At 33.1% G+C, this 72089-nt stretch overlaps 1 protein-coding gene and 1 long non-coding RNA gene across 2 annotated transcripts; one reads left to right on the top strand and one right to left on the bottom strand.

The window, feature by feature from the left end:
* Positions 1–41212: 41212 nt before the first annotated feature.
* On the bottom strand, positions 41213–54798 carry LOC125492296 (uncharacterized). The gene is made up of 2 exons (XR_007268826.1): positions 54465–54798; positions 41213–41721 (listed from the first exon to the last, which is right to left on the bottom strand). It is a non-coding gene; the product is annotated as an uncharacterized LOC125492296 (long non-coding RNA).
* Positions 41973–43147, top strand: LOC104901462 (zinc finger protein ZAT10). The gene has a single exon (XM_010689049.4). It carries the CDS (start codon positions 42225–42227, stop codon positions 42951–42953), a length of 729 nt encoding a protein of 242 aa, XP_010687351.1. The 5' UTR covers positions 41973–42224; the 3' UTR covers positions 42954–43147.
* Positions 54799–72089: the final 17291 nt, after the last annotated feature.

Below are 72089 nucleotides of genomic sequence, written 5' to 3'. Positions count from 1 at the left end.
ACAGGGCAAAGCCAAATAGGAAAAAGAAAATACGCGTCAGTATAAAATGAGTACGAAATGTACTAGATAAGTAACACTTTGTTAGTTCGTCATAATTTTTCATTTCGAAAACTCCATAACCAAAAATTCAAAAATAACTCTTTAAGAATAAACTATTTTCAAACACTTAATAATAATTCAAGAATAACATTTTAAGAACAAACTCTTACCAAACACTTGAATAATAATTCAAGAACAACAAGAACAAACTCTTTCCAAACACTTGAATAGTAATTCAAGAATAACCTTTTTAAGAATAAACTCTTTCCAAACAACTTGGATTAAAAATAATCCTGAAAACAATTCCTCTTCTTATCTCCCCTTCTATTTTGCTAAGTGTGCACACCCCCCAAGCTAGTCATCCCATCACGGAGCTATATCAAGGGGTAACTATAATTGCCAACAAGTGGACTTTGAATCTCTTGATATTAATCAAGCGGAAATAATAATAATATGATTTTAAGTCATAAATAAACCTCCTTTCCTCATAAACAACTTTTTGAACATTCAAGTTTCAAAAACCAATCAACCTTTCTTGTAAAAATAATTTAATTTTCCAAAAAGGATAACAAAACTTCTATATAAAATGATTGATAATATCATTCTTCTTTTCACTTTCAAGAGTGAATAATAAAACATTGTAACCATTTTAAACCAAATTTCTAAACCAATCCAACCAATAAAATCAATAAACAACTTTATCATATAAACCACATTTTAAAAGATCTAGCTACATAACGTACCTTGATCTTGCACAAAAAGTATACTAGTATCTCCACTTAGTCTTAATCTTGAACGATCTCCTAACAAACCAATAATAAAAATCTAATAAGTAACTTATCACATGAACTTAATCATGAATGTAAACATGAATAACCTATCATGAGCACAAAATTTTTGAGTAAGAAACATGGAAAATCTTTTTCTTTTCTTAACCCAAAGAGAATTAGAACTTGAATAAGAAATATAAAACTAGAATAGATAAGAAGAGAAAGAAGAACCTTGAAGTATGGATTCTCCAAAGTTTTTGTGTGGAAAAGATGGCTAAAGGTGTGGGTATTTATAGGAGTAGAATAGGTAGAGTACTTAATTTTGAAAATTAAAGAGTTTGTAACCTTCACCATAAATTAGGAGATTAAACCAAGATTTGTAACCTTCATCATAAATTTGGAAAACAAAACTCCCCCATTTACTTCACAACCCGTCAAAAATAATGGCCTAAAAAATTTTTTTTTTTTTTTTTTTTTTTTTGGTTTTTTTTTGAATAATTTTGACTAGGATTTAAAACCAAAAGTTTAACAAATCCAATTTTGGCGCCATCTTCCGCCAAAATAATTTAAAACGAGTGAAATTGCTAAAATACCCTTTGCTTAAAATATTTTAATTAATAAATAAATACTTGAAAATATGGGGTATTACAGTCTACCCCCCTTAAAAGAAGTTTCGACCTCGAAACTCAAGACAAAAAGTCATAATCACTTTCCAAAAATGGATTAAAATTTAAAATTGTAGTTTCTAACTCAAATGCTCATGTCTAAAATATAATGACTCAAAAATATGCTAAAATGTAATAACTATAGTAAAAGCGCGAAACTCTATCGCATTCTACCCCCCTTAAAAGGAGTTACGACCCCGTAACTCGACAACTAACCTCGGAAAACAACGCCGGATATTTCTTGCGCATATCCGTTTGCTTCCCATGTTGCTTCCTCAGTCTGATGGTTTGACCATAATACTTTGACTAATCTTACATCCTTAGTCCGAGTACTTCTAACTTTACTATCAAGGATTCTTACAGGTCTTTCCTCGTAAGTCAAACTATCATCTAATTCAATGGTCTCAGGTTGCAGCACATGAGACACATCCGGAATATACTTCCTTAACTGAGATATATGGAAAACATCATGGACTCGACTTAAATCATTTGGCAAATTCAACTTATATGCCACTTTCCCGATCTTCTTTAACACCTCATATGGCCCGATATACTTTGGGCTTAACTTTCCTTCTTCCCAAATCGCATCACCCCTTTCATTGGAGATATTTTCAACAATACCTTCTCCCCAACCTGAAACTCTTCATCCCTTCGCTTCAAATCAGCATAACTCTTCTGCCGATCTTGAGCTGCTTTGATCTTTTCTTGAATCACTTTCACCTGCTTCACCGTCTCTTCGAGGAACTCCGGTCCAAGCACCACGGTTTCACTAATATCATTCCAGCAGACTGGACTTCTACACTTCCGACCATACAAAGCCTCAAACGGAGCCATACCAATACTTGCATGATGACTGTTGTTGTAGGAAAATTCTATTAAATCCAAGAAATCCTCCCACGAACCCTGATACTCCATAACACAAGATCGCAACATATCTTCTAAAGTCTGAATTGTTCGTTCTGTTTGACCATCTGTAGCCGGATGAAAAGCTGTACTCATTAACAAATTAGTACCCAAAGCCTTCTGCAAACTCTGCCAAAAGTTGGACAAGAATCGTGAATCACGATCGGAAACAATGTCCTTAGGCACACCATGATATTTCACCACCCACTTCACATATGCTTTAGCCAATTGATCCATCGACCAAGTATTCTTCATAGGTATGAAAGTTGCAGATTTAGTTAGACGATCTACCACTACCCAAATTGTATCATTTCCAGCCTTAGTTCTTGGTAATGCAGACACAAAATCCATTGATATAGAATCCCATTTCCAACTCGGAATATCCAGAGGTTGAACCTTCCCTTGCGGCCTCTTGTGCTCAAACTTGACCTTTTGACATGTGAGACACTTAGCCACGAACTCTGCTACCTCTCGCTTCATGTTTGGCCACCAGTTTCTTCATGTCCTTATACAACTTATCACCACCTGGGTGTACTGAATAAGGTGAGCTATGAGCTTCTTCCATTAATTTCCGCTTCAACTCTTCTCTATTACTTGGTATACACCACCTCCCCTTGAACCGAATACCTCCATCATCGGCTATCTGGAAATCCGACACCTGACCATCCCGGATCTTCTCTCGAATCTTTTCTAAATTTTCATCCTTTGATTGACCCTCCCTAATCTCATCATAGATTGAGGGTTGAATCGACAAAGAACCCAATAATTCTTCCACACCGCCTTCTTCTAGTACCTCCAATGACATTTTCTGAAACTCGACACATAACTGACTTGGCAGCACCATTGCATTAACTGAATGACTCGACTTTCGACTCAATGCATCAGCAACAACATTAGCTTTCCCTTCATGATACTGGATCTCAAGATCATAATCCTTGATCAACTCCAACCACCTCCTCTGCCTCATGTTCAACTCCTTCTGAGTGAAAATATACTTTAAGCTCTTATGATCCGTGTACAACTTACACTTGCCCCATACAAGTAGTGTCGCCATATCTTCAAAGCAAACACTATTGCAGCTAATTCGAGATCATGGGTTGGATAATTCACCTCATATGGTTTTAACTGCCTAGAAGCATAAGCGATGACCTTCCGGTTCTGCATCAATACACACCCTAACCCAAATTTCGAAGCATCACTATAAACATCATACTGCTGGCTTTCATCAGGTAGAGCCAAAACTGGTGTTGTAGTCAACCTTTCCTTCAACGCCGAAAAAGCTTCCTCACACTCTGGAGTCCAAACAAACTTACATTCTTTCTTCATCAGGCTAGTCATTGGTCTCGATATCTTTGAGAAATCCTTTACAAATCTTCGATAGTAACCAGCTAACCCAAGGAAACTCCTTATATCAGACACCGTCTTCGGTGTTGGCCATTCGCGCACCGCTTGAATCTTAGTAGGATCCACCGAAACTCCTTCCTTTGAGATAACATGTCCCAAAAATGCAACCTCATCCAACCAAAACTCACACTTAGAGAGCTTGGCGTACAACTTATGCTCTCTTAGGGTGGACAAAACTTCCCTCAAATGCAGCTCATGACAACTCCTATCCTTTGAATATATCAAAATATCATCTATAAACACAACCACATATTTATCCAAGTATGGCCTGAAAACCCTATGCATCAAATCCATGAACACTGCAGGTGCATTGGTCAGACCAAACGGCATCACTGTAAACTCATAGTGACCATACCGCGTCCTAAACGCAGTCTTAGGAATATCACCCTCAGCAATCCTCAATTGGTGATAACCTGACCTTAAATCTATCTTCGAGAAAATTCCCGCTCCTTTCAACTGGTCAAATAAATCATCAATTCTCGGAAGCGGATACTTATTCTTGATCGTCACATTGTTCAACTCCCGATAATCAATGCACAACCTCAAACTACCATCCTTCTTTTTCACGAACAATACAGGTGCACCCCAAGGAGAAGAACTAGGTCTTATATACCCTTTTTCCTCCAACTGAACTTTTAACTCCTTCATCTCAGCTGGAGCCATTCTATACGGAGCCTTTGAAATAGGTCCGGTTCCTGGCATCAAGTCTACGGTGAACTCAAGATCCCTAATCGGTGGCATACCCGGTATCTCTTCAGGAAACACATCAGGAAACTCAGATACGACTGGAATCTCCCTATTCTCATCTTCCTTTTCAATCCTCTGAACCCACAAGAATAACGGACACCCCTTCTTCACATAAGATTGAATTCTCATCGCAGACACTATCTTCATTCCCTTCTCCTTCCCAAGCTTCCTATAAGTCACCCTTTCTTTCTTAGGACCGACTAAGGACACCTTCTGGGCCTCACAATCAATATGAGCCTTGAATCTTCCCAACCAATCCATCCCCAAAACCACATCGAGGTCTGACAAATCAAACTCAACTAAGTCGGATGGGAAGTTCACCCCAACTATCACTAAAGGTACTTGACTATGCAACCTAGTACAATTAAACATTTCCCCTGATGGCAATGCAATTTCTAATGAAATAGACACTGGACTGCTTAACTGGAGCTTGTCTACTAAAGTGCTAGAAATAAATGAATGAGATGCTCCTGAATCAAATAACACTTTGACAGACAAGGAATTAATGAAAAAGGTTCCAACTACTACCTCAGAAACATTCTGAGCCTCACGGCGGTTCATGACGAAAACTCTGCCTTTAGACTGATTTCCCATCCCTGGTTTAACACCAGCATTGGAAGAAGCTAACTTCTGTTGATCATTCTGAGGTGCCTTACTACTCGGGTCAGGTTTAACTGCAGGTTCTCCACCAGCTTTTCTAAAGCACTCATATTCACGGTGCCCCAATTTCTGACAATAATGGCATGTCACCAAGTTGCCTTGACAGTCTTTTCCAGGGTGGTTCTTATCACACCTTTTGCAGAAAAAGGTTCTCTCAGCTTTCTTCCCATTCCCTTGGTTCCCATTAGGCTTCCGACTAGGGTACCTATTATCTTTCTCAGTTTGGTTAAATCCACCATTGGGCTTAGGCTTCTTATCTCCAATTTGTTGGTTCCCATTGTTGTTATACTTCCTCTTTTCCCCAGAGGAAGTCCCTTCAATCTCTCTTCCTTTAATCCCATATAAGTGAGCAGCTCTACCATAAATTTCATCAAGAGTCTCAAAAGTTACTCCTCCTAGCTTACTTTGGAGAGTTAAGGTTAACCCTTGCTCAAACCTTTGGGCCTTTAAAGTCTCAGATGGTACTATCTCAGGTGCGAACCTCATCAACTCCAAAAATTTGCTATAATACTCATTAACAGACATAGTCCCCATTCTCAGATTGGTGAACTCCATAGCCTTTTGCTTCCTTAAGTACGCAGGATAAAACTTACTCCTCAGGGCTTCTTTAAACTCGTCCCACCCAAAGTTCGGATCCTCTAAAAGATCATCTTTTCGTTGTTTCCACCATAGGTCTGCCTCATCTCTCAAATAATAAAAACATTATTAACTCTAAGGTTTTCAGGGCACACTATGGCATCAAAAAGCTTATCAAATTCTCGGATCCAGTTTTCTAAGCTAGCTGGGTCCTCTTTCCCATGGTAAGTCGGAGGTTTGACAGCTGCTACCCTCTTAAAGACCTCACCAAAACTATCAGTCTCACTCTGCTTGGTTTCTTGATTAGCTATCACTTGAGTGATGTTTTCAGTGATCTTTGCTAGCCTTCTAACCATAGAACCCATACTCCTTCTCCTTCTTTCTGCCATTCTGCTAGGAGTAAAAGTGTTTGAGTAAATATACATATATAAACATTCAGAGAATTACTGTCTATCTACCAAACAATTCAATAAATAACCATGTCATATACTAGTTCAAAATATAGCAATCACATATTTCGTACATCACGGCCAAATATGAGGCCTTATTCATAACAACTACTAGAACATTTGAGTGTATCAAAATATTCTTAAGACAACTAGGCCGTTTCATGGCCGAAACAAAACTATATATTCCTCTGGTTACTGGAGACTTCAAACTCTGGGTAGCCCGCCTCAATAACATTCTCCAACTCGTCAATAGCCATATAATCATATTGGCCTGGGTATTCTCGAGGGGTATATTCTGGGCTATCAGGCTCAGATGAACCTTCATATCCCATGCTATCAACTGAAGAAATTGTGGATACTGGGCTAGGTAGGTCAATATCAATGGCATCCCCACCCCTTTGGGCTCCATCTATTTCTATATACATTAACTCGGTGCCAAAATGAAGAATAGTGGCTAACCAAACTCCCTGGAACTCTCTATATCTCTGTTCCACTCCCCAGTTGGTAGGACTACATTAGCGTACTTATCATGGAGGATTTGGTATTTGGGTGTCTGAGGAAGGTGAATTAAGGCTAACAGAATTTGGTAGGGTTCCTCACTGACCCATGGCTCCCAGTCAAATGCATTAATACCACTGGCCTCAACAATATCATCTATAAAATCAGGGACCGTTTTTCCTTCCAAAAGAAGTTCTTCAGAGTAATACATGTCCCTCATATGGTTAATCATCTGTTAACAAAATTACTCATTAAAAGAAATATAATACACATAATACTACTATTTGCTGGCCAATGCAGCATGACCTCTTGTTTATCTCATACATAGAGAATAACATAAACCTTTTCCTCTACTTCCAATAACAATCATATAAAGAAAAAAGAATTGAGATATTACAAGAATATCATAAGAGTAATACTAATATATGATAACTAAATATAGTTCAAGATTTGTACTAGATGCACCACTTTGGCTTAAAATATTTATTTTAAAAAAAAATCATAATTTTTTTTTAAAGTGTACTTGATTTCAAGATATAGAATGCCAAGGTGATTATAGCTCCCAGGTAAGGAAGTTACCCACAGCGTCGGGGAGAGCCTTCCTAATCCTAGACAGAGCTTGTCACCCCAACATATCTACACCCTTCATCTTTCCAAATAAAATTATAAATATAAATATGTATATACCTTTTTGTGGCACTAGCAAGATGCATCTATACAAATCGTCAAAAATAAAATAACTAAACTTAACAAAAACAATTTAGAATGCAAATGCGAAACTCTATATGCCCATCTTATGTCTACCCATCAATTTTAATGTTCAACTTTTATCTTTTCAAGACCTGAAAAACTGATACCACTTTGTAACACCCCCAAATTACTCACTTTTAAATAAATAATTTAATAAATAATATTTGAGTAATTTAGGAGTATTACCGCCACGTGACTAACACGCTTTCGGCAACCAACTACTAACTAACCAAAATAACTTGCAGCGGAAGACTTTAACCAAAAATAATAATACTTCTTTATTAATAAAAGTAAATATTGTCTCAAAACTCAAAATAAATGAAACATTCTAATCTAGGTGAAGATCCCCTTCCTAGTATGCTCCCATGCACATCCAAAATTCACCTGCAAATCTGCTTACCAAAAAGGTAAACAGGGCAAAGCCAAATAGGAAAAAGAAAATACGCGTCAGTATAAAACTGAGTACGAAATGTACTAGATAAGTAACACATTTGTTAGTTCGTCATAATTTTTCATTTCGAAAACTCCATAACCAAAAATTCAAGAATAACTCTTTAAGAATAAACTATTTTCAAACACTTAATAATAATTCAAGAATAACATTTTAAGAACAAACTCTTACCAAACACTTGAATAATAATTCAAGAACAACAAGAACAAACTCTTTCCAAACACTTGAATAGTAATTCAAGAATAACCTTTTTAAGAATAAACTCTTTCCAAACAACTTGGATTAAAAATAATCCTGAAAACAATTCCTCTTCTTATCTCCCCTTCTATTTTGCTAAGTGTGCACACCCCCAAGCTAGTCATCCCATCACGGAGCTATATCAAGGGGTAACTATAATTGCCAACAAGTGGACTTTGAATCTCTTGATATTAATCAAGCGGAAATAATAATAATATGACTTGTAAGTCATGAATAAACCTCCTTTCCTCATAAACAACTTTTTGAACATTCAAAGTTCATAAAAACCAATCAACCTTTCCTTGTAAAAATAATTTAATTTTCCAAAAAGGATAACAAAGTAGAACCCCAACACACAAGTGGTACGAGAAGTCTGAAAAAAGAAGACAAATTGCACTCAAGATCTTAGGACGTGTTTAGGTGAACAAGATCTTGAAGATTGATGAACTCTTAAAAAAGAGAGGCTCTCTTTTTAGTTTTACTTTCTAGAGAGAGAAAGACTATATAAGATAGAAACGGTTGATATTTTAAAACCTTGAAACATGAGTTTATGTAGGTACTTTTTAGGATGTAATTTCTTTTACAGTACAATAATGATCTTCTTGTTTTTTATTTTTCACGAAAATGAAAGAAAGTGAATGCTCCTAGCTAAGCTAAATTGGATCCAATCTATCCATATTAGGTGAAAATCTAGTTATTATAGAGTTTACTTCATAACACCGGATCTCCTTGTCCGTTTCGATTGTATTATTATTTAAATCCGATATTCTTTAATACTATCGATAAAAGATAAGCCAAAACGAATATTTTAAGATGAAATCGGATTTTGCATTGGCACGTATCATGTACGTCAGGCTTACGTTTCTAATTTTCTTATGTGGCTCGATTTCGAAATTCTTATCCATTTCTCCTATAGATATACTATTCCACTTCGTATGTACTTTCCCACAGATGTCAACATAATATTGTATATATTTAGCTCTGAAAAAGCTCAAAAACTCTCTCAATCTACATTTAAATTATATTCAAACACATTATTCAATTAAGAATAATCATTCTTCCCTTTTCTTGAAGCTTCGTCCAAGTTCTTCCTTTTTTAAGGCTAAAGATGGGAGGATACTAGGAAGGGGATTTTCACCTAAATTAGGGTGTTTTTATTTACTTTGAGTATTGAGACAATATTTACTTTCATTAATAGAGAATTTTATTGTATTGGTTAAAGTCTTCAGCTACAAGTTATTTTGTTAGTTAGTAGTTTGTTGCCGAAAGAGTATTAGTCACGCGGTGGTAATACTCCTAAATTTCTCAAATATTATTTACTAAATTATTTATTTAAAAGTGAGTAATTTGTGGGTGTAACAAAGTGGTACTCCCTCTATTTTTTTTATCATTCTCACTTTCATGTGCACGTCTCCCGATGCACTTAGTTGAACTTAGATATATTTCATTTATATTAGTAAAAATTATAACGATTGAATATTAATAATGTACTAATTGAGACGAATCAAACAAGATCCCACATGAGTATATTTTTTCTTATAGATTGAAAACAATTGAGAAGATTCTCTCTAAGTATGAATAGTGCCAAGATTCTAAGTGATCGAGAAAGATGAAAAAAACAGAGGGAGTATCAGTTTTTTAGATCTTGAAAAGATAAAAGTTGAATGCTAAAATTGATGGGTAGACATAAGTTATGCAGATAGAGTTTCGCATTTGCATTATAAATTGTTGTTAAGTTTAATTGTTTTCTTTTTGACGGTTTTTATAGATGCATCTTACTAGCGCCACAAAAAGGTAAATATATATATTTCTTTTTGTTTGGAAAGATGAAGGGTGTAGATGTGCTGGGGTGATAAGTTTTGTCTAGGATTAAGAAGGTTCTCCCCGACGTTGTGGGTAACTTCCTTACCTGGGAGCTATAATTACCTTGGCTATTCTATATCTTGAAATCAAGTACACAAAAAAATTTAAATAATTTTTTTTATTTTAAGCCATAGTGGTGCATCCAGTACAAATGTTGGACCATATTTGGTTATCATATATTAGTTGTAACACCCCCAAATTACTCACATTTAAATAAATAATATTTGAGTAATTTAGGAGTATTACCGCCACGTGACTAACACGCTTTCGGCAACCAACTACTAACTAACCAAAATAACTTGCAGCGGAAAACTTTAACCATATAGTAATACTTCTTTATTAATAAAAGTAAATATTGTCTCAAAACTCAAAATAAAGAAACACTCTAATCTAGGTGAAGATCCCTTCCTAGTATGCTCCCATGCACATCCAAAATTCACCTGCAAATCTGCTTACCAAAAAGGTAAACAGGGCAAAGCCAAATAGGAAAAAGAAATACGCGTCAGTATAAAACTGAGTACGAAATGTACTAGATAAGTAACACATTTGTTAGTTCGTCATAATTTTTCATTTCGAAAACTCCATAACCAAAAATTCAAAAATAACTCTTTAAGAATAAACTATTTTCAAACACTTAATAATAATTCAAGAATAACATTTTAAGAACAAACTCTTCCAAACACTTGAATAATAATTCAAGAACAACAAGAACAAACTCTTTCCAAACACTTGAATAGTAATTCAAGAATAACCTTTTTAAGAATAAACTCTTTCCAAACAACTTGGATTAAAAATAATCCTGAAAACAATTCCTCTTCTTATCTCCCCTTCTATTTTGCTAAGTGTGCACACCCCCAAGCTAGTCATCCCATCACGGAGCTATATCAAGGGGTAACTATAATTGCCAACAAGTGGACTTTGAATCTCTTGATATTAATCAAGCGGAAATAATAATAATATGACTTGTAAGTCATAAATAAACCTCCTTTCCTCATAAACAACTTTTTGAACATTCAAAGTTCATAAAACCAATCAACCTTTCCTTGTAAAAATAATTTAATTTTCCAAAAAGGATAACAAAACTTCTATATAAAATGATTGATATCATTCCTTCTTTTCACTTTCAAGAGTGAATAATAAAACATTGTAACCATTTTAAACAAATTTCTAAACCAATCCAACCAATAAAATCAATAAACAACTTTATCATATAAACCACATTTTAAAAGATCTAGCTACATAACGTACCTTGATCTTGCACAAAAAGTATACTAGTATCTCCACTTAGTCTTAATCTTGAACGATCTCCTAACAAACCAATAATAAAATTCTAATAAGTAACTTATACACATGAACTTAATCATGAATGTAAACATGAATAACCTATCATGAGCACAATATTTTTGAGTAAGAAACATGGAAATATTTTTTCTTTTCTTAACCCAAAGAGAATTAGAACTTGAATAAGAAATATAAAACTAGAATAGATAAGAAAGAAAGAAGAACCTTGAAATATGGATTCTCCAAAGTTTTTGTGTGGAAAAGATGGCTAAAGGTGTGGGGTATTAGGAGTAGAATAGGTAGAGTACTTAATTTTGAAAATTAAAGAGTTTGTAACCTTCACCATAAATTAGGAGATTAAACCAAGATTTGTAACCTTCATCATAAATTTGGAAAACAAAACTCCCCTATTTACTTCACAATCCCGTCAAAATAATGGCCTAAATTTTTTTTTTTTTTTTTTTTTGTTTTTTTGAATAATTTTGACTAGGATTTAAAACCAAAAGTTTAACAAATCCAATTTTGGCGCCATTTCTGCCAAAATAATTTGAAACGAGTGAAATTGCTAAAATACCCTTTGCTTAAAATATTTATTTTAGAAAATAAATATTTTAATTAATAAATAAATACTTGAAAATATGGGGTATTACATTAGTATTACTCTTATGATTTTGCTCTTGTAATATCTCAATTATTCATGCTTTTATATGATTGTTGTTGGATGCAGAGAAAAATGTTTATGTCATTCCCTATGTACGGGATAAGCAAGGAAGTCATGTTGATTTAACTAGCAAATAGTAGTATTATGTGTATTGTTTTTTTTTTTTACCTCTTGAGAATAGCCAGGCCAATATGATTATATGGCCGTTGATGAGTTGGAGAATGTTATTAAGGTGGACTACCAAGAGTATGAAGTCTCAAGTAACCCATAAACATATATAATTTTGTATTAAGAATGTTTTGATTCACTCAAATGTTCTAGTAGTTATTATGTATAAGGCCTAATATTTGGCCATGATATATGAAGTATGTGATTTCTATGTTTTGAACTAGTTATTCTTACATGTTTATTGAATTGTTTGGTAGTCACACAACTATTATTTGAGTGCTAGTTGAGATTTATCCTCAAACGCCCTTATAGAAGAATGGCAGAAAGAAGGAGGAGTATGAGTTTTATGGTTAGAAGGCTAGCAATGATAAGTGAGAACATCACTCAAGTGATAGCTAATCAAGAAACCAAGCTGAGTGATACTGATAGTTTTGTTGAGGTGTTTAAGAGGGTAGTAGTTGCCAAACCTCCGACTTATCATGGGAAAGAGGACCCAACTAGCTTAGAAAACTCAATCTGATTATTTGATAATTCTTTTTATGCTATAGTGTGCCATGAAAACCTTAGAGTTAACAATGTTGTTTATTATTTAAGAGATGAGGCAGACCTATAGTGGAACAAAGGAAAGATGATCATTTAGAGGATCCGACCTTTGTAAAGATGCCTTGAAGATTAAGTTTTACCCTCCGTACTTAAGGAAGCAAAAGGCTATAGAGTTAACCAATCTGAGGATGGATGACTATGGCTTTTAATGAGTACTACAGCAAATTCTTGAAGTTAATGTAGTTCGCGTCGTACCGGAGGTAGTACCATCTGAGACTTTGAAGTCCAAAGGTTTGAGCAAGGGTTAACCTTAACTTTATAAAGTAAGCTGGGAGGTGTAACTTTTGAGACTCTTGATGTGATTTATGGTAGAGGTGCTCAGTTATACGAGATTAAAGGAAGAAAGCTTGAAAAGACCTCCTTTGGAGAAAAGACCAAGTATAACAACAATGGAAATCAACAAAGTGGAGATAAGAAGCCTAAGACCAATGGTGGATTTAACCAAACTGAGAAAGACAATAGGTACCCTAGTCGGAAGCCTAATGAGAACCAAGGGAATGGGAAGAAAGCTGAGAGAATCTTTTTCTCCAAAAGGTGTGATAAGAACCACCCTAGAAAGGATGGTGAGGGCAACTTGGTGATGTGTTGTTAATGTCATAAATTGGAGCACCCGGAGTATGAGTACTTTAGAAAAGCTAGTGAGAACCTACAGTCAAACCGACCCGAGTATTAAGGCCCGTCAGAATGATCAACAAAATTTAGCTTCTTCTAATGTTGGTGTTAAACTAGGGATGGGGAATCAATTATTTAAAGGTGGAGTTTTTGTCATGAATCGCCGTGAGGCTGAGACTGTTTTTGAGGTAGTATTTGGAACCTTTTTCATTAATTCTCTGTCTGACAAAGTGTTATTTGATTCGGGCGCATCTTATTCAGTTATTTCTAGCACTTTAGTAGAAAAGCTCCAGTTAAACATTCCAGTCTCTATTTCATTAGAAATTGTATTGCCATTACAGGAGATGTTTAATTATACTAGGTTGCATAGTCAAGTACCTTTAGTGATAGTTGGGGTGAATTTCCATCCGAACTAGTTGAGTTTGACTTGTCATACCTCGATGTAGTTTTGGGGATTGATTGGCTGGGAAGATTCAAGGCTCAAATTGATTATGAGGCTCAGAAAGTGTCCTTAGTCGGCCCTAAGAAAGAAAGGGTGACTTATAGCAAGCTTGGGAAGAAGAAGGGAATGAAAATAGTGTCTGCGATGAGAATGAAATCTTATGTGAGAAGGGGTGTTCGTTATTCTTAGGTGGAGTTCAGAGGATTAAAAACAAAGATGAGAACAGAGAGGTTGCGGTTGTATCTGAGTATCCTGATGTGTTTCCTGAAGAGATATCAGATATAACACCTGTTAGGGATCTTGAGTTCACCATAGACTTGATGCTAGGAAATGGACCTATTTCAAAAGCTACGCTTAGAATTGCTCCAGTGGAGATGAAAGAGTTAAAAGTTCAATTGGAGGAGTTATATGAAAAAGGGTATACAAAACCTAGTTCGTCTTCTTGGGGTGCACCTGTATTATTCGTGCAAAACAAAGATCATAGTTTGAGGTTGTGCGTTGATTATCGGGAGTTGGAAAATGAAGATAAGTATCCGCTTCCGAGAATAGATGATTTATTTGATCAGTTGAAAAGAGCGGGGATTTTATCGAAGATAGATTTGAGGTTAGGTTATCACCAATTGAGGATTGCTGAGAGTGATATTCCTAACACTGCATTTAGGACGTGTTATGGTCACTATGAGTTCACATTGATGTTGTTTGGTCTCACCAACGCACCTGCAATGTTCATGGATTTGATGCATAGGATTTTCAGGGCATTCTTGGACAAATATGTGGTTGTGTTTATAGATGATATTTTGATATATTCGAAGGATATGAGCATTCATGAGCTACATTTGAGGGAAGTTTTATGGATCCTGAGAGAGCATAAGTTGTACGCCAAGCACTCTAAGTGTGAGTTTTGGTTGGATAAGGTTGCATTTTGATGACATGTTATCGCAAAGAAAGGCTTTTCAGTGGATCCTGCTAAGATTCAAGTAGTGCGTGAGTGGCCAACACTGAAGACAGTGTCTGATATAAGGAGTTTTTTTGGGGGTAGCTGGTTACTATCGACAATTTGTGAAGGATTTCTCGAAAATCTCGAGACCAATGACTAACCTGATAAATAAAGAATGTAAGTTTGTCTGGACTCCATAGTGTGAGGAAGGTTTTTGGGTGTTGAAGGAAAGGTTGTCTACAACACCTGTTTTGGCTCTACCTCATGAGAGTCAGCAATATGATGTTTATAGTGATGCTTCAAATTTTTGGGTTAGGGTGTGTATTGATGCAGAAGGTCGTCGCTTATGTTTCTAGGTAGTTAAAATCATATGAGGTGAATTATCCAATCCATGATCTTGAATTAGCTGCAATAGTGTTTGCTTTGAAGATATGACAAAACTACTTGTATGAGCAACGTGTAAGTTGTACACGGATCATAAGAGCTTAAAGTATATTTTCACTCAGAAGAAGTTGAACATGAGGCATATGAGGTGGTTTGAGGTGATCAAGGATTATGATGTGGAGATCATGTATATGAAGGGAAAGATAATGTTATTGCTAATGCATTGAGTCGAAACCCAAGTCAGTTATGTGTAAAGTTTCAGAAATTGTCATTGGAGGTACTAGAAGAAGGAAATGTTGAAGAATGGGTGGGATCTTTGTCTGTTCAAACCCTCGATCTATGATGAGATTAGGGAAGCTTAATCAAAGGATGAAAAGTTTGAAAAGATTCGAGAGAAGATCCAGTACGATCAGGTGTCAGATTTCCAAATAGCTGATGATAAAAGTATCCGGTTCAAGGGGAGGTGGTGTGTACCAAATAATAGAGAAGAGTTGAAGTCGAAATTAGTGGAAGAAGCTCATATATCACCTTTATTTGTACACCTAGGTGGTGATAAGTTGTATAAGGATATGAATCAAAAGTTCTGGTGGCCAAACTTGAAGGGAGAGGTACCAGAGTTCGTGGCTAAGTGTCTCACATGCCAAAAGGTCAAGTTTGAGCACAAGAGGCCGCAAGGGAAGGTTCAGCCTTTGGATATTCCGAGTTAGAAATGAGATTCTATTAACTAATTTTGTGTCTGCATTACCAAGGAATAAGGCTGGAAATGATACGATTTGGATGTTGTAGATCGTTTAACTAAATCAGCTACTTTCATACCTATGAAGAATACATGGCCGATGGATCAATTAGCTAAAGCATATGTGAAGTAGTGCGTGGTGAAATATCATGGTGTGCCGAAGGACATTGTTTCGCATTGTGATTCGCAATCCTTGTCCAACTTTTGGCAGAGTTTAATTTGCAGAAGGCTTTGGGAACTAATTTGTTAATGACTACAACTTTTCATCCGGCTACAGATGGGAAAACAGAACGAACAATTAATACTTTAGAAGATATGTTGCGATCTTGTGTTATGGAGTGTCAGGGTTTGTGGGAGGATTTCTTGGATTTGATAGAATTTTCTTACAACAACAACCATCATGCAAGTATTGGTATGGTCCGTTTGAAGCTTTATATGGTCAGAAGTGTAGAAGGTGAGTATGCTGGAATGATATTAGTGAAATCGTGGTGCTTGGACCCAAGTTCCTCGAAGAGACAATGAAGAAGTTGAAAGTGATTCAGGAATATATCAAGGTATCTCAAGATCGGCAGAAGAGTTATGTTGCTTTGAAACGGTGGGATGAAGAGTTTCAGGTTAGAGAGAAGGTATTGTTGAAAATATCTCCAATGAAAGGGGTGATGCGACTTGGGAAGAAGGGAAAAATTAAGCCCAAAGTATATTGGGCCATATGAGGTGTTAAAGAAGATTGCGAAAGTGGCATATAAGTTGGATGACTTAATTTGAGTCCACAATGTTTTTCGTATATCGCAGTGAAGGAAGTATATTTCGGATGTGTTCCATGTGCTGCAACCTGAAACCTTTGAGTTAGATGATAGTTTGACTTACGAGAAAAGAACTGTAAGAATCCTTGATAGTATAGTTAGAAGTACATGTACTAAGGATGTAAGTTTAGTCAAAGTATTATGGTCAAACGATCCGCTTGAGGAAGCAACATGGGAAGCTGAAGCGGATATGCGCAAGAATTATTTTGGCGATGATTTTCGACATTAGTTGTAGACTTACGGGGTCGTAACTCCATTTAAGGAGGGTATAATGCGATAGAGTTTCGCGCTTTTAGTTTAGTTATTGCATTTCAACATATTTTTGAGTCATTATATGCATTTTAGACATGAGCATTTGAGTCAGATCGAAACATCAATTTTGAATTTTAATCCATTTTTGAAAAGTGATTATGACTTTTTATCTTAAGTTTCGAGGTCGAAACTTCTTTTAAGGGGAGTAGACTGTAATAGCCCATATTTTTTAGTATTTATTCAAGTAATTAAAATATATATTTTCTAGAATAAATATTTTAAGCAAAGAGTATTTTAGCAATTTCACTGGTTTTAAATTATTTGGGCGGAAGATAGCTACAAAATTGGATTTTTTAAGCTTTTGGTTTTAAATCGTAGTCAAAATTTTCCAAAAAATCAAAAAGAAAAAGTGAGCCTTTTTTTTTGACAAGATTCCTTAGTAGGGGATGGGGTTTTGTTTCCTAAAACTTCCAAAATTTATGATGGAGGTTACAAATCCTGGTTTAAGCTCCTAAGTTATGATGAATGTTACAAACTATTTAATTTTGGAAATTAAGTACTACCTCTTCTAGTCCTATAAATAACTCATATTTTAAGCCATCTTTTCCACGCAAAAACTTTGAAGAATTCATACTCTATTAATTCAAGATTATTCCTTCTCTTCTTATCTATTCTATCTAGTTTTATATTTCTAATTCAAGTTCCAATTTTCCTTGTTTAAAGAAAAATACTTTCATATTTCTCACTCAAAAATATTATGCTCATGATAGGTCATTCATGTTTAAATTCATGATTAAGTTCATGTGATAAGTAACTTATTGGTTGGTTAGAAGAAATCTCAAGCATAACAATAAGTAAAGATACTAGTATACTCTTTGTGCAAGATCAAGGTTATACATTATGTAGCTAGATCTTTTGAAATGTGTTTTTGTGTGGTAAAGTTGTTTATTGATTTAATGGTTGGATTGGTTTGTAAATTTGGTTTGAAATGGTTACAATAATTTATTATTCGTTGTTGAAAGTGAAAAGAATGAATGATTTTATCAATCATTTTTATAGAAAAGTTTGGTTATCCTTTTTCGAAAATTAAAGGAAAGGTTTGATTGGTTTTCATGAACATTGAATGTTCAAAAAGTTATTTTATGAGAAAAGGAGATTTATTCATGACTTACAAGTCATACTATTATTATTACCGCTTCATTAACATCAAGAAGGGTTTTTTCATGAGTTACATGTCATATTATTACCGCTTGATTAACATCAAGAATGGTTTATTCTTCAAAGTCCACCTGTTGGCAATTATTGTTACCCCTTGATATAGATCCGTGATGGGATGACTAGCTTGGGGGATGTGTGCACACTTAGGAAAAGGAAGGGGAGATCAGAAGAGAAATTTATTTCAAGATTATTGTTAATCAAAGTTATTTCGAAAGAGTTTCTTCTTAAAGGTTATTCTTGAATTCTTAGTTAAAGTCCTTGGAAATAGTTTATTCTTAAAGAGTTATTCTTGAATTATTAGTGATTGGGTTTAAGAAATGTAAATTGTTATGAGCTAACAAATGTGTTACTTATCTAGTACATTCGTACTCAGTTTTGTACTAACGTGTATTTCCTTTTTCCTATTTGGCTTTGTCCTGTTTACCTTTTTGGTAAGCAGTTTTGCAGGTGAATTTTGGATGTCCATAGGAGCATACTAGAAACCGAATATTCACTTAAATTAGGGTGTTTTTATTTAATTTGAGTATTGATACAATATTTACTTTTATTAATAAAGAAGTTTATTATGTTGGTTAAAGTCTTTCACTGCAAGTTATTTTGTTAGTTAGTAGTTGATTGCCGAAAGCTTGTAAGTTACGTGGCGGTAATCCTCCTAAATTACTCAAATATTATTTACTAAATCATTTATTTAAAAGTGAGTAATTTAGGGGTGTAACAAAATGTGTCTGGTTTTGAAGAATTAAGTCTTCAGTTGTAGAAGCCAGAAGTTAGTCGATATTCACTGAGTAATGCCCTTGGCAGTAATGTTCTATGGCCACGTGCATAGGTACGGTTTTCATATTAGGTACAATGAAAAACATACATATATATGCGTGTTTTCTTTTCTATTTCCTATGATAGTTAGTAATATCTTTACTTTTATTCAATTACTAGGTTTGGGGGAAGGCCAATTCACATGACATGAAGGCAAAGAAGGCTTGTTCACTTGATAAGAAGGTTAAGAAAGCACGTTTACGTGATAAAGGTGAACCAAATGTGTTCAATGAAAATGTTTCTATGACAAATAATCCACTTATTCTCGAGCTAGAGGTGTTGCGAGGCCTTAGTACTCCATGCTTTTGGTTACATGAATGCGCTAGCGATTTTTCCAATGATAGTACAATAGAGGTTCCTTTGGGGGTGCAACAATGCTTGGTTACAAAAATAGTCTTTCCACTCTTCTCTAGATGAGCTTTTTGCTCTAAAAAAACATGAAATAAGTTATACAGAGGCAAATAGACGGAAAGTTATACAGGGCAATCAAAATATGGATATTACTATACTCTACGGTGGTGAGGTTTTCCAGAATAGGACTTGAAGAGATCAAAAGAATACAACCTAAAAATTTTAACCAAGGAGGAAGAATCATTTTACGCTGGTTTTTAGGGGAGTTTTGTTTGGGACGATGAGTTTGGGTTGGGGGTTTAAGAATTTGAAATTAGCCAAGGGTTTTGAGGAGAGAGGTGCAACATATTTTTTGTGGTTTGGGTAAGTCAATGAACCTTTTGTTAGGCTGCCCAAAAGGTTTTGGGCTATTTTAGATGTTTATAATTTTAAAAAATATAGCTATTAATAATATAGTAATAATTTTTTGATATAATATCCATAAAAAATATATAAAAATATTGTAAAATTTAATTTTATAAAGAAGTTATGTAAAAGTTAAAAATGAAAATTTATTTGTGGTGAGAATAGAAAATTGAAACAAAAAACTTGGACCAAACAACTATTTATTTTTCTTTCTAGAACGAAAAATCAAATATTCAAAAAAATTGGACCTAATTAGGGTCTAATATGTAGGTTTGCATTAGGCCTTCAAAATTCTCAAAAATGGAGTTGAGGAGAACAACAGTAAATCAACCACCCCTACGCCTAAGTGAACTTCAACCATCCAAACGGGAAGTTGTCGGAGATTCTACATTAGGATAATTAACAGTTGGAAAAGGTTGGAAAAGGTCTCACTCGAGATTCTACGTTAGAACCAGATAAGATTCGAATATTTCTCGATTGCGTTCCGTCACCACCAGCTACCGTTGGGATAATTCTCACCTGAGTTCCATCACCATTAGTTACAGTTGGATTAATTCTTGCCTGAGTTCCATCACCGTCAGTTTCAGTTAGTGTAGTTCTCATCGTAGTTCCATCACCACCCAAAAGTTCTCCACCAACAGCTCTGACCTCTGGCTTTCTCTTTGCCCTTATCCACATAAAGATTTATGCACATGTCAGAAGCACCGCTAAAATACCGAACTTCATACACATAGGCTTTGAAATCTGAATTGATCTATGTGTGTATGAGAACTAGCAGAAACTAGAAGCCATAATCCCTAAAATCTCTCTTACCACCCTTAATGACCTACAGATTTTATATACAATATATTTTTCGAAAGGGAGGGTTAAAGGATAGTCTTTCCACTCTTCTATAGATGAACTTTGTGCTCCACACAAAACCTAAAATAAGTTATACATAGGCAATTAGATGGAAAGTTTGTGAATTTGAAGTTCATCATTTCTCATCATCAAGTAATTTGAAGAAATTAGTAGCAGTTAGGGCAATAAAAATATGGATATTGATATACTCTATGGTGGCGAGTTTATCCAGAATAGAACTAGAAAAGCTCAAAATAATACATACAACCTAAAAAATTTAATCAAGGAGGGAGAGCCATTTTAGCCTGGTTTTGGGGAGAGTTGTTTTTTAGACGATGAGTTCGAGGGGAGGCGCTTATATTTTTAAGGTTTTGAAATTAGCCCGAGGTTTTCAGGAAAGAGAGCCGTAACATATTTTTTGTTGCTTGGGTAAGTTAGCGAACATTTTGTTGGGCGGCCCAAAAGGTTTTGGGCTACTTTAGATGTTTATGTTTATAAAAAAAATAGTTATTAATAATATATTGATAATTTTTTGATATATATCCATAAAAAGTATATAAAAATATTATAAAATTAAATTTTATATAGAATTTATGTAAAAGCCAAAAAGAATATTTATTCGCGGCTCGAATCAAAAATCGAAATTTCAAAAAACTTGGACCAAACAACTATTTATTTGTAGTTCTATACCGAAATATGAAATATTCAAAAAAACCTGGACCTAATTAGGGCGCTAATATGTAGGTTTGCCTTAGGCCTCCAAAGTCTCAAAACGGAGTTGAGGAGAACAACAGTAAATCAACTATCCCCTACGCCTAAGTGAACTTCAAGCATCGAAACAGGCAGTTGCCGGAGATTCTACATCAAGATCAGTTATGGTTGGGAAACGTCTCGCCGGAGATTCTACATCATAACCAATTAGGATTGGGATATTTCTCGCCTAGGTTCCTTCACCACCAGTAATGGCTGGGATAATTCTCACCTAAGTTCCATCACCACAAGTGTATGGGGGCTGCCTAAATTCCATATCAGTTCTATCGAACCGTTAACAACTGTCATGGTTAGCACATGAATGTGAGGACGGTTAATGACTATGTTAGACCGACTTAATAGATCTCCTTGACGGTATCCCTAACATGGGCCATCCCTCAGTGAGCCTGGTTATGATTCAGTGCATATTCAACGCACCTATTGGGCCTAAATATAAGTATTGAAGAGGATAGAATTGTATCCAACTAATAGGAGTAGTGTCCTACCTTAATCAAGACACTGTCGGCTCCTATAAATACCCCATGATCTGAGTCATAAGATATGTACACACATACTAAAGTACTCTACTTGAGATATAACATTTATTCCATACCAGAAAAACAAGTTACAGTTGGGTTAATTCTTGCCTGACTTCCGTCACCATCAGTTATTGTTGGTATAGTTCTCAGTGTAGTTCCATCACCACCCAAAAGTTCTCCATCAACAACTCTGACCTCTGGCTTTCTCTTTGCCCTTATCCACGTAAATATTTTTGTACCTGTCACAAGCAAATCTAAACTACCCAAGTCAATACACATAGGCTTTGAAACCTCGATTGCTTTATATGTGTAGGTAAACTAGCAGAAACTAGAAGTTATAATCCCTAAAATCTCTTATACCACTCGTAAAGACCTGCACATTTTCTTTACAATATATTTTTGGAAGGAGATGGTTAGAGGATAGTTTTTCTGCTCTTCTCTGGATGAGCTTTGTGCTCCAGACAAAACCTAAAACAAGTTATAAAGAGGCAAATAGACGGAAAGTTTTTGAATTTGAAGTTTATCTTTCTCATAATCAAGTAGCTCGAATATACTAGTAGCGGTTAGGGCCATCAAAATATGTAGTCTATGGTGGCGAGGTTATTCATAATAGAACTAGAAAACCTAAAACAATACGACCCAAAAATTTTAACCAATGAGGAAGAGCCATTATAGGCTGGTTTTTAGGATATTTTTTTTGGGACGATAAATTTGGGTTGGGGGTTTATAGTTTTGAAAGTAGCCGGGGGTTTTTAGGATAGAGGCGCAACATACTTTTTGTTGTTTGGATAAGTCAACAGACCTTTTGTTAGGCAGCCCAAAAGGTTTTGGGCTATTTTAGAGATTTATGCTTTTAAAAAATATAGCTATTAATAATATAGTAATAATTTTTTGATGTAATTTCTCCATTCTTTTCTTATTGAAACAATTATCACTTTGGGTAGTTTCATATATTACGACCATTTTACTTTTGCTAAAAAAAAAAAAACTATAATTGACAACATCGCCTTTATCCGATGTAAAAAAAAAAACCATCATGAATTACTCAAATTACATCAAAAAGTTGTGTTTACTTTATTAAGGATTTACTTATCCTCTACTCAAGTTAAACCCTCTATGCTAAATTATGCATATTTTTTTATTTTCTTAACAACCATGCCCAAACCCATTGTTGCAGTAGAAAAAGACATAGAAAGTATTTGTCATTATACTTTAATTTCTAGATTTGTTCTAAAAAAATTATATTTTTAATGTTCGATTAAATATTGTAGCTAAGTCAATTATTATATAGTATCCCAATTATTGGTATGACTAACAATAGCTAGCACAGTTTTAACATGGAAAATACTCGAATGATATTTTAAGAAAGTAGAGGGTAATAATTTAATAGATGTAGGACAGAAAGAATAGAGAAAAAATATGAGTGTCAGCCATAACTTCAACTTTTAATATAGTACATAAATACTAACGCATATAGAATAGAAGATGGGAAAGCCAAAAAGGATCATAATGATGGTATCATGAATAAAATAACTTAAATATAAAAGTAACCTCTATTAATAATCGAAAATACTATTTAAGAGAAAAAAATCTCTTCATCAATCATGATCATATCAAGACTTATCAAACTTCCCCCTTTTTTATGATCTGCGACCTCAAATAGTCTAGAAACTCGAACAGTAGTTTTTCAATTAGTTTTAGTAGAATTTAGTTTATTGAGAAAAGAATAAAATATTACATATAGATATATGAAAAATATAAACATAAATAATTATTTATATAACAAATATTCTAGAAATAAAATAATTAGTCAATTGCATAATACTTTCTCCGTTTCCTGAAGATGTTCCCTCTTTTCGTTTAAGTGCGTTTCTAAAAGATCTTCCCTCTTTTACTTTATTCCTTATTTGATTTTTTTTTTTCCTTTTTACCCTCTCGATCATGTCCCTATTATATGGTCCACCATTACATTATTAATTCAATTTTACTCCCTTTCTCTCTCCTACTTTAACCCTTTTTATTTGTTTATTTTATCTTAACCCCTTTCTCTATCCTACTTTACTCACCCCACACCCCACGCAAAAATGATTCTCATTGGTATCTGTAGTGACAGTAAAAAAGAAGATCTTTAGAAAACGGAGGGAGTACCTCTGCAATGTCGATGACAAACTTTCATTTGATCCTTTATGTAATCTCATCATGTATGCTACAGGTTCAAAACTATATGTATTTATTTTTTTATCTTTATATAACTCAATTTCTTAAAGTATAATTTTTAAAGACATAATTGATATTGTTACGTATCATATGCTATTTTTATAATTAATTTTATATGTATTTAAAATAAATAATAAATAATACGTTATTGTTCATATAAAATAAATATAGGTTTATTAGTTGTAAAACTATATTTTATATTCAACTTATTTCAGAACATATTTCACGCACTCTCCGATGGTAAAAAAAAAATATAATATTGAGAATTATGTAGCAATTTATATATAATTTACATGGTTGAATTATTTAGTTTGTTTATTTAATATCAGTATAATCTTCACTTATTAATAGCACCTGATATCTATTTGTATCTATGTTAAACACAATATTTTTTAAAAACTAAAAATTAAATAAAATGACATGCCACGCTTAGGTGGAGCTCTCAATAATATTCTAGGGTTGTTTTTTAAAATCATACTCTAATTTTTTATTATCCAAAATTCTAATATATATATATATATATATATATATATATATATATATATATATATATAACTTTGTCGTTATAGATTTTAATTTTTGTTGTGACTACAAAATTTACTTAATAAATTTTGTTGGAATACTAAATTGTTTTGGTTCAGTTGAGTAAAGGCTGATATTTGGATCCTCTAGAGTTCTATAAGAACTCTACAATATAGAGTTTGAGCAATATCAACCATTAAATACAAAATCAATAGCTCATATATTAACTTTCCAAATCCCGTCTATTTTTCTCATCAAAATCCAGCCACTTATTTCCCCCCTTTAACCAATACACGCCCTTGATTTAAAATTGACCCAGGTTTTTAAAGATAATATGTATAATCCTGTTAATTGGACCAATGATAAATTACTCTAATCACATATAGTACAATATAGTTATAACTCTTATTATATTTGTCTAAAAGAAAGACTAAATAATGTCTTACCAATCATTTAGTTAAATATATTTTCATGAGTTGTAAAACTATATTGTAAATTGATCTTATTTTGAAGTATATTTCAAGCACTCTCAAATGGTGAAAAAAATATAGTTTTTTAAATCATGTAGCAAATATTTGTATTCAATTTACATAATATAATATTTTAGGTTGTTTATTCAAAATGAAACTCTAATTTCTCATTATCAAAAACTCCTTTTATGTATTTAAATATCCGTAGAACTATTTTTAAAATATTTAAAATGAAAATTTAATGACATGATAATCCTACGTGGCGCTCCCTGTTTCATAATTTGTAAAGCTATATTGTAAATGGATCTTATTTTAGAGCATATTTTGAGCACTATCCAATGAAATAAAAATTAAAATATTTTGAATTACGTAGCAAAAGTTATACGTGGTTTACATAATATAATAATTTAGGTTGTTCATGAAAACTAAACTCTAATATTCAATTCACATAATATAATAATTTAGGTCATTTATTCGAAACGACTCTAATTTCTCGATATCCAGAACTCCTTTTAAGTATTTAAATATATGTAGAACTCTATTTTTTAAAATATTTAAATTATAATTAATGACATGACAATCCTACGTGGCGCTCTCTATTTCATAAGTTATAGAACTATATTGTCAATTGATCTTATTTTAGAGCATATTTCGAGCACTATCCAATGGAACAAAAATTTAAATATTCTGAATTACGTAGCAAAAGTTAAGCGTGATTTACTTAATATAATAATTTAGGTAGTTCATGCAAAACCAGACTCTAATTTTAGCTTATCTTAAACTCTTTATATGTATTTTAATCTATGTAGAACTCTATTTTTGTAAAAGATAAAAATAAAATTTGATGACATGACAATCCTATGTGGCGCGCTCTACGGCCTCGAAATCTTGAGGAACTCCTTAAGCTCCCAAAAAGTTCTTCCTTTATTTATATATACTAATTTTGAAGCCCGTGCGTTGCACAGGTTGTTTTTATTTTATTTGCTGCAAATTTTTAATAACATTATTAAATTTTTGTTGTTCTGAAATGAGATTTTTTCAACACCATTGTTTTATATACTTCCTTCATTCCTGTACTATTTTAATAATTACCTCTTTGGTAGTTTCAGCTATTGGAACTATTCCAGTTTTGTAAAAAAAAAAAAAGCAACTATAGTCGGACATCGTCTTTATTTTATGTTAATAAAACCATCATTAATTACTCAAATTGCCTGAAAACGTTGCGTTTGTTTTATTAAGAATTTACCTATCCCCTACTCTAGTTATCCCCTCTATGCTAAACTACCCATTTTCTTAAAAACCATGCACAAACCCATTGTTGCGTAGAAAAAGACTAATAAAGTATTTGTCATTATACTTTAATTTCTAGATTTGTTATTGTGATATATAAATTTAATATTTGATTGCATATTGTAGCTATGTCTATTATTAAATAGTATCTCAATAATTGTTATGACTAACAATAGCAAACATAGTTTTATCATGTAAAATACCCGAACAGTACTTTAAGAAAGTAAAGAGTAATAATTTAATGAGAAGGTATTGTGTCAAACTCGTCTGATACGATACTTTCACTAATTTAATAGATGCATGATAGAAAGAATACAGAAAAAAAATATGAGTGTCAGCTATAACTTCAACTTTTAGTATAGCACACAAACACTAACGCATATATAATAGAAGATGGAAAAGCCAATAAGAAGATTGTAATGATGGTATCATGAATAAAATAAATTAAATATAAAACTAACATCTATTAATAATCAGAAGTATTATTTAAGAGAAAAAAAATCTCTTCATTAATCATGATCATATCAAGATTTATCAAATTTACCCTTTTTTATGATTTGTGACCTTAAGGCTTCGTTTGGCAGGGCGTAAAGCAATTTCAGTGTAAAATGATTTTCATGGAAAATAATTTACAATGGAAAACACAATTTCAAATTTAGTTTTCGATTGTTTGGTTTGATGTAAGAAAAATGATGAAACGAAAGGAAAATGGAAGGGAAAGTAAGGAGGTAGGGAGAGGAGTGTACAAGAGAGATAAGAAAAATAGTTTTCCCTTCATTTTGAAAGGAAAATGGTTTTCCATCATTCAAGGAAAAATGGTTATACACTCTTTTGCCAACCAAACAATGTAAAACTGAAAATAGAGGAAAACAGTTTTCCGGGAAAACGTTTTACGCCCTACCAAACGGAGCCTAAATAGTCTAGAATTTCGAACCTTGATTTTTCAATTGTTTTAGCGAAATTAAGATTATTGAGAAAATAATAAGATCTGACATATAGATATATAAAAAGATAAACATAAATTATTATGTACTCCCTCCGTTTCCTAAAGATTTTCCCTCTTTCCGTTTAAGTGTGTTTTCCAAAAAAAACAACTATAGTCGACAACATTGTCTTTATTTTATGTTAATAAAACCGTCATTAATTACTCAAATTGCCTTAAAAAGTTACGTTTACTTTATTAAGAATTTACCTATCCCCTACTCTAGTTAACCCCTCTATGCTAAACTACCCATATTTTTTTATTTTCTTTAAAACCATGCACAAATCCATTGTTGTGGTAGAAAAAGAAAGAGAAAGTATTTGTCATTGGATTTTTTAACAAGAATAATGCAAAATTTTTCCCATTCTCTCGCAATAATACAAACTTTTGATTATTTCTTAATAATACAAATTTTGATCAAAATTCCTCCAGTAGAGCAGTACCATTTATTAACTTATTGTAGGAGGTAACAAGTCTAGGTGGTTCAAGTGGGTGGGGGCTTGGGAAGAAGGGAGAAAGAAGAAAGATCATTTTGTAATTTTCTTTGACCATTTTTACAAGTTATAAGGCAACTTGACCTACTGGAGGAATTTTGATGTAAAGTTTGTATTATTAAAAAAAAAATCATAAGTTTGTATTATTGCGAGAGAATGGGCATAAGTTTGTATTGTTATAGTTAAAAAATCCTTTGTCATTTACTTTAATTTCTAGATTTGTTATTGTGATATATAAATTTTATATTTTTTAAAGTTTAGTTGAATATTGTATTTAAGTCTATTATTAAATAGTATACCAATAATTGATAAGACTAACAATAGCTAACACATTTTTAACATGAAAAATACTCGAATGATACTTCAAGAAAGTAGAGGGTATAAATTTAATAGATGCAGGATAAAAAGAATAGAGAAAAAATATGACTATCAGTCACAACTTCAACCTTTAATTAATTATTAGCACATAAACAGTAACACATATAGAATAGAAGATGGGAAAGCAAAAAAGAAGATCATAATGATGGTATCATGAATAAATTAAATTAAATTAAATATAAAACTAACCTCTATTAATGATCGAAAATACTATTTAAGAGAAAAAATATATTCATCAATCATGACCATATCAAGACTTATCAAACTTCCCCTTTTTTATGATCTGCAACCTCAAATAGTCTTGAAACTCGAACCTTGATTTTCCAATTAGTTTTAGTATAAATAAGTTCATGGAGAAAAGAATAAGATCTGACATATAGATATATGAAAAATAAAAACATAAAAAAATTATTTATATAACAAATATTCTAGGAATAAAAAAATTAGTCAATTGCATAATACCTCTACAATGTCGTTGACAAACTTTGATTTGATTATTCATGTAATGTCATCATGGTATATTATAGGTTCAAAACTATATTTTTGTAAATTTTATCTTTATATAACTCAACTTCTAAAAATATGATTTTGAAAAGCATAACTACTATTATTACATATAATACGCTAATTTTATAGTTAATTTTATATGTATTTAAAATAAATAATACTTTATTGTTCATCCAAATAAATATATTTTCATAAGTTGTAAAATTATATTGTATGTGGAACTTATTTCGAAACATATTTCAAACACTCTCGGCGGTAAAAAATATAATATTGTGAATTATGTAGCAAAAGCTATATTTAATTTACATAGTTGAATAATTTAGGTTGTTTATTCAAAATCAGAGTGTAATCTTAACTTATCAAAAACATATTATATGCAATTGTATCTATGTTAAATACTATTTTTTTATAAAAAAAATTAAAGTTAAAAAGAATGTCATGGCATGCTTAGGTGGAGCTCTCTATAATATTCTAAGGTTGTTTTTGTAAAATCATACTCTAATTTTTTTTCAGCATTTGTCTATAGATTTTAATTTTTATTGTAATAACAAATTTTCCTTAATAATTTTTGTTGGAATACTAAATTGTTTTGGTTCAGTTGAGTAAGGCTGGTGTTTGAATCCTTCAGAGTTATAAAAAAACTCTACAATGTAGAGTTTAAGCAATATCAACATTGAATAAAAAATCAATAGCTCATATATTACCTTTCCAATGCCCACTCTATTTTTACTCACTAAAACCACCTTCTTATTTAATTCCTCCCTTCAGCAATACATGCTCTTGATATTAAAATGTATGGTTCATATACAACTATACCTTATAGAATTTTATTAAAACTCTAGAGGATATGGACTCGTAAGACTGAGGTTTTGAAAGATATATGTTTAATCGTGTAAGTTGAACCTATGATAAAATTTTATAGTCATATTCAGTACTATGGTTATAACTATTATTATATTTATCTAAAAGAAAGATTAAATAATGCCTTACCATTCATCTAGTTAAATATATTTTTTTTGAGTTGTGAAACTATATTGTAAATGGTTCTTATTTTGAAGTATATTTGAAGCACTATCAAATGGTGAAAAATTATAATGTTTTGAATTAGGTAGCAAAATATATTCTATTTATATAATATAATAATTTAAGTTGTTTATTCAAAACGAAATTCTAATTTCTCGTTATCCACAACTCCTGTTATGTATTTAAATATACGTAGGGCTCTATTTTTTTAATATATTCAAAATAAAAAAAAATGACATGATAATCCTACGTGGCGCTCTCATAAGTTATAGAACTATATTATAAATGGATCTTATTTCAGAGCATATTTCGAGTAGTATCCAATGAAAAAAGTTTTAGAGTATTCCAAATTACGTAGTAAAAGCTATACACAATTTACATAATATAATAACTTAAGTTGTTCATGCAAAATCAAACTCTAATTTTATCTTATCTAGAACTTCTTATGTGTCTTTAAATCTGTGTAGAACTCTATTTCTAAAAATATTTAAAATTGAAATTAATGACATGATAATCCTACATTGCTCTCTCGATTTTATAAGTTATTGAACTATATTGTAAATGGATCTTATATCATATAGCATATTTTGAGCACTATCAAATGGAACAAAAATTATAATATTCTAAATTACGTAGCAAAAGTTATACACAATTTACATAATATAATAATTTAGGTTGTTCAATCAAACTCTGATTTAGCTTATCTAGAACTCTTTATGTGTATTTAAATATATGTACAACACTATTTTTGTAGAAGATTAAAATAAAATTTGATGACATGACAGTCCTACGTGGCGCGCTCTATGGCCTCGAAATCTTGAGGAGATTTCGATGTTCCCAAAAAGTTCCTCCTTTATTTATATATTGATTGATTAAATTTTATATAGAAGTTATGTAAAAGCCAAAAAAGAAAATTTATTCGCGGTCAGAATCGAAAATCGAAACTTCAAAAAACTTGGAACAAACAACTATTTATTTTTCTGTCTATACCGAAAAATCAAAAATTCAAAAAACTTGGACGTAATTAGGGCCCTAATATGTAGGTTTGCCTTAGGCCTCCAAAATCTCAAAAACAGAGTTGAGGAGAACAACAGTAAATTAACCACCCCTACGCCTAACAGAATTTAAACCATCCAAACGGGCAGTTGCCGGAGATTCTACATGAGGATCATTTACAGTTGGGAAATGTCTCGCTGGAGATTCTACATCAGAACTATTACAATTGGGATATTTCTCGCCTGGGTTCATTTACCGCCAGTTATAGTGTTGGGATAATTCTCGCTTGAGTTCCATCAAGATCAGTCACGGTTGGGATAATACCGCCTGAGTTCCATCACCACCAATTACGGTTTGGTTAATCCTCGCCTAAGTTCCATCACTAACAGTTACTGTTGATATAGTTCTCATCGTAGTTCCATCACCACGTACCCAAAAGTTCTCCACCAACAGCGCTGGCCTGTGGCTTTCACTTTGCGCTTATCCACATAAATATTTTTGTACCTATCACAAGCACAAATAAACTAATCAAGTTAATACACATAGGCTTTGAAACCTCGATTGCATGTGTGTAGGTGAAGTAGAAGAAACTAAAAGCCATAATCCATAAAATCCCTATTACTACCCTTAAAGACCAACACATTTTCTTTACAATATATTTTTCGAAAAGGAAGGTTAGGGGATAGTCTTTCCACTCTTCTCTAGATGACCTTTGTGCTCCAGACAAAACCTAAAACAAGTTATATAAAGGCAAATAGACCAAAAGTTTCTGAAATTGAAGTTTATCTTTCTCATAATCAAGTAACTTGAAGAAATTAGTAGCGGTTAGGGCAATCAATATACGGATATTACTATACGCTACGGTGGCGAGGTTATCCAAAATAGAACTAAAAAAGGTGAAAACAATACAAGCTAAATTTTTTTACCAAGAACTAAGATTCATTTTAGCCTGGTGTTTAGCAGAGTTTTTTTTGGGACGATGAGTTTGGGTGGGGAGAGGCGCTTATAGTTTTAGGGTTTTGAAATTAGCCGGGGGTTTTAGGAGAGAAGCGCAACATATTTTTTGTTGTTTGGGTAAGTCAGCAGAACTTTTGTGGGGCACCCCAAAAGATTTTGGCCTATTTTAGATGTTTATGTTTATAAAAAATATAGCGATTAATAATATATTAATAATTTGTTGATATAATATCCATAAAAAGTCTATATAAAAAATTGTAAAATTAAATTTTATATAGAATTAATGTAAAAGCCAAAAAAAAAAAAATTTCTTTACGGTCAGAACAAAAAACCGGAACTTGAAAAAACTTGGACCAAACAACTACAATTTATTTTTTCTCTTTAGACTGAAGAATAAAATATTCATAAAACTTGGACCTGATTAGGACCTTAATATGTAGCTTCACCATTAGGCCTCTTAAATCTCAAAAAGAGAGCTGAAAAAAACAACAGTAAATCAGCCACTCATATGCCTAAGTGAGTTTAACAAGGCTTATCTTGCTAAAATGGGGTGGAGAGTTCTTTTAGACCATAATTCTGACTAACGCTAATGCGTCAAAATTATGTTCAAAACGATTCCTTATTCAAATATATATCCAAAGTTTCTAACACGTATATATGACATTCAATTCTTTGGACTCGAGATTTACTTATCAAAGGAATTAGCTGGAAAATTCCCCTAAAAAAAGAAAATTATTTGATGAAAAATTGGTACAGCCATAACATTTATTTTTGTATTCACAATTGATGCTATATTAAAGCGCGATTGAAGCTCTTCATCTTAGAATATCCGACATCAACAACCTGAATCTTCAAGTAATTGATGTTATCCTCCCTACACACACCAATGGACTATTGAATTCCTAGAACAACTTGTTCTTGAATATGTTGTGCAACGGATCCTCGACATTATTCCTCTTCCTTGTAATCGTCATCATTATCTTCCTAATAGTCCTAGTTGGGGTCTTATTAGCGTAGATGAAGTCTCAATTAAATCAGTATCCTGACTTTCATTATGGAATCCAATCGCATACAATAACTCGACCTTATTCTTGGGTTTGGAATATTGATACTGCACCAAAAGTTCAAAATTTTCTAGCTTCTTCAAAATGAACTACCTTTTTTTAGCTAAGTAAGAGATAAGTATTATTTCATCAAGTAAATTAAACCATTTACAACCAAGCGAACTCAAGTCCAAGCAAACAACAAGGAACATGAGCAGCAACACACAAACAACACAATAGCCACGCCAAAGCTTATAGACTCCTAAACCAGTTTTTATCTCTTACATAACTTTTTGAGGTAAGACTAAGCTAATTCGTATTTTAATGACCTGCTTGAGATCACTAATGATGTTAGGAAGTAAAGGAACAGACCCATTCTAGAAGCACCATTTATGCACCTCCAAACTGTATAAATCACAATATTAACAGCAGCACACCAGACACTTCTCTTTAAGTTTGAAGCTCTACTTTGCTTAATCCATTTGATGATGCCTTGCATGTCTGCAGATTGAGCTTTAATTCCCAACCAAGTTTTAATACTTTCCAAACAAACAGAAATAAGATGACAACCAAAAAAATAATTGATGATGCCTCTCAACTGCATTAGCACAAATACATCACTGATCATTAGATATGTAGCCAATTTGAGCAAGTCTTTCTGCATTTTTCAGACAACCCTGAATTGCCAACCAACAGATGAGTTTGTGTTAGCTACAACCCACACATATTTTCCCATATGTTCAATATTCCACATAAACACATTCTTAAAACCAAGGCCACCAAAGTAATTACCACAACACAACTTACTCCATGCAACGGAACCAGGATTCAGGCTAAAGGACTGCCCACTCCAAAGATGTGATCTACAAATTTGAACAATATCTCTAAGAACTTTCTTGGGAAGGATGAAGATTTTAGCCCAATACATGTGAAGACTCATCAAGATTGAGTTCGTCAATTAAACTCTAGCTATATGGGATAGATGTCTGGAATTCCAAATCTTGATTATACAAGTCATTTTATCCACCAGAGCATCACATTGAGAAGTTGTAAGTCTTTTAGAGAAAATGGGAACCCCCAAATATCTAAAAGGAAGATAATGTCTTTTAAAGCTAGAAACTGCAGCTATTATTTGCACATGAAGGTCAGACACACCACAACAATAGAAGGAAGATTTCTATATATTAGCTGGCAAGCCAGAAGAGTTAGAAAAGAGCTTAAAGCCTTGAAGCATAAGATACATGGATTTGAAATCACCTCTACAACACATAATCAAAACATCCGCAAAACACATATGTGTTAGCTTCAGCTCCTTACACCTTGGATGGAACTGAAATTGATTCATACTTCCCACTAGCTTGAGAATTCTAGAAAGATACTCCATATAAATAACAAATAAGAGAGGAGAAATCGGGTCTCCTTGTCTCAAGCCTCTCTTTGAACTGAAAAAACCATTCATACTACCATTTATCATCTGAGAGAATTTTGGAGTTGTAACACACTCCATAACAAGGTGAACAAAATGAGCAGGGAAGTTCAAAGCATGGAGCATTTCTCTCAAAATATTCCAATCAACAGTGTCATAAGCCTTTTGATGATCTATTTTCATTAAGCAACTAGGAGAAACAGACTTCTTACCATATTGTTGAACAAGATCTTGAATCACCATTATATTGTGCACAATATAACGACCATGAACAAAACCACCCTGATTCTCATCACTAATATCAGGCAAAACATAACTCAGCCTATTGCTCAAAACCTTAGTAATGCATTTATAAATTATATTACAACAGGAAATAGGACGAAAATCACTCATATTAGAAGGGCATTTGCTTTTGAGGATGAGAGTAATAACAGTGGCATTGACCTCTCTAAGCAATCTCCCTTCTCTGAGAAAATTTAGCATAACACTAACCATGTCTTCTCCAACAATCTCCCAAGCATCTCAATAAAAATGAGACCCAAACCTATGAGGGCCATGAGCTCTATCTCCATGAATAGATTTCAAAGCATCGTAGACCTCCCTGGCTGAGTAAGGAGCATATAAAATTCTTTTGTGCATATTAGTAACCAGAGCACTATTTTGGACGATTTCTGGAATAACAACTCTTCTACTCTCTTGAATATTGCCAACAAGTTGCTGATAATAATTCAGGATGGCTTGAGTAACAGCATTGCTCTCATCATGTCATACTCCTTCTGAATCATGAATATCATAAACATGATTTTACAATCTTCGAGCTCTGATACTATTGTGGAATAAAGAGGTATTATCATCACCCTCTTTAATCCAAGACATTTTAGCTTTTTGTGTTAGGAATTCAATATAAATCTTGTGCTTCAATTTATATATCTTCACAGCCTCCAGCTCAACGTTGGCATACTATTTATTTCCCGGATACTGATGCATGATATCCTGTGCTACAATCATGTCCTTATAAGCTCTCAAATCTGCAGCCTGCACATCACTAAAACCTATTATGTGAGAGCTTTTTTCACCATCTTTAACTTATAGATCACAACATACATTTTGGACCCTTGAACATCAATATTCCAAGCATTCTCCAAAATTCTTCTAAATTGACTAGCCAACCTCCACATTATAAAGTATTTGAAGGGTTTGTGACCAGAGTCCATTCTAGGGTGCACTGTAAGTAGACCAGGTGAATGGTCATATCCACCCTCACTCAGAAAAGCAACTTCAAAAGTCTCATAAATCCCTAACCAGGCATCATTTGCCATAATTCTGTCAAGCTTGGAAAACACTCTAGCATTGCCATGCTGCTTGTTATTCCAAGTGAAAAGATGACCTGTAGCTTTTACATCCTCTTATCGACATTCGGTCATACATTGCACAATTTGTTCAATTTCAGAACTCCTCATAGGTGCTCTCACTCTTTCATCATTACTTATAACGTAGTTAACATCACCACAATGATCCATGGATCTTTAGTTTTAAGACTCTTCAAAGCCTCCCATAACTCCTTCCTTCTAACCTACTCAATAAAGGCGTAAACACATGTACAGAAGAATCTTGCCATGACACTAACAGGCTGCACATACGACTGAATAAACTGACTAGAACCCTTCACATTATTAACATGGGAGATGCTTGGATTCTAGGCCATAACCACACGACCACCATTATGCAAACTGGAATTCAAAGTAAAACACCAACCTTCGAAAACTCTCTGATAAAGACTACCCATATTGGCAGCCTTTATCTTTGTCTCGAGAAGACCAACAATCCCAACAGAATAAGATTGAATGAAATTCTTAACCTTATTTTTTTTTTTAATACTGTTGATCCCTCAGACATTCTAGGATAGAATCCTATCCATTGGAAATGGAAGGGTCTCCCCTTCCTATTTCCATTTCAACAAGAACTTCATCATTATTTTGCACCTCTCCATCCTGATTCTCCTCAGTAATTCGAAAACATTGTTAATATGAGTTGCTTTGTGATGAGACACTCTGACTCTGATAGGCTTAAAGGCCCTTTGAAAGTCACCAGGGTCTTCAACAACCTTCTCCTGTGTGATCTGCTCCACAGGTTGAATAGATTGTATATGTATTTTCTGAACCCAAATTTTCCTAGGCTTAGGCATTCTACAATCTTTAGTGTCATGACCTACTTTGTGACAAGAATTACGAATACTAGGTTTCCATTCATATGACACATCAACATCTACCTTCATACCATGATCATCAAAGAAACTCAAGGTTGTGGGGAAGGGTTGGTCCATTTGCACTTCTACTAGCACTCTAGCAAACTGAAATTTGTCTCGTTTTGTGGTTGCTTCGTCCCTTTGAATCGGCTTACCCAACTGAGAAACTATTTTGAACAAAGCTTTCTCTCCCCAATACTTAAATCCAAGTTTAAGCTGAATCCAAATGGGAACATATTAAACAACATCCTTCTCAAAATTCATATCCTATGTCCAAGGTTTCATGATCACTGGTTTACTATCAAAGAAGTAAGTTCCCTTCAATATCTTGTCCCTAGATTCTTCAGATAAAATTGTCACCAAATAAACCCCTTTCTTAACCAATCCAACCTTATCAACATTAAATTCTCTCTAAATCCTCCTAAAAAAAACCTTCCATGACTTGTACTGGTGGATTGGCACCAATAACAAAACAAACAATTGAAGAACTCCAGAATTCAATTTCTTCCTGTATATCTTCTAATTGAATATGAATATATTTATCTTTAGAGTTATCAATATATTTTGCATTATTATCATTCAAATCAACAGCAGCTTCATCAAATTGCTGGAGAATAGGAATACCTGATGATAATACCACACAATTCTGAGATACCTTAGGATCAACACTTCGATGAATCGACTGAAGCCACTCATTGAAGGTATGACGAATCTCAAATCCTTGTTACAATTCCTTCAGTGATGATTTAGGAGTAAGGATTTCACCTACATCCAAACCAAAATCCAATGCCTCGATACCCATTACTTCATCAACAGATCTTGTGTGTAAAGCTTGAGAGTTAGAATCTGGCCCTTGAGGTTTGCCATAATCTTCCTTTGAGGATTTGCCTGAGATTTTCCCGCCGATTTTCTTGCCATGGCAAATACTCACTTTTTAAGTTTGTCGAGAGAAAATTCTAGAGAGAAAATTTTAGGCGTCATTTTCAATGGTTTCTTAAATGGACTACCTTTAAGGACTACTCTTGGCGCACACAAAGTGTTAAATGACACTCTTTACCCGCTATGCCTTTCTAAGAATGTAATTGGACTCATCTCCATATTGAAGACTGTAATTGGCCATACCTTACAATACGACATTCACCACTGCCTCTATGCTTTACGACATAAGCCAAAAGCCTTTTGTATTTTAAGAGACAACATGTGGAGCATTTGGAATGAACTTAATATTATAGTAATATTTACACAACTTTACACTTACATCTTGAACGGAATGCGTGAAAATAACCGACTTATTTTTTTACCACTAACTCTGTATCTTCACGAAGGAACCCCCACAATGTTCTCTATGTGATATCACCCTTCCCCACCGAAAGACACAAGTTAGATTATGATGGCCTAACCTATTTCTTTTTTGCAGTTGTTGGGGTTATGCAGAAACCACTTGGGTCATTTTGTTTGTTGCTCAAGCCTATCGATTGTCCTACTTCTCCTTTTTATGGTAGAAGCTTGGGGTTTAAGAATGATCACCTGATAGCTCTTCAGTATAATAATCATGAAGGCATCTATATTGAAGGTGACAATCGAGTATTCATTCGAATCTTACAAGGGTGTTACTCCTACCCATGATCTATCTAGACTTTAATTGAGACCATTGTACACGTTTTCATAGAAACGAATAATTTAATAGGTTTTATCTCTAAAAAGGGTGTTTCCAACGTGTCTACTGACTCGCTGAATGTTAATCCGAATTCAAACATGATTTTGGACCATTTAATCATTTTAGTTTCGTCAGGTGTCGTGATTGAGATAAAGGTACTCTTAGTTTCTTCTTGTATTTTGTTTTTAAAAAAGTCTATTTTAGCTACTTTATTAACCATTTATTTAGTTTAGTGTATTTTATATATGTCATAATTATATAATACTAGGATGTTAGCTATCTTTTTATTTGATTACATAAAGCTATAGTCTTCGTTATATATTTAGTTTTGAATTTTATTTATGTTTATTTTCTAGGCAAATCCAAACGGAACGAAGAAATATACAGATACACTATTGCGTTCTTACAACTAATTGCCAACAAAATCGACGAGGCTGTGAGCCTGTGACGCAAGAAAAAGAATGACGCAATGACGTAAAATCTATGTGACGCAAAACAAAACAAAAAACCCTAAAACTCTTAATCATCACTATAAAATTTAGGTACTAATCTAAAATCTTTCCACCCTATGGTTTTTGGACACAGTTGATTAGTGGACAATAGAGTATTGCATAGGCATGTGAATTTGTTATGAGTTAGGACTTACAAGTTTGAGATGCCATAATGATCTATTTCAATGAAAACTTTACTCTAAGTGCCCATTACTATGTCACTTCTTCATCCTAACTCCTAACCTATTACAAAATCACATGTTCGGTTTAGGGATGTGGATGTGGATGTGTGCGAGTGTCAATTTTGATCAAGAGCCTTGGGATTGCATTTGTTAATTAGGTACTTCCTCCGTTTTAAAATATACTTCTTGATTCTATTTTCTCATGGGAATCAAGGTAAGTTAAATCTAAGAAGGATAGTAACAATTTTTTATTTATTTGAATAAATGTTGTATGAAAAAAGATGATTTTAGGAGAGAAGATGGAGAATAATTGGTGAATGAGCATTAATTATAACACTTAGGTTGAATACACAATGCAAAAAACTAATTTCAAGAAGCAAATAAATGACGGAGACACAGTTTTTCTAGGTAATTTACGGAAAAATGTGGAACTAAATATAGAAACGAAAACTATATATAAGGACAACCAAAATGAAAATAGGACTATAATTTGAGACGTAGGAAGTATGAATTTATCCTTTCATTATTTATTGGCTTTCCCATAATCGACAATTAGAAGGAACAATAGCTAATTCACTTGTAGATGTTCAATTTTCTTTCTTCCCCTCAAAAAATGTTCAATTTTCTGTCCTTTATAAGCCATATGTAAACAATATTGACGTATCCGGAGTCAATGTCTTCAATATATAATTAATTAAGCCTCAGTTTACTTCTTCAATATTGATAGGGTATAAAAACTAATCTCAAGGTTCCGACCATTTAGCTTAACTTTTTATTGACTTGGTTCTTTGACATTGTAAAAGGGTATAAGTTGCATTAATACTTCAAATTCAATGGATTTTCATGTGAGGGAGTGTGATAGAATTTAAGAGATCGTTTGTTTCAAGATATAGAATGTAAAGGATATGGATAGATATAGAGGAGGAGAATAGTAACAATAATAATTACCTTTATTGAGTGCAAGTCAAGAAACGGAAATGAATGATGATCATTATCTCCAAGTAATGGATTTTATTAATTGAGGGAGAGTGGAAGGTGACAAGTTGGAGTAATCCATTACCACCAAGTAATAGTAATGGATTGATGAGGTGTTTAACTAAACAAAAAGAAATAAAATCGGTAATTGATTTTTTTCTTAAAGCCCATAAACTGTGAACCAAACGACGCCTAAAAATTAATAGTTGGAGCCTCAATACTGGTTATATATTCTATCAGGTAGATTATGATTAGGAAGTTTCCTTAAGTATTATGTAACTTTGGGTGTGCTTTGCTTGTCTTAGAAATATTAACACTGTAGTACGCATAACATATTTATATATATAACCAAGGATGTCTTGGCCTAGTGGTTAAGATTGAGGTGCTGTGAACGATAGGTCACATGTATGAATGAAATATATGAATAGATGATTATTGATGAATGAGAACATGAGAGAACATTTCAAAATCTTAATTACTCTAAATTAAAGAATAAAAATCTTGGGTAATCAAGTATGATATGGCTTCGTATCAAAATCGATTAACATAGCGTGGTATGTTATAGAATCTATAAAATTAAGAATACTTCACATAATAAATTTAGTGATCACTAAGCTATATATTCAATATCAAATCAAGATTTATGACATTAACAAATTTCTATGATATCAATCTCATAAGCGTTGTCTAAAATTTTTGCAAAAGATCTGAACCTTAACCTTGACGACTTGTTTGGTAGTTGGTTATAAATGGTGGTAATGGAAATGAATTTGTATGCAAATTTGTGAAAAATGTCATTGTCCATTCCTATGGTAATGCTAATTTATCCTAAAGTGTCTACTTTTCTTCTTGAATTTTCATTTTCATCTAATACCACCTTGTAGGTGGTAATGAGTGGTAATGAAAATTGCTTCCTCTTGGAAACAAAAATCCAAGTTTAGGGATGAGATTGCTTGTCCATGGAAAATAAATATCTCCTTATGGAGATTTTAAAGGTACTTTCCTAATAACATTACACTTAAAATTTATTCCCATTATCGCAATTCATTAACAACTACCAAACATGCAATGAGTGCATTGAAAAATTAGATCTGTAATGACTGTAAATCATGCTTTTATTTACTCAGATGTATAAACCACCGCGTATAATATCAAGAATCTTTGGAGCCATTGGCTAATATTATGTGAAATCACCACAGTATTATTGACCGCGCAAAAAATGAATGAAAAGGTCGCACACAGATATAAAGTATCGCACCATCGCTTTATGAAGCTGCTATATGCAATCTTATACGTAATAATAATCCCATCAACAAACAATTGTAACGAGTGAGTCAGTCATTAACTCGTTATTTTTGATATGCCGTACTGGAGTGAAGTTGATAGTAATCCAATTAAATATCTTGACAAGATTATCTATCCCACATAAGCTGACATGAGTACTTGGTCATGGTCATGTATGTATGTATTTTTCTATTGGAGTTACTATAATATTAAAGAAAGGAAAAGATGAACATGCTAGTTTATGCCAATTTTAAAAAGAAAATAAATACTGGATCCAATTTTCCCCAAATCAGGGAATGGACTGCATAAGAGTCATCAAGAGGTATTATTTAGACCATTTATTCCTTTCATTTATACATGATCCTTTAATTGATTTCATAAAATCATGTAAGAGCATTCAAATAATGCTCAATATAAGATCAAATATCGCCTAAATTACTGAAAAGTAATAAACAATAACTACATAATGTAAAGGATTTTTCATTTTTCTAATTTACTATTTAACGTGGGATGTAATCACAATAAAACTAACCGTAGTAATGTACAATAGAGTAAATTGGTGGATCATCATCATTTTTTTTGGGTGTTTGCACCCGATTCACCCTTCGAGCTACATTCGGATCGAGGCCAAGTTCGGGGTGGTTTAGTTCCATTCCTCTCCCAAGAGTGTTTAGGGGATTCGAACACGGGTCTGTCCTACCAAAGCCAGTCCTCATCACCACTGGACCAACACTTACTTGATGGTGGATCATCATCATTAATAGTTGAGGATAATCTTTTCGAAAAGTTCCAGAATAAAGAAAATCATACAACAAAAAAAAATTAATGAAATACGTGCAAAAATATAAACCAGAGAAACATGTATTTGTATAGTTATTTTAAATGTAAGCCATATACAAAATAAAGAAATAGAGAGCAATAACGTAGCAAGTAGTAAATGATAAAAAAAAATCCAATAGGATATGGAAGTGGAAATATACATATAAATTGTGTGTAATGTTGGGTTTTTGACCTGGAAAAAGTCCAAAATTTGCCTGATCTACTTAGCCACCACCTCTCCTTTCCCACTCCCCTACTACTCTTAGTTGACCGACTTCACTTCTCTTACCAACTCTTCTCTCCCTCCTTTATATAATTTCCCCATCTTCTTCAACTTCTCTCACAATTACACAATACCAACAATTACAACACAACACAACTTTCTCACTCTTCTCTCCACTTATTCCTCAACCAAAACCAACTTCCTCTACAAGACTACAATACAACAACCTTCTTAACATGGCTCTTGAAGCACTAAACTCATCCACACCACCCTTAAACACAGATGAAAACATGCTCATGACGAAGAAAAAACGATCAAAGCGACCTCGCCTCGACTCATCCCCGCCTTCCGAGGAGGAGTACCTCGCCTTATGCTTAGTCATGCTCGCTCGAGGCGGAAGCGGAAGCGGTTGCGACGTCGAAACACAATCCTTAAAGCCAAACCCACCACCGATCATCACAACATACAAGTGCGGCGTTTGCGATAAAGAGTTTTCCTCTTACCAGGCTCTAGGAGGTCATAAGGCCAGCCACCGTAAACCATCTGTAGTAGTAGACGGATTAACAGCCGCAACTGCAAGCGTAACCGCAACATCATCATCCTCCACCTCTACTGGCGGAGCTAAAACTCACGTCTGCTCAATCTGCCATAAGTCTTTCCCTAGTGGCCAGGCCTTAGGCGGTCACAAGCGGTGCCACTATGAAGGCGGAACTAATCATAATAATAACAATAATAATCATAAGAGTATTTGCGCCGCTGCTAATTCTGCTGCATCTGACGGCGCCGTCGCAACGTCAACTATCACAAATAGTCGGCTGGATTTCGACTTGAATTTGCCGGCGTTACCTGATAGTTTGACCGTTGACTTTGATGGAGTTAAGAAGATTAATCAAACTCCATTTGAACAAGAAGTTGAAAGCCCACATCCATCGAAGAAACCTCGCCCGTTTAGTCTTGATTATTGATTCATTATTATTGGTTGATTGATTTATGTAGTTTATTAGAGTTAAATACATATTCATCTTTTTTTTTTAATTGGGTAGTTTTGTATATATATAGAGTTTGATTCTTGCAATTATTATTATTACTGTTAAAAATTATTGTTGGGTGAGATATTATTATTGTTATTGAATAAAAAATAGAAAAATATTTTGATTAATATTTTTTAGACGATAATTGAGTTTGGATTGTCAGCCTAGTGGTATGCGTATAGTATGTTGTATCTATCCTTCACACCTAAGTCGTGAGTTTGATGCATATCAAGAGACGGGTTTTTGAGGTAAGTGTTAGGATTCGTTTGGTAAGGCGTAAAATATTTTTTTGAAAAATTGTTTGATGCATATCAAGAGAGGGGTTTTTGAGGGTAAGTGTTAGGCTCTATTTGATAAGGCGTTAAACGTTTTCCTCTATTTTTTGTTTTACATTGTTACATTGACAAAGGAGTATAAAATCATTTTTCCTTGGAGTAAACTTAGTCCCCAAATGATTGAAAATCATTTAACCTCCAAAAGGAACGGAAAACTGTTGTCCTTATCTCTCTTATACACTCCTCTCATTGGCTCCTTAGTTTTCCTTTCATTTCATCATTTTTCTTACATGGAACCGAACATTGGAAAAATAATTTTGAAATTGTGTTGTCCACTATAAATTGTTTTCCATAAAAATCATTTCACACTGATAATGTTTTATGCTTTACCAAACGGAGCGTTAAAGTTAAGTATGCCGGAAAGGCTTTCGATATAAGAATTATGATAGCTAGGAAAGGGTTTATTTTGTTGGAGTAAATTATAGGTTAATAATAATAATAATTGATGAATACTAAAATTCAAAGGGTGTATGAAGTATGAAGCTGGAATTGAGTAAGAGAGTAAGGGACGGGGGGTGGCTTGCTTGATGAGTTGCCCATGTGATTTGATAGAGAAATTTGTTGATGTGTGTAATGGCTTTAACTTAACGTGCACATGTTTGGCATGGTTAAAGATAGAGTTAGCAAGTTAAACACTAGCTAATCTTTACTTTCTCATCTTTCAATTTGTTCATTCATTCAACCTGTGTGGTCCAGCTTTTTCCTCTTCCTTCCTATTTTCGTCCATTTCTTAACCAACTATATATGCTTTACCAATTGCCAAGTGCCAACACTTCACCCTCCAAGCAACTCTCTCTTTTTAAAAAAAAAAAAATATTATATTTATTTTCATGTAAGCTAGCCAGGTGGTGGCTTTGTAACGCATTTCCGATTTATTACGTCATTATTATTGCTATATATCAAAGTATAACAGAAGTATACTGGTATCACTTCCTCGTCACATCTTCTTTGCAAATATGAAGACGTTTTTTTTCTATGCAAAAATGAATTTTTTTTACTAAGTTTATAGAAACAAAATTATTTTCATTGTATAAAAAAAGATTTCTCAAGTATTAGGCCATATATGATCAAAATATAATTATGCCAAACACAATTGGGTCTAGTAATAGGAAAATTAGGACCATACATCAAACTTAATTTCATCACTCACGTATTGTGAAATTTTCTTTCTTTGTGTTGCCCATTTTGCACAAGCATTGAGCTCGTAAAAGAGTTGACTTAAGATATCAAAGACTACATTTTAAAATAAATAGCTTATATTGGTGGGAGAAAAAGTGGAAAAATCGGAGGGATGTTGGAAAGAGGATATATATGAGTCATTGATTTTTTATTCAATGGTTGATATTGTTCAAACTCTACCTTTTTACAACTCTAGAAGATCCAAACAAATACGAGTCTCCGGATCCTCTGCCGTAAAGAATAAAGAGTATTTTATTTTTAAATATATTTCTTTATTATATTTATTACAAGATTGTGCGTTTGATGAATTAAGTAATTAATTAGCAATAAGAAATAAAGAGAGTAAAATTAAATCAGCTGAAAGGCAAAGTAGGTGTTCTAGTACAGTACGTCAAAGTGTGGAAACAGTCTCTTAAGAGTTAAGAAGGAGAAACAGTGAGTGAGGTCATAGTTTAAGCCGTGTTTGCTAAGTCAGAATATCCGAACAATATGGCCTTAATTAGTTAGTTAAGTAATGAATCTCTTCAGCTTAAAAGTCCAGTCTGTATGTGTGCAGTGTGCTAAAATGTGAATGTGAATGCGGATGCTGATGTTGATGTGGATAACAATGTGAATGTGAATGTGGATTGTGAATTCTTCTGCTCTCAAGTATACTTTTAGTCATTTAGGAGAAAGGTGGACAACTTAACATTGAAAGCATGCATTTTTGTTGTTGATTAATAAATAATTCATCACCTAATTGACCAACAATTACGCATTTTAAGATTTCCTTACGTGGTAGTGTATGGTTTGTTATTATATTGCATTCTATCAATAATAGTCTTTTTATGAAAGAGAGATATATAAATTAGTGGTGGAGCTAATTATTCCCAATTTCACAATAATTTGAGTTTTTTCTTATATAAAAAATATATATTTACAAAAATGAATGTTTTAGGTGTCTTTTATATTAATCACAAGTTAGAAAAATAATGTAAAATCCCAATTTTTGAGGCAACTTTCCCATATTTATTTAATAGTTTAAGAAAAAAATTGGGCCACATGTCATGCTATAATTGACCATGATAGCCTAATGATAGAATGAAGATACAACCATGAGATTAAATGTTAACCCCAAAAACAAGCAAATTATAGTAATATTAAATAGAAAATTTTGATGGGATCAGATTAATCCTATCTTTGCACGGTCTTCCCAAAACAATTCCACTTTTTAAAAATCTGGAAAATATCCGATCTTTAATTTGGGGTAAAAAGGGACCATTACCTATCACTATAGGAGAAAAGGCCAAGTGCTTATTAATAAGGGCTCCGACGATATGAAAAAATGAGCTCTTAATCCACCTTTCTTTTAATTTAAAAAACCTATAAATTGTTGGTTCTAGTTAGCAAAAAATCGGAGCCCTTTATCACTTAAGGGTTGCAGTTTGGACTAATCAGAGTCAATAATTCAAGGGTTCCGATTCAGTTTAACACCGGAGCCGTTTTGTTTTTTAATTACATCCAAATTTTCTGTAATCACTTCTTTTTCCTCGCTCTTCACTTCACTCTACTACCCTAACTATATATTCACCCCACTTCACTTTGCCGCCGTCATTTCGATATACGAGAGACCACCATCAATCGACAACACGAACTCACCACCACAATACACCATGACCATTCGATAACTAGAACTTTCACCACCATGCACCAAATGGTAAACTTTAAAAAAAATTTAAAAAAATTCGGGTCGAAATGCAATTCTTTAGCGATGATTGTTGATGGCGAAAGGGTTTTCATCCATTATTGTTTGATTGCCTATCCTAATCCTAATTGTCTGATAAAAAAAAGGTCTATACTACCAGCTGGTAAATGGCCATGATTTTCATGGGTAGGCTGGTTGCGGGATTCGTGGGATGAAGGAAGGAAAGAGGGAAAAATGGAGGGAGGAGCGAAATTGGGCTGGTGGTGAGTAAGGAAGGAAATAGGGATAGAGATATGCTGGTGGCAGGGGTGGTGGAGGAAGAGGAAAGGGAGTGTGGGAGCCGGGAGGAGGTGTGGAAGGTTAGGTTCTTGTTTTAAAATTGAATTAATAATTACTTTTCGAAGGGGAAAGAATGGTCAAACAAGTTTTTTAATAGGTCAAACTGGTCACTGGCTAAATAGTTCATTTTAAGCACATACATCTCAAGAATTGGATTATTCCTAAATTTTTAAAAGTTGAGATTATTTTGGGTATATCGCGCAAAGGTGAAATTGTTGTTATTAAGAAATCCTAATAGGTAATAAGTCATTTTGTATATTGAGACCAATATGAAAAATAATATATAACAAACTTAAGAGTATTAAGAAATAAATCAAGCATCAAATTAATATAAGAATTCATGAACTTCTTGTCACACTAGGTGTGATACCATATTATATGACTAATCTAACCAAAAGATTAAACTAAAAGTTGGAGTCTAAAAAGTAGTTTTATACTATATTCATTGGGATTTGCTAAATGTCGTCCTTCTTTTTCCTACTAACGCCTTATATAAATACTTCTTATGTATTTATACTTATATACATTTCCTCGCTTTCTTTCGCTCTCCCACTCTCATAAATCCTCACTCTCTTTCACTCTCCCACTCTCATACTTCCTCCCAATAACTCATCATCCAAGGACTTCTCCGACCACTTCTCCGGCCACTTTTCCGGTCACTCTCTCTCATCACATATTGAAGGAGGTTGAATGACATCATCACGCTGCCACTCCTCCGCCAAATTTTCCGTTTACAATACATGCAACTTTTTCGAAAATTGAAAATGCCGAAAAAGTGGTCAGGCGCCAAAAATAGGCGCCCGAATATGTGGTCAGGCGCCGATTTTAGGCGCCTAACCACAGGTTCAAACGTTTATTTTAGGCGCCTTTTCCTGTGGTTGGACGCCTATTTTAGACGCCTAGGTATTTTTTCGGCATTTTTAAGTCAATTTCTGGTAAACTTTACTCTATTCTGAGATGTTCTAATAAAGCTAAATAAAATCGGTCAAAATAGAGACTGAAACAAAAAATGATTACACTAAACACTAGCGAGACCCCTGTGCTAAATTTTTCGAAGTGCCATCTTTGAGACATTCTACCAGTTTCATTTAAAAAAAAATTAATTACATTAACATTTTCCCATAATATAACGAGATGTTAAAAAAAATTGAAGTCATTTAGGACAATCTCACCCAACACATCTAATAAATATATATATTTAAATAGATTACTTCCATGTAACCACTTAGCTCAGTCCTTTAGTTTATTAATAATTGTTTTCAATAAAACAATTATAGTCCTATATTACAAGAACCCCAGGTTAAGTGAAAAGAAGTGTACTCCTATTAGGGTGTTCATTTCCGGTATTCGAAAATTTTACATCGGAAAAATGTGATCCGAATTCGATCCCAAAAATTAGAATCGGATCGGATATAAGAAAACTAAAAAGTTGAAAATTTCAAAAAAAAAAAGTTCATAAAATAAGTTTTCGATCAGATCGGATCAGATCATCAGATATTTCGGATATTCGGCCTTGAAAACAAATATTTCAGATTGGATATCCAAAAATATCTGTAAAAATTCCGAGAAATTTCCATGTTTCTATATTCTCAGATATACGAAAATGAAAATTTTCGATCCGTATCCGATCTGAAAATTTTTTGGTTAAAAATTGGATCGAATCGACCAGATCACGTATCTGATATCCCTTACTCCTATACATAGTCCTATATATTCTCTTAAAAAAAGGAGTATTCCTTTACCCGTTCCTTTTCTTGCCTTCCCAAATGCTATTATTAAAGTCGGTTTTATAATTGTAAGGAATTTGATTTGATTATTAAAAGAGAATAATATTATGTCAAATGTTATTCGATTCAGTACTAATGTGTATATCTCAAGTACATGTATATAATAAATTTTACTAAAATATCTAAATGAAAGAAATTAAAATTTATTGTTTTGGAAAATAAAAGAGCAAAATATAAAAGGAAGATATTAGGAGCCCTCGTGACTTCTTTTATTTTTATACTAGTCTTATATGCACCCTATGCGTGCGAAGTCATTATCTCTTTTTTTTTACATCAGCAAATTATACAAATAAAATAAACACAAATGATTATCAAAGTTGAATTAATTGTATAATTTCATCTAGTAACAATTTGTAAAAAAATCATGTATAAATTATCTAACTCTAATGATAAGATTTAAAGACGAAGGACTAAACTTTTTATTTATTGTAAAGATGATTAGTAACCGTATTTGCGATTTCTATGTTCAATGGTTGTAGCAGTAGTAAACTAATAGGATATATTTCTTGGTTGAGTTTTATTGTTGTTACGATTTTGATACATGGAGATACATAATTTTAAAAATTAGGAAGTAAGAACTATCATTTAATTTGATTTCGTGGTTTGCTTTTGCTCTTTGCAGTAACATCGTTTTGAATCCATTCAAATTGAATTGGTATTCTCTTCATTATAATTTTTATGAAGAGAGACATCCACAAAAATTTATCTTGGACAATTTGTTTGTGAAAATGTATGTATAACCAAAAACGGACCGCACTTAAAATCGGGTCAAGTTCTAATTGTTCAATCTGACTACGTAGTAATAAGATAGAATCTCACCGGGTATAACATTTTTAAATAAGTTACGAAAGTGACTCCCGAAAGATCGACCACTATTCTAAATATAGTAAGGCGGAGAACTCTTGTTCATTGGAGCGCCGGAGTGCAGAGGTTGTTCCCATCATTGAAGTCAGAGTGTGGGACTGAGCCTTCCGAATGATAAGACTTGGCTGGATTACATTGATGCGATGCAAGATATTTTCGGGGGTTGATTTTTTTTCATGTTTGAGTTTATAATTTTGTGTTTTTGTTTGTGGATAATGGTAGGTAGAAGATCTAGAACCCAGAAAATTTTAGGTGTAGTTTAAATCGAAGTGAGAGTATGATTGTGAAGTAAGAATTAGAGATAATCTATGAAAACTGTGAGTTTGCATAATAATATCTTTAAAAAAAATTGTTGTTGTAGTCATATTCTCCATATAATTAGGGATTTTTATGTAAATAAGAAAATGGAGGAGGATATTGTATATTTTGAGTGACACTTTCACGTTGGTATTTGGTTGTTTTTTCCTTTTGCCTTTTATATGTTTTTCTTTTTTTTTTTCTAAAATTAAGAATTTTTTCCCTTTATTTAGGGATTTCATTGGGTGATTATATGTTTAGCATTACACGTTTGTTTTTTAATTGTGTTTTCTTGTTTTTTTTTCTTTTTTTGTAATATTAAGGAGTCAGTTATGTTGTATATTTTTTTTCTATTTTTGGTATTATTCATAGAATAAAGATTAGATGTAATTTGATTTATGTAGTAAGAGTAAAATAGGAATTTTAATATTTTGGTCTCCCCTATAATTGCCTTATGTAATACAGATGGTCCAATCATAGAAATTCATGTAAGCTTATATATATATATATATATATATATATATTATTAATATATATTATAATATATTAATATATATATATATGAGCAAAAATATAAAATGAGCAAAAAACATAAAATGATTAAAAATTTGTAAAATGAGCAAAAGTTTCTAAAATTGAGCAAAAAAACATAAAATGAACAAAAATTTGTAAAATGAGAATACTCCTGTTTTAGAAAGAACAAGTTATTGTTTTTTTTTTCAAATTTTGTTAACATTGCTGATGTGAAATGAAATTTTTCAACACAATTTTTATATAATTTTTCCATTCTTTTTCTATTGCAACAATTAGCACTTCGAGTAGTTTCATCAATTCGAATCACTCCACTTTTGGGAAAAAATAGCTACTATAGTTCACAACATTGCCTTTACTTTATGTTAATAAAACCATCATTAATTACTCAAATTATCTTATAAAGTTATGTTTACTTTATTAAGGATTTACTTATCCCCTCCTCTAGTTTAACCCCCTATGTTAAACTACCCCTTTTTTCTTATTTTCTTATAAACCATGCCCAAACTCATTGTTGCAGTAGAAAAAGACAGAAATTTTTTTTGTCGTTATAATTTAATTTCTAGATTTGTTATTGTTATGTATAAATTTTATATATTTAATATTCAGTTGAATATTGTAGCTAAATCTATTATTAAATAGTATCGCGATAATTGGTATGACTAACAATAGCTAACATAGTTTTAACATGTAAAATACTCGAACGATACTTTTAGAACACTAGTGGAAAAAACCCTATCTATCACTTACTATCTGATGCGGTTTTCACAAAATCGCATCAGAAAATCAATTAAAAAATAGAAAGGAAAGATGGGAAGAAAATCTGATGTGGTCCTCTTGTGGATCGCATCAGATTAAAAATCTTAATCTGATGCCGTTTTTTGAAAATCTGATCCGGTTTTTAGGACCGCATCAGATTTTCTTTTTTTTTTTAAAAAAAAAACCGAAAACCCACTCACGAGGCCTCACTCAAGTCTCAACCCTTAGCCCATTAATTTCACCATAACCCTTGGCCCACCTCACTCAACTCACTATCCTCTCCCCTCTCCCCTCTCTCGCTCATCACGCTTAACCCTAATCCTCTCCCTCTCTCCTCACTCTTCGGCTCCCCCTCTCTCTCCTCACTCCACGACGCCTCTTCTCCCCTCATCTCTCTCCTCTTCCCTCCTCCCTCTCAAACCATGCACGAGTCTTCATGAAGCCGAATCAAAGAGAAAATGAGGATGAATCGAAGACGAAGACAAAGATGAATCGAGCATGAAGACGAATTTCGAAAGGTTGAATCGAAGACGAAGACGAATTTCGAAAGGTTTTTTTCGTTTTTGTTTCTTAGATCCGAGTTTTGTTATTATTTTTTCTTTTCTTTAGTTTTTTTTGTTAATTTCGTTCTGTAATTTAGTTTATTTTTCGTTAGTTTTTTTTTTTTTGTAATTTTTGTTTATTTTCTGTAATTTATATTTTTAGTTAGATCTAGTTCGTTTATTTTGTAATTTTCGTTCAGTTTATGTAAATTATATTTTTTAGTCAGATTTAGTCTTGCAAAACCGCATCAGATTGTGAGAAACTGATGCGGTTTTGGACCGCATCATATTATCGTTCGTAACTGTTGCGGACCAAAATCGCATCAGTAAGCTCGGTTTTGACCGCATCAGATAGACTTTTTTCCACTAGTGGAAAGTAGAGAGTAATAACTTAGTAGATGCATGACAGAAAGTATAGAGAAAAAAAATATGAGTGTCAGTTATAACTTCAACTTTTAATATAGCACATAAATTAATAAAATTAAATTAAATTAAATATAAAACTAACATCTATTAATAATCAAAGATACTATTTAAGAGAAAAAATATATTCTTCAATCATGACCATATCAAGACTTATCAAATTTCCCTTTTTTATGATCTGTGATCTCAATTAGTCTAAAAACTCGAACCTTGATTTTCAATTAGTTTTAGTAGAATTAAGTTCATTGAGAAAATAATATGATCTGACATACAGATATATGAAAAATAAAAACATAAATAATTATTTAAAAAACAAATATTCTAGGATTAAAATAATTAGTCAATCGCATAATACCACTAGTGAAGAAAACCCAACTGATGCGGTGAAAACCGGGCTTACTGATGTTGTTTTTTTCCACATCAGATGGGCTCGCAGTAGATCCCATTTATTTACTGATCCAGTCCAAAATTGGATCAATAAATGATTTACTAATACAGTTCTGAAGGAAAGCCGCATCAGTTAATCACATTAACTGATGCGTTTTCACCTAAAAATCATATCAGTAAGGTTTAAATTCATGGTAAAAAGATTGCAGGTCTGCACTACACTTAAGTCTAGGTTGTTGTGGACAGTAAAACAAATTTTAACATATAACAATATATATATAAACAATTCAAAATTATACAAAATACATAGAAAATTAGCTACATATATACATAAATTATATAAAAACTAACCATAAGTACGTAGAAACAACATTTCAAATACAGAAAATTATACAAATATATAAAAATAACAAATTAACATATATAATATAGAAATAACATATATACAGAATTAATATATGTACAGAAAATTATAATATATATCCAAAACCAACAGCTATAAAAAACCAAAATAAAGCGAAAATTAAGAGCGAAACGAAAATGGCAACCCAAAAAATCGAAACAAAAATGGCAGCCCAAAAAACCAAAATGAAAACCTAAATCCAAATCAGATCCAAAAACTAAATCCCAAATAAAACGAAAAAATCTGGTAAAAAAACGAAAAAACGAAAAAAAAACCAACAGCTACAAGTAGATCCAAAAACTAAATCCCATTAAAACTCAAATAAATCAATTTCTTGTGTACATATATTCGATTCTTCGTCTCTTCATTTCTTCATTTCGCTCTTCATTTCGTTCCTCGTTTCTTCATTCCCCAATTTCGCTCCTTGTTACTTCGTTCTCATTTTCGCTCTTCGTTTCTTCGTTCTTCATTTTCTTCGTTCTTCGTTTCTTTGTTTGTGGATTTTTGGTTCTCTCTTTGCCTGAGAGGAGAGGTGAGGTGTTGTGTGGGTTTTTGTTTGTGGGATGCATGATAGTAGAGAGGAAAGAGGAAAGAGGAAAGAGGAGGGATCTGACGGCGTGGTGTGAGGAAGGAGTAGAATGGAGAGAGAGAGGGGGAGGAGGGAGATTAGGGTTTGACAACATGTTCATGAGGGAGGAGAAAGAGTTTGGGTCTGGAGGAGAGGAGAGCGTTAGGGTTAGGAGTGAGGAGGGGAGTTAGTGTAGGAGGCTTATAGTTCAGCGTGCTAGGCTATAAGCGTGCTGGCCAAAGGTTGGGAACGCGAGTTTTGAGCGAAAAAATAACAAAAATCTGAGGCGACCCAAAACTATATGTTTGTATTTTTTTATCTTTATATAACTCAATTTTAAAAGTCTGATTTCGAAAAGTATAATTGTTTTGTTACATATAATACACTATTTTTATAGTTAAATTTATGTGTATTTAGAATATATAATAAATAATACGTTATTCTTCATCTAAATAAATATATTTTCAAAAGTTTTAAAATTATATTGTATGTGGAAGTTATTTCGAAAAATATTTCAAACACTCTCGATGGTAAAAAAAATATAATATTGCGAATTATGTAGCAAAAGCTATCTTCAATTTACATAGTTGAATAATTTAGGTTGTTTATTCAAAATCAGAATGCAACCTTCACTTATTAAAAAACCTTATATGTATTTATATCTATGTTAAACACTATTTTTTGTAAATGAATATTAAAAAAATGACATGTCATGTTTATGTGGAACTCTCTATAATACTCTAAGATTGTTTTTGTAAAATCAGACTCTAATTTTTTCATCATATCACTATAGATTATAATTTTTGGTGTAACAACGAAATTTCCTTAATATTTTTTGTTGGAATACCAAGTTGTTTTGATTTAGTTGAGTAAGGCTAGTGTTTGGATTCTCTAGAGTTCTATAAGAATTCTACAATGTAGAGTTTGAGCAATATCAACCATTGAATAAAAATCAATAGCTCATATATTATCTTTCCAAAACCCACCTATTTTTTCTCATCAAAATCGACCCCCTTATTTCCCTCTTTTCACCAATACACACGCTTGATTTTAAAATGTATGGTTCATATACAGCTCTACCTTGTAGAATTTTATTAAAACTATAGAGGATCCGGACTCGTAAGACTGAGGTTTGAAAGATAATATGTTTAATCACAACAATTAGGCACACAAATCGACTTAATTTGACAATTCATACATTCATGATTCAACCATAATAATATTAATAACACATCACAATATCACACAAAGTTGAAAGTTAAATTGTTCAAAAATTATGAGTAAAATCACTCAATCACAAAAAAAATAATCAAATTACATGTTTCCCCTAAAAAAAAGTTAACTAACCGCAATCCGGCGACCGGCAGCGACAATTCAGATCTCCGACGTTTGCCGCGTTTCGAAGCAGCTGCCAAGCAGCGCAGCAGTAAGGCGTCGGCGAGCAGGCGAGTGTCGACGGCATTCCGGCTGTCCGGCAGACCTCTCTTTTGTGGCAAAATTCCGGTGGGTGGGCGGCGGCAGTCCGGCAGATTTTTTTCTTAGGAGTGAGGACTGAGAATTGGGAGGATAGAGAAAGTGAGAAAGTTGCTTGATGCTTTGTCCTTTGGGTCTGTTTTACCTTGGGAATTAAAAATTATTTAATTCTAATAAAGTTAACAGACAAAAGTAATAAATGCTTGGGTAATTGGGTCTGCAGTTTTGCTTTCCTTTTGACTGTCTCTAACTCACGCACGCGACACGCATGCAACAATAAATTAATTTTCTTTTTATAAAATTTTTTTTTTTCCTTTTTTTTACCTTCGGGGGTACTGCAATACCTTCCACGACCCGTCTAAATCCGCCACTGATGTAAGTTGAACCTATAATAAAATGATATAGTCACGTACAGTACACTATAGTTATAACTATTATTATATTTATCTAAAAGAAAGACTAAATGGTGCCTTACCATTCATCTAGTTAAATATATTTTTATGAGTTGTAAAACTATATTGTAAATGAGTCTTATTTTGAAGTATATTTCAAGCACTATCAAATGGTGAAAATTATAACGTTTTGAATCATGTATCAAAAATTATATTCAATTTATATAGTAGAATAATTTAGGTTGTTTATTCAAAACGAAACTCTAAATATTCGTTATCCAAAACTCTTTTTATATATTTAAATATACGTAGGAATCTATCTTTTAAAATATATTTGTAGAATTATGATTATTGTCCTAATTATATTAGCTAACTTCCCCTAAAAAAAAAAAATATTAGCCAACTAGCAAGATAAAAAGATACCTAATAAGATAATTTTGTCTTAAGATATAAAGTTAAAGAATATATATTATCAACCTATGAAGAGAATATTTTTGTACATAATACCTGTATATCTGTCTTCCCTCCTATTTTTCCTTTTTCTTTCATTTTTGTCTCCTCTACATGTAGTGATAAAAAAAAGAACGAAGGATGATATATATATATATATATATATATATATATATATATATATCCCCTAAAACTTGAGCATAATTACTACAATAAAAATAAAGTAAAATTATTTTCTAATAATTTTATTAATGAGTGAACTTTTAAACCAACAGCTACCCTTAAGTCTATACAAATATATTAGAAAGTGTTCTTAAACAAGTGTACATATCACGTACCACTTTTCCGTTAGTTGTTTATTCATGTCATCATTATACTATATTATAAAAAAACTAGAAAATGTTTCGTATAGGATTCAACCATGTGACTTCAAGTTATGATACCAAATTTCTAACCAATAAATTATGCAACATTAGATGATATTTTTTAACATAAAAATGTTAATAACTTGGAGCATTAGACTAAAAATTAATCTATACAAATGTATTAAAAGCGTGCGTGATAATATTTACACGCCACATGTCACCTCTGTTACTCCACTATAATTGTCCAAAAGTCATGTCACCTAACAAAGTAAAATTAGCTTGCAACAAGATTTGAACCTGTGACCTCTTCCTATTATACATGACATAATTACCATCTCAACCAACTTTTAATCATGTTTTAAGTATCCACATTATTATATTTATACCTTTTAAATGTTGAGTTTTCCTTAATATATTTTAATAGGAATGAAAAAAAATGTATATCAAGTTCGGAAAACAATACCAACTCAGGGCAATGCCCGGACCCATATACTAGTTAAATTATTAAAATAAGGTCAATTTTTATCAGCCTAGACTATACAAACAAGTTAATGAGTTAATGACTCATCGTTAATAAAGATCCAAAAATATTGTACAGCATAAACCTTGGACATGAGTGACACTTTTTGCTTCAGGTTTGTGCTTGAGTGTAGTGCAAATACAGAGAGAACTGTACAGATAAGAATGACAAGGCGAACCAGCGTTATTGTGCTAAGGACAGGTGCCAAATCTTTTGGTATTAAATTCCTCAAACTACATAAAGTTTCTGGATTGTTTTTGGGAACTTTTTGGGGTTACTACTAATGATGTGTAAGTATAGCAAAGCTTAAGGCTTTGTGTATACGACACGTGGAAAGAGTAATTAGAATATTGATGTGTTTATATAATTTGATTAGTGGATTAAGAAAGGGAAGATGATATGTATTTTCTAGATTAGGAAAGTAGCTAAGATGTTCTTTGCGTGAAGATGTTCATATATTATGAAAGTATTGAGGTGTTGTTGCTTCTATTTGTAGCTAGCTTAGGCCTTAGAGTGGATTAGGGTTCCACCGTGGCTGGCTACGCTCCGTGGAAAACACCGTATCCTTCTAAGATAAGAATGACTAACCTATAATTTATGACCTAGGTAAGCAATGATGGTAAGAACCTTGGTCAAAAAGTCGCTAAAAAAACAAAAAAAAAGGAAAAAAAAAACAAAAAGAGGAGGATGCAATGGGAACGTAGAGCTAACATCCTGTACGTTCTATGACGGTAGATGAACCAACTAAAGATTGTCTTTTGATCAAGCTAGAAATTACCTTATTTAGTACTCCATCTGTATTTTTTTTTATCATTTCTACTTTGACTTTGCACATTTGCCAATGTATTTATTCTACATTAAGTATCTTTCATTACATATTAGTAAAAATTATAATAATTGAATATTAATAAAGTAATCATTGAGATGAATGAAACAAGACCTCACAAGACTATATTTTTTCTTACATATTGACAAAATCTAAAAGATTCTCTCTAATTGTGAATAGTGTCAAGATTCTAAGTGAGAAAGATAAAAAATACAGAGAGAATATAGGATTATTTATAAAGATAAATTTTTTTTAGTTATTTCATGGGATTGTAGCATTTTGCTATAAACAAACTACAATAAATGTAAAAAAAAACCTCTCTAAAACCCTCTCTGCTGGCGACCTGGCGTACGATAAGGGATTATTCTATCCTACGCCGACAGCCGGTTATGGGGCAGAAAAAGAAGACTTCGGGTCAGGCGAGTAGCTCGATGACTCCGGGGAGCTCTAGCAATGTGGATCAAGCTGAAAAAGAGCAACTTGTTTCTGAAAATGTAGCGGAAACGAATGGAACAGTAATCATGGTACTGTTGCTAAGGAGAACCAGGTTCCAGCTCTGGTGATGGAAAGTGCTGGAAAAGATGATCATGCGGAAGCTGCACAACAGAGATGGAAGAGTTTTACAGCTCAAAACAGGATCTCCGGTAAAGGTATGGGGTTGAAATTTGTAGCTCCTGTTATTATAAATGGTGATAGAGTAGCAAAACCGGACAAAATAGAGATTGAAAAACATAGTGAAAGTTGGATTAATGCTCTTGTGGTGGGGCGAAATCCTACGCTAAACTCTATTTTTCAATATATCAATGCTCAATGGGGCTGTAAGGAAGAGCCTGCCATTTTTAAGCATGATGAAGGGTTTTTCATTGTTAGACTAAAATCCAGGGAGGAACGAGATAAGGTGTTATGTACAGGGCCCCATCTGTTCTATGGTAAGCAAATGATTATCAAACATTGGTGTGCTAACTTCAACTTTCATGATGAAATTTTAATAGTGATTCCTATTTGGGCTAAATTTCCTAATCTTCCTTTAAGTTGCTGGGGGGAGGATTTTTTGAGCAGAATTAGGAGTTTGATGGTGTGCCTCTGCATACGGATGAATTTACAGGTAAAGGGTTGAGGGTATCTTTTGCTCGGGTGTTGATCGAAATAGATGTTACTCAAGATATCCCTAGAGAAGTGGCAGTGGATGACCCTAATGGGCAGGTTTTTAAGCAAAAGGTGATGTTTGATTGGCTGCCACCTTTCTGCAAAAAATGTCAACTGGTGGGGCATAACTGTAATAAGAACATAACCTCAGTTACTAGTAAGATCAACCGAAATTGGGTCCCTAAAAAAAGAACTGAAATAGTGATGAATGAAAAGGTGGTGGTTCAGGAAGTAAGAGTAGATGCGGAAGAAGAAGTGCCTGAAATAGTTGTGGAAGGCAATGAAGGAAGGGGTTCTCAACCTGAGCTGGTAGTGATAACACCAGTAGCTACTCCAGTTGGGAACCAAGGAAAAGAAACTGAGGAAGGAGGGGCATGGAAAATCGTGACAAGGAAGACAAAGAATAAGGGAAAGAGTATTCAAAGTGGAGTCCAATTGCAATTTGGCTCATGTTTACCTGGGGGTGCTAGGGGACCTAACCCCTATCTCTCATAATGATAGTAGCTAGCTGGAATGTAAAGGGTATGAATGACCCCTTCAAAGTTAGAGAAATTAAGCATGTCCTTCAGTCTCAACATGTTACTGTATGTGCTCTATTGAAAACTAGGGTTAGGAGCCATAATAAACTGAAAATCCAAAAGAAGTTTGGTGATAGGTGGTGCTGGATTTGTAATTATGATTCTTCTCCTAGGGTAAGGATTTGGTTATGCTGGGTGAAATCTGATGCAACTGTGGGAGTTGAGTTCATATCTGGACAACTTATGATTGTAAAGGTTAACAATAGCAATGGGGGCTATCTTTTTCACTTTGCTGTAGTGTATGGGTTGCATACAATTCAGGACAAGAGGCCATTATGGGTAGAGTTATTTGTTACCAACACTCAGGCTCCTTGGATAATGATGGGAGATTACAATGCAGTGAGATATGCAAATGATAAGATTCGGGTGCTGATGTGAGCCAGACTGAAACTGTGGATTTTAGTAACTTTATGGATGATACTCAATTGACTGAAACTCCCTCCTCTGGGATGTACTACTCCTGGAATAATAAAAGGATGGGTGATGACAGGACGCAAAGCAGAATTGACAAAGCTATTGTAAACTGTGCTTGGATAGCTACATATTTTGATGTAGTGATCAAGTATCTCCCAGCTGGAGTTTCTGATCATACTCCCTTATTATTTTCTCTTGCTAGACAGCCTCAGGAGGGTGGGAGACTATTTAGATTCCTCAACTTCTTGGCAAATCAAGAGGGGTTTCAGGAGATGGTGCAGCAGGCTTGGGAAGATACTCTCAGTAGTAATAAAATTGAAGGTGGTGAAGAGAGCTATCAAAGGGTTTCATGCACGAAATTTTCTAAAGCTCACTTTAAAGTTGAAGAGCTTAGGAAAAAGCTTGCAAAACTTCAGAACCTCCCTAGTTACAATTTGATTGTAGGGTGCAAAATGCTGATAAAGAAACTCTTGAGCTTTTGAAGAAATGGTCTAATATTGATGAGAGAAAATTAAGACAAAAATCCAGATTTACTTGGGTTGCTATGGGTGACTCTAATTCTAAGTTTTTCTACACTGCAACAAAAGTGAGAAATGCTAAAAATAAAATCTCCCTCTTATACAACATTATGGGAGAGGTATTGATTGAGCCTCAAGATATTCATAATGAAGTTATTTTGTTTTACAAAAAGCTTCTAGGTTGCATGCTGATTCACTGGAGGGTCTTATCTGAATATTGTTAGGAATGACCCAAGATTATCTCAGCAAGCTTGTGAGATGTTAACTCAGCAGGTAACTTTTGCTGAAATTGATGAAGCTTTAGCTAATATTGATGATAATAAAGCTCCTGGTCTTGATGGATTGAATGCAGTTTTCTTTTAAAAAAACTTGGCACATTATCATGGCAGATGTGTATGCTGGTATATTATGGAATTATTTGATAATGCAATCTGTTACAAACCAGTTAATTGCACTCCCATTACACTAGTGCCTAAGATTGCTAATGCCACATATGCAAAAGACTTCAGGCCTATTGCATATTGCACTGTTGTCTATAAGTTGATATATAAGATTCTTACTACTAGACTCCAACAAGTCATTACAGAGGTAGTGGATTAAAGCTGGTTTCATACCTATTGTTGATAATTTTCTCTTAGTTACTGAACTGATTAAAGGGTATACCAAAAGTCATATGTCTCCTAGATGTGTTATTAAAGTTGATATTAAGAAAGCATATGACTCTGTGGAGTGGAGTTTTCTGGAGCATTTGATGAAGGAATTGGGGTTTCCAATGCAATATATTAAATGGATTATGGCCTGTGTTAATTCTGTTTCATACTCCATTATGATAAATGGAGTTCCTATAGTGCCATTCACAACTCAGAAAGGTTTGAGACAGGGTGATCCCTTGTCCTCTTTCCTCTTTGCCATCAGTATGAAATATCTTAATAGAAGCCTTAGGAGTATGAGCAACCAACCTGGCTTCAACTATCATCCCAAATGTAAGAGAATTCAGTTGACTCATCTCATGTTTGCTGATGATTTACCACTAGTAGAAAAAAGCCCATATGATGTTGTCGAAATCGGGCTTAAGGATGCGGTTTTGGTCCGCATCAGATAGACGCGCAACAACTTTGAGAAATAATCCGATGCGGTTTTGAATAGCATCGCATCAAAAGTACGGATATGGTTTAAAAAAAAGACAACAGCAAGCTGCTATAGCAACAACAATACTAAAAAAAACCCAGATTTGAACCAGATTAAACAACAAACCCAGCACGACGATATTGGGCAAGCTGCTATCAACATTAAACATTCAAAACCAGTTGCTATCAACAACACCTAAACATTAAAAAAATAAATTAAAATTCTAAAAAAACCAGATTTACAACATAAATTAAAGAAAAAATATTATACAAACAAAAAATAAACTAGATTATACAAACTAAAAATGAAATTTTGTCGATGTCTTCGATGATGCACACAAAAACCAGATCTGGGATGATGTCTAGTGAAGATGATGTCTTCGAACGATGAATTCGAAATGCACGACGAAAACAACGATGAATTCGACGAGAACGACGACCAGAGGAGGTGTTTGTTGCTGTGCCGTGGTTTGAATTCGACAAGAAGGGAGAGGAGGTGTCTTGCTGCTAACGATTACGGTTGAGTGTTTGAGTGAGGAGGGCGTCGTGGTTTAAGAGAGAGAGGAGGGAGTGCCATGGTTTGAGAGAGGAGAGGAGAGGGGAGGGAGGAGGGAGGAAGGAGGAGGGAGGCGTGGGGGCGTGGAGTGAAGAGAGAGAAATTGAGATGTGGGATTAGGTTTAAGCAAGTGATATATGGGACTTGTACAGTGGATATGGGCTGTTTCATCATTTTATGGACATATTTTCTGATGCGGTCCAAGAACTGCATTAGATTTTTTAAAAACCGCAACGGTTTTTTAATCTAGTGCGGTTTTTCGAGGACCGCATTAGATTTTTTTGCCAACTTTCCCTCTTATCTGGTTGCTTTCGGATGCGGTTTAACAAAAACCGCATTTGTTAATAAGTGACATATAAGATTTTTTCCACTAGTGTACTTATGTTTGTGAGAGCTGATCACACTTCAGTGAAGAGAATGATGGAAGCTTTTCAGAAATTCTCTAAGGCTTCAGGTTTAGAGGCTAACAATGAGAAGAACTGCATTTATTTCTCTAGAATTCTTAATGTGGAAGCTACACAAAGAGCTAGTAGTATTCAAATGTCTATTGGTGCATTTCCTTTCAGGTATCTTGGAGTGCCTCTTCCTACCAAGAAGCTTACCTTCTCTTAGAGTAAACCTTTGATAGACAAAATCACAGCCAGAGCTCAAGGTTGGATGTCTCATTGTTTCTCTTATGCTGGCAAACTGCAGCTTGTCAAAGTTATCCTACAGAGTATGCAAAATTACTGGGCTCAAATCTTCCCACTGCCTAAAAAATTCATAAAGGCCGTTGAGATAATTTGTAGAAGATTCTTATGGACTGGTACAGTTGAATTCTCAAGGAAGGCTCTAGTGGCCTAGTCTTTTATTCAACTACCCAAAACATCAGGGGGGTTAAATATGGTGAGCATGGTTAATTGGAACAAAGCAACTTTGCTGAAGTTGGTATAGGCTATTTGTAACACCCCGTCCTTCTACTACTAAGATATTAAACAATATCAAATCAATATTTAATAAAAAGACGTTAGCGGAAATAACGTTAGGACGATTATGCTACTCTAAACCAATAATTAAAGATAACCTCAATCCAAAGATTCATAGCTCCAAAAAGAAAAGTAATATCCTAGAAAACATTATAGTTCTAAATAAAAGAAATATCCCAAATTATAATAAAATGTGACATTATCCAAAACTATGAGACATGCAAGTCTCCCATTAAAGCTCAAATAAAAACTAAATGTCTTTGACACCTAGCATAATATAGGAATCTCTTTTGTCTGCAGAGAACTCATCTACCAAAAACACTATCAGAATCTTCCTCTCACTACCAACCCACACTCTGCTAGCCCAAGCAGTCACAAGTCGAGCAATCATTTCCATCTGCAAGGATTAAATAATTCCACAGTCAGTGGGGAGTAACTAGCAGTTCTCCCAGAACGAAAGCAATCAAAGCACGATTCAGAAACATATTAATACGAAAGGAAATCATACAATCGTTATAACAATAACATGCATCTAAAAACTATAAAGCTCATTGGTAATACAAGTGATCATCAACATCAAATAAACAAGATATAGTGAGTGAATCAACTCTAGAATACTTAAATAATAATAATACAAAAGTACAACAAGTTATTGAGTCAAAAACCGAACACCAGTGAATCGCAATTCACTTCCTAAGGTTTGTCAGATTGTAATCTCCATGTCAGTCTATGGGCTTACGTTCCCCACTGCCTGTGCCTAAGAATGGCCAAACTCCCGATGCAAGGTAGAACACGCATAACACGCAGTTTAGTTTAGTTTAGTTTAGTTTAGTTTAGTTTAGTTTAGTTTAGTTTAGTTTAGTTTAGTTTAGTTTAGTTTAGTTTAGTTTAGTTTAGTTTAGTTTAGTTTAGTTTAGTTTAGTTTAGTTTAGTTTAGTTTAGTTTAGTTTAGTTTAGTTTAGTTTAGTTTAGTTTAGTTTAGTTTAGTTTAGTTTAGTTTAGTTTGGTTTGGTTTGGTTTAGTTTGGTTTAGTTTAGTTTGGTTTAGTTTGGTTTAGTTTGGTTTAGTTTGGTTTAGTTTGGTTTAGTTTGGTTTAGTTTAATTAGTTTAGTTTAGTTTAGTTTAATTTAGTTTAGTAATTTATACTAATTTGAACTTTACACTTTGTTGTTGATTATTGAAGCTAGCTAGTGACGGAGTGCTAGTGACAGAGTGTTGAGTTCCATTTCCCTATTTACAACCTTGATATTGGCATGTTATCGCTCATACTTAACTTTCTTTAATTTCATATCAGTAAATTGGTTTATATGTGTATATTGGTTTATATGTGCAAATATGTATATATGTATCGTTGAATTAAGATTAGATGTAAAATGCTTTGTTGTTCAAAAACCTATGTATATATGCATCATCATATCATATGCCTAGATACCCGTTCGAGACTTACTCATTAGGAGTAAGTTTTGAATAGTCCTTGGTTTGGGACTGTTCTTAGATGTTTAATCTCACTTAGGTGGTGAATGTATGTCTTTATTTCGATTCTATAGAGGAAAATCTTGGCTCATCGTTTCCCTACTTTTGTTCTTTGGGTACATATGTAGATATAAGTAACTATATATCTACATCGTGTACTTGAAGAACTGTAGGGAAATGCTGCCGGATTTTCTGTAAAATCGAAAAGAAGATATACATTCACTAGTGAGATTAGACATCTAAGGATGGGTTAGGTTGGAGTGATAAGGACCCTTGGAAAGCATGCCTAATTTCATTGAATGTATATCGTTCATATATAAACTATAACCATGTAGTTAAGTTCGTTATTGACATGAGGTACTTGTTGCTTGTGTGTAATTAGAGGTGTGATTGAAATGAGTCGTGCATGGATGTATGGTAGTCGTGACACAAGTGAATTCGTGGATGGGGTATTTGAATTTTGTGATGCTGCATTAAGTCCAAAGCGTGGATGGTGGACTAGAGACAACCTTCCTCTATGTGGTCCTGCTCTAAAACGCATTATCTTAAATATGAAACGCAATTTGAAGGAAGAGAAATAAATTAAAAAAAAAAAAACAGAAAAGGAAATATTTTTTTTAAAAAAACAAAATGATAAAAATTTCCCAAAAATTGCCCTAGATGGCGTGGAATTTATAGGAAAAGGAGAAAGAAAAATAAAAAAAAAAGAAAAAGAAAATGGTTAATTTGCACTGATAACTAACCACGCAAGATTTGTGGAATGATCCTGTAAACTTTATTTTTCTTTTAACAAAAAAAAAAACTACCATTATTTATTAGTTTTCATTTTTGCAAACATTGATATATTCTATTTTAGTTTGACTTATTATTCACACTAAATTTATGAAGTACTACTGGATTAACTCATTCTCCAAAAAAAAATTTCATGTAATTTAAAGAACATACTTTTTAGGTAAAAAGAACATATAATTTAGATTGAAAGAACATACTTTTCAGTTAAAAAGAACATATAATTTAAATTGAAAGAACATACTATATAATTTAAATTGAAAGAACATACTTTTCAGGTAAAAAGAACATATAATTTAAATTGAAAGAACATACTTTTTAGGTAAAAAGAACATGTAATTCAAAATCAAAGAACATGTACTATCTCCAAATGTAAAAGAACATGTAATTCAAAATCAAAGAACATGTAAAAAAGAACATATGAAAATGGAAATATAATATGATAGTAATTTATAAGGAACATACTAAAGTTTATATGTTTGACTTCTTGTATAATAGGATTTTATTATTTTTTTAAAAAAAATCAGTTTATATTATTTGATTTATAGAGATTAATTTTTTTATTTTTTTTTTCACAAAACATACGTTCTGTTTCTTATTAAATCAGTTTCTTGTTTAAACTTTTTTTTGAAAGTTAAATCATGCGAGTTTAATCAAAATAATAGAAAATAATATTTACCAAAAATAAAAACTAAAAGATAATATTGTAATATTTATTTACTTTTTAAAAAACTAATTATAGAGATAATGGTGGAGTTAGCCGCAATTTCTGCACAATTTCAATGATTTATGCCATTTTTTTTTTTTTTGATAATTATTTAAAGTCAGTGCGTTTTGTTTGTTCATCCGTGCGTTTCAATCCAAGATCACAGTTCACACTGTGGTCTCGAGTGCATCAACAAATTTGCGCATTAAGTCATCAGGCTGTAACGGGAACTGAGGGGTTTTATTGTCCTTGTGTTGATTGTGGCAATGTGGGGATGGTTCATGACCCTAGGGAGCATATCTGTAATAGCCTGACTTATTAAGCTAAGATTATTATCGATAATCCACAATCAATAAAGCTAATGACGATTAATATAAATTGTGATCGTTACGCTCCGAAATCTAAAAGTATAATTGAATGTTATGTGAATTTTGTTGCTGACATGGATATTATGTGTTATTAGCTAACTAATAACACGAGCTATGTGATAATTGATTAATTCATGAATTATGTTAAGAACGTTGAGTATCATCTCAGAGTTATGAGATTTATATTAGTTATTGATATCGATTTGTTATTCGAAGAAGTGAGATTAAGGATTGATTAGGTCAAGATACCTTCATTGAGGTATATGGTATACTTTGGAGAGATTTAGCTAAGAATAATTCAGGATTAGGAAGAAATTGAGAAGAGAATGCAAGTTGAAACCATGGAAATTCTGGTTAACACATAAGCATGGGAAATGACGATTCTACCCCTAATACTAAACCAAAAATTACGATTTTGTCCTTTCCCATTTTACATATATGTAATAGGAAGGTCCTCATTCATTTTCATCAGAATGATTTCACAAGAAACGCAAGAAACACACATCTCTCTTCTTCTCCTTTCTCATGCCAGTTCTGGCGAGTTGCAGGTCTGTTTTTGTCAGCTTGCTTCTTTTTGCTCCTTTCTTTGATTCTTGCATGCAAACACTTCCATAGGTTCATCAAGGTGCCCTCTGTACAAGGCAAGCGTTAGTTTTGAAGTTCCATTCCTGTAACCCTAAGAAAAACCAAGGAAGGTGGTTATGGCTGAATTTCAGCATGCATGAGATATATTAGTTTGAAACTTGATTTCTTTGGGTTAATTACTAACTTTAAGATGATGAATGTTTGCTTAAGGTCCTAAGAGGTCGCTGGATAAGTGGAAGAAGTTACTAAGTAAGATTTGATTTCCTAGACACCAAGTTAAGGTACACAAGAACCACCTTTTGAAACTTTATTTTCTTAATTTTTATCACAACACTTATTTATGGAACTTATGAAAGCTATGAATATGTTTTGTGTGGGGAAACTTATTGTTTTGTTAATAAGTTATATATATGTTATTTCAATGTGTTACTTATAATTCATGGTTGATGATTTTCGAATTAAAAATCGTTGCATGTCAAGTTCCTCTAAAATCGATCAAACCATGCTTCTACTTCGATTGTGCATTGGTTTGAATGCCTTCATTGTTGCTGCCTTTTATGATAAGATACTGTAAAGTACTTATATTATTGTTGATCAACCTTATATCACATCTTCCTCTTAGATTAAATATAACCTCTATTGAGAAGTAAACAACACCTAAAAACTCGACTTTTCGCTTAATCACTTCTGAACTTGTAAGCCTTTGTGCCTTTTATCTTTTAAATGTTTTTCTCTTGATGAATACCTACTGTCCTTTATATATATATGAAGTTTGAAACCTAAACATCGGCTAAACCCAAGAAGTACTAGTGATCATTGCATAAAATCATTGTTCATTAACACCAAACCGAGAATCATCTAAATTGACCTATGCTCTTTTTGTGTGAAGTAATCTTCTATATGTTAGGTCCACTCAATGAAACCTTTACCTACTGCCATATCTTGTTAACCCAACCTTTAATCACCTTTATTAATCATCGCACTCTTTTGAACATGGTTATTAAGTCACCTTTCTAAATATAGTGGAACTTGACATAACAAGCGTGTTTTTTGAAACTTGTTTTGATAAGTTAAGTTGATTATTAAGTTGGTTGATCAAGTATGGGAAAATAAAGTATTTGGATATATTTGAGTACAAGTTAAAGACTATTTTTTAGAAGGGAAGTAGTTGCATTAGCAGTGATGAACAACATTCGTAGAGCAGGTTTGCTCCTTGAGTCATTAGAGCGGGTATTGCTCCGGAGCGGGTATTGCCCTGTTAAATAGGGTCATGATCTAGTAAGTCTTGCAAGCAGAAGATAAGAAAGGTAGGGAGACGTCCCTCAAAAAGTTTGGATATTGGCTTTGGCCCCCATTCGTGTTCCTTCCCAAAGTAGAAATATTTTGAGTTTTGTACTAATGTTTTTAAGTGAGTATTGGAAAGAGTGTAAGTGTTGTTCATGAAAAGTTATTTGTTATTTTGTGTGGATGCTATTATGCTACTTTATTTACAAATGAGGAGTATTATTGTAATAGCCTATATTTTAAGCAGGTTTAAAAACGACTTTATAAATGAGATTTGATAAGTATAATAGCTGATATTTTCAGACACGTTTTAGTCAAAGTTAGCTATGTTCATATTAGTAAAGAAATTACTTTGAGAATTATTATTTATCTTCTAAAGTAAGTTCTAAGCACAAATAAGTTAGTATGGATTTTATATAATAGAGATATTGAGTTAAGGATTTTAAGGTTTGAAATAAAGAGAAACCCATTTTTAATTACAATTTATTTCTCCTCACTCATGTCATCTACTCTAGATACTAGAGCATCACTCTCTCTTCTTCATAACTTCTCAATCAAGTGCCAAAGTGTATTTTTCCCATAGATCAATTATTCTCTTCAAGATTTCAGTTTAACTACCCAAGTGGTTGAGAATTGGGAGAAACCCCAAAACCAAAATAAAACCCCAAAACCATAATTTTCTCTCTCCACTGATTTTATACCCCGTACTGTGCATGTTCCATTTCTGCATTTTGGAGTCGGAATTTTCCCAAACTTATTGAATCAAAGTTGTAGATATCGAACATTTATTGAACTTAGACCCAAAAATCACTTGATTTGGAGTTCAGAGCTATGAGTTATGGTCTTTGTAAGTTTGATGTTGCTACCTTCATTCCTCTCTCCTCTGTTTTTATTTCGACAATCTGTTGCCCCAATTATCTACAACACGCAATCCAAGTTTTCTCTTTGTTTCTGAATCAAAGTTGTATATCACTTCTAGGTAATGAATTTGGGCACAAAAATCACTTGATTTGGAGTTCGGAGCTATGAGTTATGGTCTATGTAAGTTTGGTGTTGCTACCTTCATTTCTCTCTCCTCTGTTTTTATTCCGACAATCTGTTGCCTAAATTATCTATAACATGCAATCCAATTTTGCTCTTTGTTGCTGAATCAAAGTTGTAGATCACTTCTAGCTAATAAATTTGGGCACAAAAATCGATCAATTCGGAGTTCGGAGCTATGAGTTACGCCTTACACAAGTTCAACACTGCTGCTGTACTTTGTGTTGCGCTGCTGCCGTGGTTCAATTGTTTGCCCACGTTGTCATTGCTAACTTGTTTGCGTTGTGCTGCCATTGTTTGGTTTCCTTTCCATATGAAGGTATAACCTAATTCTTCTTAATTCCTCATCTCCTTTGATTCCAATTCAAGTGTGGTGCAATTGGATTTTATATTCTGATTTTAGAAATAAACTTGGTTTTCAATTTTGTTATTGATTAGAAAATATAGTTATGATAAGAGTTGTTAAACTTAAAGATTATATATTTTATGTTTATTATTGGATTGAAGCTTCTAATATGAAGTAAGCCTCTTAAGTAAGTTTATAAAAATTGATTTTTATAAATTATGTCGTTTGATAATACTCTCTGAAATCATAATGATATTAATTAGAGATAGAATTGATGTTGTGAGTTGGATTAGTAGAATGGGTTGTATATAAGGGTTGTGGTGGTTAGTTCATGGAAGAGCTTAGAAAGTATGAGTAATTCAATTTGTTTATCTAAATTGTTGTGAGGATGGTTAATGATTGTTGTTATTGTTTTGAGGTCGTTGTTGGAGTATGTATATGGAGATAAATTATGAAGTTCGAGCTATAGTTGGTTATCAAGAATGTCGAATTTTGGGAATTGTTTCAAGGTACACACATGTCCTTCCACCTTTGAATCTATATTCGTGTTTTATGTGATTTCATGTGCTACGATTTAATAATAAGCCTTTTATATAAATACAAAACTATTCAAAGTGTTATTCGTGTGTTTACAAGAGTTGTTAACTACATATTTGGTTCTAAGCTATGAGCAAAGCTATATATGTGATGAGTTTTACTGAGTGATATTTCTATGAAGAACTGATTGGAGGTAGTTGAATCCTTCAATAATATAGATGTGTGATATTATTAAACCTACTTGTTTCCACATCGAATTTATAATAAGTTTCTTATGCTTAGTAAGTTGATCTTTTATATGAAAGTTTGCTATGAATTAAAGCATGATCTTTATTATATCTAACTATATAAGTGATTTTATAACAAAGTACTTCGATTTACGAACTAAGCCGGGACGTCGACTCGATATGTTTATGAACTCGCTTTCGATTTAAACTATAGTTATATTTGAAAGTTTCAGAGAAAAAGAAAGGAATTTTGATCAAGGATGTTGAGTTAAAATTTCAGGTTTAAGGCAATTGTGAAAATATTTGTGATATAAGTTTTATATGGAATTCTGAAAGTATGAAAAACTCTTTATTATGGTTTGAGATTTTGATTATATATGATCATGAACTTTGAAAATTATACTTGGAGTTATGAACAAATATGGACTCGTAAATTATAAATCAGAATTTTCTAGTTCTATTAATACGGGAGGATTTACTCCTACTTAAATTTTTATGAAGAAGTTCTCATAGGAAAAAGTCTCTCAAATTTGGGTCAATTTAATGAACATTATTTTCGGATTTAAGTTTGGAAACACGTAAGTCTAGTGAAACAAGTTATATCTTTACAGAATATCATGGATGAATTATGTTATATGGAGTTTGGAATCTAAGTTAGAATGAGTTTGCTGTGAGATGGGTACTTGTGAAGTTCTGTTTAAGAAATACAATTGTCGCTTTGAGGATATTATTAGAAGTAGTCAAATATCCCAAGATTTACTTATGGCGTATAAACAAGGCTGAATGGTATCACCCGAAGATATCTCCGAAAATAATATGGAGCTTGGTTATATAAGAATGAAGATTTGTGATGTCTAAATTGAAGGATGAAGTAATTGTTGGGAGGTTCTAACTAAGAATGAAGATGTTATGTGGTGGACGTAGATTAGATAGTTAGGAATAGTAAATTTGGATGTGAATTTCAAAGGTCAAATATTAATTTATGAGTTAATGGAGTTGTTACGAGAGGTTTGTGAGTTCAGAGGATGTGTAGGATTTGAGATATGAATGTCGTATCAGTGAAATAAAGGATCCAATCTTGGTGTGGTTTAGAGGAGTATCGATTAGAGAGATATAATTTACAATACTTATGTAATAAAAGATCATATCCGCAAAGGGGTCAAGTAAAAGAGTTTGGAGCATAATTTCTTCTATTGGATGAGTAAGATTATATAAATGGATGTTGGGAAAGAAAAATATAAATCTAGATAATAGAGAGCATGGTAATTAAAGTTATATAATGACAATACTAAGCATATGGTGTTAAGCTAATATGAGCTTTCAGTACAAATAAATGGGACGTATGGTTGTGAATTATAAATTTAAGAAGGATGAGGACAACGAGTTGAGTATTAGGAAATATGGAGTGAGATATTTTGACTTGCCATAGTAATTGTAGGTGATTTATGATAATGTAATAAGGTTATATTCTGGCAATGAAAGTTCATGTATTGGAATAAGAAAACCTTTAAGGGAAAATTCATATCATGAGAATTTGGAATGCTATAGTTTAGATGCTATAAGTTAAAGACGGAAGTCCAAGTACAAAGAGAAACTATTATTATGAAGGGAATTGTAAAAACATGTTAGAGGATACCTTATAATCTACAAGTAAAATATTACAGGTTAATCGCATGAGCTTAGAATTGGGTCTCGATAATATTAATTATCTTATAAGTCTTTGAGAAACATATTTTACATTTTGATTATGTTATGGGTTGACTACGGAGAGACATTTGATTTCGAATACGTTTTATGTATATTACTTCCTTTAAAAGAATATTTGAGGTAAGTGAGATTATTTGAGATTCGAGTTTGTGTTATAATAAGATTATTGAGGTTCAGGTATTTTGGATATGTTAATTACATTTCAACTTTGTTTTGTTTTATATTAATTTACGGACGGAAGTTTAAGTCGTTGATACACTTTGGAATTGAGTATGCGATACGAATTAAGAACAAGAGTATAAGTTTTGAAAGATATAAGTTTGTGTTATTGAGAAAATAAGCATTATGATTAGTTATTGTTTTATGGGAAAGTAAACAACATTTATGGAGCGAGATGCTCAATATTGTTATGGACGAGTATTGTTCCTTTGAGTAGTCATGACCAAAAGTTATTGAGGTTAAGTTTTGGAAATTCCTAATTCGAAGTACCGAGCAGGAAGTTATGTTCATTTTAAGTTCAGTTTTTTGCTGAATTATTTTGACAAAAGTTCAAATGTTCAAGTTAACTCAACCCTTTTG

Source organism: Beta vulgaris, chromosome 8, assembly GCF_026745355.1.
Source record: "Beta vulgaris subsp. vulgaris cultivar EL10 chromosome 8, EL10.2, whole genome shotgun sequence".
In the NCBI taxonomy this organism is placed as follows: domain Eukaryota; kingdom Viridiplantae; phylum Streptophyta; class Magnoliopsida; order Caryophyllales; family Amaranthaceae; genus Beta; species Beta vulgaris.
Note: the sequence above shows the minus strand (reverse complement) of the source record. Positions and strands in the feature narration are given on the sequence as shown.

Coding starts and splice junctions, on each gene's coding strand:
- LOC104901462 (XM_010689049.4), top strand. CDS start 42,225: ATGGCTCTTGAAGCACTAAACTCATCCACACCACCCTTAAACACAGAT.